The following is a 60,948-nucleotide window of genomic DNA, read 5'->3' as shown; positions in this document are numbered from 1 at the left end:
ATTTAATTTGGGAGTGGATTTAATTTTCATGTAAGTCTCTTTAATTTATTTATAATTATTTATTCTGATCTGCATTTGAGACTACAAAATGAATGCCGAAAACAATGGAACAGGTCGCAGACCAACGTTGCTGTTCGATCCGCACCATTCCAAGGCCAACCAAGAGACGTGGAGGGTCGCGTCTGTTCCAGCAATAGGATAGAGAGGCAAACGAGCAGAGCGTGGAGAGTGTCCCGCTCACAGTCGTCTCCAATCGCAGCTCGTCCGTTATTCCGATTCCATCTGGTAAGCACTGGGACACTGTGGGAGACGCTGTGTGTTGGTCTCCGGGCATGCTATGCGGCATGGCGCATGGCTACAGTCGCTCGGAGTGTGTGTGTGCCTCTTCAGTCGTAGTCCGTGGTCGAGGACATCCCGGTCTCTTCGGAGACTTCCACTGCGAGGCGAGGCCGCTTCCCAGATAGATTATTTAGATGCGTCAATCGTTCATACGTTTCAACCCCTGAGGAACGTTCCAACGCTGCTCCAAGTTTCTTGACTGATCCACCAACAAACGGCTGAAGAAAAAGAATTGGCCTTGTTGTCATTATGGTAATTATCTTACGGCTGTCCGGGACACTTACCTCGTGCGTTTCAGTAACAAATTTAACTCTCACAAAAACTTCACTAACATCTAACACTGCAAAATGTCTCGAAAAAACACTAATGTCTGCTGAGGGAAAGGAGAGGGTTAATATTGTCATTCGGCAGCTATGCCAACTATCTACACCCCATCCTGGGGAACACGAAACGTTTTCCTATTTAAATTGTTTGAGACAATTTTAGGCTGTACCGTGGAAGTGAAATAATTGTTGATCAATTGTCTAAGATTACATTTAATGAATCAGTAATTTAATATCCGTCTTTTGGTATCGCGGCTCGCAAAGGGAACAACGCAGACCGCGATCTGCGGAGGCACCACGATCGCTAGTTATGTTCCAATATTGATTCTTGGACTCTGTTTCTGTGTCTCTCTCTCTCTCTATTAACTTTTATGGCATTAACATTGCCAGGACTATACACGTACATACATACATACATAATTCAAATACATTTATCACTGGTGCTGTACAGGATTGTCGCTTTTTGGTGTTTTCTACGTATACTTTTGTGAATAGGCGGAATGGAATCTCTCTCTATATATATATATTACTATGTTTAGGAATTTCAACGGTTCCAAGTCTTTTTTGGTTGTCAGTCTTTTGTGTTATTCGATTTGGGTTGTCCGTAGATTAGAACCTTGGCACGGACTGTTTTGCATCCGGACACATTGACATCTGTGACACGGATCATTTCCTCCACATACTCCTGATCCAGATGCAGATGCTCCAGGGCCGCCTCGTGTCGAATGCAACTCTCCAAGTGCTTCCGCTCGAGCGTATCATATTGAATCACTTGATTGTGTGGCAGCTGCCGCATGGAGGCGAATAGCTCATCTGAAGTCTCGTCGAGCCAGCGATTGATATTGAAGATGTAGACAATGGATAGCCGTTTGAGGTTTGCTTTGTGCGTATTGTTGTGTCTGGCGATGTCGCCAAAGCTGCTGACCAGATCGTTCACCACTGTAACAATCTCCTGATCCCTGCTGGCCATGCTCAAGTTGTCGACCAGAATGAGATTGCGGCCACAGTGCGCCAAGTTGCTGAGCAGCGAATTCATTCTGCCCGCGTCCGAGATATCCCTACTGGTCAGAGCGTGTACATTTTCCGGCCAGGGGAACAGCTCCCGGAGCACACGAGCCGTCAGACTCTTGCCCACGCCCGAAGATCCCAGCAGGGAGATCGACTGAAATTGTTGCCGGCTCAAAGCTTCCTCCAGCTGGTCGAGAGCCGTTTCTTGGTTGAGGACGTGCCGGCGAATGTGGCCAAACATTTCGTTCAGCGGCAGCGTATGATCACAATAGTCCGGCCTGTTGTGGACGATGGCCTGGTACTGTTTGCTGTAGTTCAGCATAAAGTTGCTCACATTCTGCTCGTCGTAGAGCGAGCTAAAGCCGCAAATCAAGGCCCCTGTGGCGATCAGGACGATGCACCAGCGGGGCAGAGACATCCACGACTGCTTGGGTGGAGATCGCAGCGCAGCATACTTATCGACGGCAATCAAACGACGCACACGGCTGTGGTGGCACCATTGGCGGTGCGATCCGGGGTAAGCCTTGTTGCACTGGCTCTGGTGCAAGTCATTCAAACGCCGCTTCGGCAGGCGCTGCTTTGCCCTTGGCCCCCCTGCGATTATTGAGGGCGTCTTGTCAGTTGTCATTGGGCAGTCTTCAGTTGCGAACGACAGATATTTATTTGTTGTGTTATTTAGTGAACGCACAAGATGTGGTGTGGACTTGTGAAACGAGGATTCGATTCGATGAAATTAATTTTCGCGTTGAACTGGCGGACCGGGATGCAGTGCTGTAAAAGTGTGGCCAGATCAACGTCACGTCTTTGGTGTTTTGGCGCCAACAGTGAGGCAATTATTATTGCCTTGATATGAACAAGAAAAACAATTTGCAAATTGAAAGCTATTCAAAGTACACTCTTAACTGTATTAAAACAACATTTTTTAATTACTTTTATATTCTCAATACTTGGTGACAAAGTAGTGTTAGCAAACGCGATATTTTGGCTAGTTCGTTCCTAGGAACTAGTTCGCTCGTACTAAATGTTTACTTTTGGAGTGTGCCGATAATTTAACCACAATGGAAACGTAAGATTATTGAATAGGAAGATCAAATAATCCATATAATTATTTAACTCTCTCAGTGTCAATGCCACCTACTCGTTCCTCACGAACATGGAGGTTATGCAGGCGCTCCAGAAAATCAAAGCCACCAAAAAGAAATTCGGAATGCGAAACCTGGCCACAGTAACCTACGAGGTGTGTATAAATACTGTTTATTCATTACTGTGCAGCAGCGAAGAGCTCATGGCATTGGTATTTCAGGCCCTGCAATATTTGGAAGAGTCGCCTTGCAAGACTCAGACACGTGAGGGCATCATAAACTACGTGAAAGAGCTGGCCAGCTATCGCCTGAAGTCCCACGAAGTACTCCAAATGGTGAACGATCCGCCCACCAGTCCGCTGCACACACAATTGGTAAGAGCTTCATGTGCCGATGCATCAGCAGCGCCTCCAATTTCGTTTGCGTTCTGCAGCTGATCGATGACAACAAATCTCCGTTGACGGACGAGGAGAACGAGAAAATCATCCAGCTGTCGTACAAGCACTTCTACGGAGTGGAACCAACGCCACAGCCGCCGCAGCCAACCCAAAGTCAAGCCCAAGCCCAAACCCAGGCTGCTTCCAAGGAGAGCAAGGAAAAAAAAGCACCCGCAGAGCAGAAGCAGCCGCCGGCCGCACCACAGACAGACGGGCAAGCCGAGCTGCAGAAGGATAAGCAGGATAAGCCGGATAAGCCGGATGATGAGACGAAAAAATAACATTTGAGTGGTTTAACGTTTAATATTTTATTGTAGCGTATAAAAGAAGACAAAAATATGTATGTGCTGCTTGTTGCTTGCTGCTGCTGCTGCTGCTGATTGGTGAAACTTTGTGTGGGCGCTTAGCGCTTCTGATCGCCCAGGTCCTCGATGACGTCCTCATCGATTTCTGCCCACTTATCGGGTATGACATCAAAGAGCTCGTCCTTGACATCGCCCTGGATGACGATTTCATCGTCGCCAGTGACCGACGAGCCGCAAGCAAATTTGGTGCCAAAGAATTTCGCAGCCACTTTGAGATCAATATCTGTAAGCAATTTCAAAAGGAAACCACAATTAGGGGAATGCAGTGAAAACGCTGAATATGGGATTGTTCGGAAAGGAGGGACTGGGACTGACCAAAGGTGCTCAGGCCGGTGACCACAGTCACAGACTTCTTTTTGCCGCGGGCCGCTCGGGACACACAGATGCGCTTGGGGACATCCTCCTTCTTCTTGACACGCAGCAGTCCCTTGCCGCCGCGCTTCTGCCGCTTTTTGTCATCGTCTGTGCCGTCGGCAGCAGCCTGCTCTTCCTCGATCTTAAGGCGCTCGAAGTCATCGGGCATATTGCGCTCCAGCCATTCCTTGCACTTCTCATATTCCGGATAGTATTCGCAGTACTGTAAATATCATCGAATCGAATTAAATTGCAAAGCCGGCCTAATGCTTCATTTATCCTACCTCAATGGGCATGGTGCAGTGGCCGCAGTACTTCATCACGATCGGATAAGTGACGCCTTCTCGGATGCCCACCTTAAGGCGTTCGGCGACATTTGTACTCACGCTGACGTTTTCGTTTGTCATTTTGCTTAATTTTGCTAAATAAAAACTATATACCCAATTTGAGATGAGACGTGAATTTCTGCCGAGCAGAGGGGTCACAGTGAACTATTTTGCAGCACTGGCCTGGGAGCACGCGCCTTGCCGATGATTTTGGCAACTATCGATGACGGTTAGCGGCTGTTAGCACTAACGCCTTCTACCTGATATAAATGTTTTTTTTTTTTGACTCGGTCGGAAGCGGAGGATAGGATAAGGATCAGGATACTTTGCCCAAAAATGAGAAGTTAGTGAAGCATGCACTCCCACACGAATGACGCTGCTGGCACGAGCAGCGGCGGCAGCACAGAGGGCAAAATACGGTGCATATTTCTAAGCGAATTCCATGCCACAGCTGGCTGCAAGATAAGCTGCCAAGTGAGTACGTTCATTGTTAGCGTCAGCCAGCTTTCGAATAAACCTTATCTCGGCTGATAGGTGCCTGATAACTACATCTCCAAGGATGTGTTCGATGCCATCAACGTGTACATCATACCCAAGCAGCACTTGCAGCGCTGCATCCTGACCGTGAACGCCATGGACGTGAAGATTGTTGGCTATCCGGTGGGCATACAGGACCAGCAGAAGTACGCCCGCAATGCCTTTCTATTCAATCTATGCTTCGTCTGCGATTCGCGGGCCCGCTCCGTGCAATATGAGCCCGTTGTGAAGAAGCTGTCGGAGTACCTTATCATGATGGAGGAGGAGTCGTGCTTCCTGTCCCGCGAGGACGACAAGCGGCGGCTCCAGAACATCTTCGAGACCGTGCTCAGGGACCTGAACGAGCGCAAGGTGGCCACCATTGTCGAGGGCGACAATACAATTTATCTGAAGATTGTGATGCACAAGCCTGATCCTCCCGCGGTCAAGGATCACATGGTGCCTCTGCTGCTGGCCAATCTGCGCGATACGCCGCTAGAGAACTGGGACCTCACCACGCAGCAGGTAATGAATGCTTTCACTTACATATCTTCCACCGCCATCTCCATCTCCATCTCGCTCTTATCCAGATATTGCCCTACATCAATGGCATCAATCATGTGGCGCGCATTGCCGCCGAGGCGGATGTGGAAACGGATTTGGTCAAGTCGTGCATACAGAATCTGGTCTACTACGGTGTGGTGCAGCTGCTGCCCATCCTCAAGTACAGCAACGTCTACATGACCCAGAACCTGAAGCACCTCATCCAGAGTGCGTCCCTGAGCAACGCCTGTCGCAAGTACGTGGCCCTCAAGCCGGACAAAACGCTGCCCAGCGTGCAGCGCATCTTCCAGTTCTATGCGTCGATGACGCACGGCGTGACGCTGAGAGCCATCTGCCAGCGCCTGTGTCCCCAGCATCACAACATCGATGAGCGCAAGATGGTCATCTTTGGGCTGCAGCACAAGTTCATTCGATGCATCCACAAGTATCCGGTGTTCACGGGATCGGTGCCATCCGGACGCCAGAAGATGTACACGGGCCTCATCAGCTTCGACGAGATCTGCTGCAAGACGGGCCTCTCGCCCTGCACCATTGAGCGGGACATCGAGAAGGACACAAATGTGACTGTGATTTGGAAGTAAACTTTAATGCTGATGCCAAGCTAAATGCATTGCGTAGTTCGTAAACACACACCACACACCACACCACACCACACACAAAGATTGTTACGTTTCCAATTGATTTTATATGTACATATATGTATACATGGAATATTTATTTGTTGCCATAAATGCCTCAACATAAGCAGCTTCTCATCTCCTCTGTCATTTTATATCACAGGTTTTGGGGCCTTTAAGAGACGATCGACTGTATTACTTGACGCTGGAGAGGATTGCGTCCTGCACGGCCTGCGCCACACAAGCATCCTCTGAAGCCATTCCTGCAAAGAGTTGTTATATATGTAGGTGTTATAGGTTCGACGCACTCGCCACTCGCCACTCTACGCACCCATGGACTGGAAGATGGTGACTGCTGACGCTGCGGGGTATTGCCCACCAGCGATGACAGAGCCCAGTTCGCCGGCAATGGGCGCGGGCAGGCCAATCAGCTCGCTTTCGGCATTGGCAAAGCAATCCACATAGACCTGGGCCAGTTCGTATACATTTGGCGCCACCTCCGAGTAGTGAACTTCCCCAGCGCCCACAGCTGCAAGACAAACGTGTTACACACGAATGGATTTGAATGCTTGAAGTGCTTGGACCCACCATTAATATGGACAGATACCCCTTCGCGCAGATCTGATGCAAAGACCAGCGGCTCCGGCGAGTAGGTGGCAATGCAAATGACGTCTGCGCCTTGCACAGCCTCCCCGGGACTGCTGCATACACTTATTTTGGTCTGTGCGACGGAACCAAGCGTCTGCTTTAGCTGCTCGGCCTTGGCAGTGGTGCGATTATATAGATTCAGCTGCTTCACCTTGAACATGGCACAAAACGCGGATGCGTGCATTTTGCCCTGGACTCCGCAACCAATGATAGCCACCGTTATTTCACGATCGTGCTCGGCTCGGGGGCCGAAGCGGCGAAAGTAGAGGTGCTTGGTGGCCACCAGGGAGGCGGCCACTGTGCGCCAGGTGGTTATGTCTGTGCCAGCCATAATGGCGGTCAGTTCACCAGTCTCGACGCTGAATAGCAAGATGTTTGCACTTATGCTGGGCAGCGGCGGCTGACGTTGGGGATTGGAACTGAACGAGGAAACCACCTTGCAGGCCAATGTCGAGCGTGGAATGTTGGCGGCATCTCCGCCACTGCCATCGGAGGTCTGCGTGAAGTTGCCAACAAAGGCGGGCATCGTGAGCAGGACTTGGCCCGGCTCGTTGCACACGGTGAAGGTCCTCTTTGGCTGGTTCACAAATGCCGCATTGGGTGGACGATTCTCTATGTTCACCACTGCCTTCAGGGCCGACTCGACTGCCTCGTTGACCAGCGGCCAGGTGAGGAACCGTCGGACTGTCTCCGCACTATAATAGACGGGGGCCGAAGAATTGTTCATTGTAAAATTGAATTCAATAATTAACAATTATTAATTATATATATAGTTTTATTTAAAAACATTAAAACTATACATCTATTCAAGAGCTATCGATTGCACTATCGCTTACATTGATGGTGTATTATTGTGCGATAGATCGATGGTGTTTTCGACTATCGATATATCGCTTTAGAGAAGAAGCTTCCTAACGCGAGTTCAATTTGCATTGGAAAATTGTCCAAATAAACCTTCAAAGTATATAAAATCAAGTTATTTATGTAAAAAGGCACATTGCCCGTTTTCTCATATGGGCATACCTTGCCGTGACCCAGCCGAAAGAGGGCACTCAAAACGCTCTTCCGACTCACTTTTTGCGCTGCAGGAACAAAATATCGATATTTTTTCTGCCACTCATCTGCAATTTGCAAGTTGGCGCGGAGATTCGAAATGCAATCCATCCAGCCAGCCAGTCAGTCGTACGCATGGCACACATTCGAAAAAGGAAAATGTGATATGAAAATAGAAACCAATTTTCACTGCAAATTATTTTATTTACAATTTTCCCCCATTCTTCGGCGCTGTCTCGCCGGATGAGAAAACATTTTTACCGCACGCCAAGGGCAAAACCGCACAGAGAAAGGTAAATCATTTGCTGTGCATAGCTTCTGTCAACTCTACTCTGCCTTATCTCTTTGACAGAAACAATTCTCGCCACTTCATCTTCATGGCCGCCACCATTTCGTCTCTCTCAGCATGAAACTGAGCCACCACCAACACCACACAACCAGCGCCACCACATGGCAAACACGAAAGTGAAAACCCTGCAGAGATGCTGGGTGCACTTTTCCGCAGATGCAAAAGCTGATAGAAAAATTAATTTATGCACCGCCATTGTCTTGTCTGCTCTTTTTCCCAGCTGCTAATTCAAATTTTGACATAATTTTATTTGCCATTCGGGTTTCTTCTTTCCATTGCTTTCTCATTTATTGTATGTCTCTTGTCTCTTGTCTTGGCTAAAATTTCACTTGACTTGACCTTTGTTGCGGTTGCTCGGCTGTTCGGCTGTTCGGTTGGTTGGGCGGCTGCCTGGGCTGCCTGGGTTAGGATTAGGTCCAAGTACCAAGTACCCCAAGTGCCAGTCCCAGTCCCAGTCCCATTTGCAGTCGTGTTATGTTGCTCCTTTTGTTGCGGTTTGGTGGCCTTGGGAATGTGCAATTGGTCGCTGATTTATATTTTCGCTAAGGTGCAACAAATCAAAGTCAAAATCCAGTTGCCGTCGCTGACTCATGGGTTGCCGCAGCGGCAACTCCTGCTTCTTCGACCTGTTGGCTCCACTCCCGGCTTCGGCTTCGGCTTGAGCTCCGGGCTGGAGCAGCAACACCAACCAGCACCAGCACCAGCACCAGCGGCAGTGGCAGTGGCAGCCCCGCCACTTCGAAGTGTTCTGACCTTGCTGCCTGGGTAAGTGGTTGGCCATAAATTTTGGTGGTGTTGCGCAAAGCCAAAGAACACCAAAAGAACGCCCCAATTTGATTTCGATTACAATTCGGCATCCACACACAACATCCAAAAAGTGAATTGTCACCAAAAACTTTAAATATTGGTGCACCAAGCACCATGACAGACGCCAAATAAATGATTTTTCCTTACACTCTGCACACTGCCTTAAAAGTTCCATTTTCCGGCATTGGTTCCAATACTTTTCTAAGGCATTGTTTGCATATAAGCTGGGATCAATTTCAATCCGATCCGACCCGCCCACCTTCAGCTCCCATACATATGTATAGCCTTCATTGTCATCTTTTCATTTTATTTAGAATTCCATTTATAATTTCATCTAAATGTGCATTTACTCCGAGTTAGATTCGTCCCCTAGTATACTATATAGTCTAGAATTATAGTCCCTATATAGTATAGTGTAAGAACTCTGGATAGGTTTTCAATTAATTGAATTAAATTTAGTTTGAAATTGTCGCCCAAAATACACCCATGATATTCCTATGATAGAACCTTTCCTGGCATTGTTTCTTCAATTGGAATTGATCTTCAGAGTCTAGAGTTTAGAATTTGGAGGATATGTAGGTAAGTCCCTTCCGAGGCTGATTTACCGATGGTACGGAATGACGTCAAGGGTATAAAAACTTCGCTGATCCTAAACAAATTTTCTTCATCTTATTTGCTATTAGTTTTGTTGCTTTTGTTTTCGAAGTTTTGTTTGCTGGCTAAGCTGCTGAAAAGCTGAAAAATGTTGTTATTTATGCCATTTTGGCTGGGGGTATTTTGAAATTGTGAATGCAAGTGTAACTGTAAACTGTAAGCTGTAAATGTAAATGCAAGTGTAACTGTAACTGTAACTCCTCTACACACACACACACACAAAAACAGAACGTTGCGAGGTTGCCACACCTTTTTGTCGTAGAGCTTTGGCCTGGTCGATTTTTTTTCTTTATTTTTGTTATATTTTTTTTTTTAGTATCTGTTTTTGTTTTAATGCGCGCCCGCACACTTTGCACACACACACACAAACCCTCACATATACAGATATACATACATATACATAGATAGAAAAAAGGAAAGTTGGCAACGCGAAAAACTCGGCTCAGAGCTAAAGTTTTGTAGATCAATCTTGGCTTAGTGGTGCTGTTAGCCGCCGGCGACGTCGTCGCTCACTAAAATGTTGTTTGTCCTTGGAGAATGTGGCAAAAAAGATAGGAAAAAAAACTGTAAAATTATAATAAACATATGCGAACTGTTACCGTTCATATTGTACATACATACATACAAACATACATATCTGAAGTCAATTATAATTGTGCCGTTATGTTTAGCGTTGGCGCCGCACCCAACGGACACACTCAGCACACCACAGCCACCAACACCACCACCACCACCACCACCCGCTCTACCAATTAGATTCGATCGGACCAGTATTATTTCTCGTTATTGTAGCCAGAGTCATTGCAGCCATTACCTTTAGTTTTCCTTTGTCTAATGATTTCGATTATTGGTTCGATTTACCTTTCCTGTAGTGCTTTTCTTCTGTTCATTATGACTTCCGTCTTTGCAGCTATCAGTGGGCCCCGAAAACTAGAATAAAGACGAAGAATGAAAAGAAAAGTCATTGATTGATTTTTAGAATAAAAAATTATGCTTACATTTTTAGAATAATTTTAAAATTTTATGTTATTAAATATTTATTATTAAAAAAAATTAGTATATGTATTGAAAAATAATATTATTAAATTCCATTTAAAAGCTAAACTATTTTTGCGGATAAGAAGTAAATCTTTCCGTTGAGCATCTTAACTCAGATATTCTAAATACCTTTTTTACCTTTAATAAAATTTAAAGATCTCCTGCAAAACATTTCATGAAGTAATTATGTGCATACATATATAGAGCCTCCCCAATCTTGATGGACGCCCCCCACACACTAATATTCGGATATTCACCAAAATCACAGACTCTTACACTGCCTGCCAACACCCACAGGCCAATTCCAGAGCCTAATATTTCAGAGGCCTATTATTAGCATATTTTAGGCACACCTTCCCTTCCCTTCCCTTCCCATTCTCCACACGCTGCTTGTAGTCTCGTTTCCAGCACGTCCCGATCTTGCCCTGTTCCACTCGCTCCCAGTCGTTCCAGCACACAGTCGTCTGAATGAACGGAACGACTGTGTTTCGCTTGGGTTTTATCGTGCGGCTGGCGCTTGCCTCGCCAATCAGTTTTGAGCTTTCGGTCAGAGCTGACGACGCCGGCAGCCCAGCAGCAAACTGAGCAGCTAACAGCCAACACAGAAAAGTGTAGCTGACTGAAGCGGGTGTGAAGTGCAGTGCCTTATAAATTAAAGTTATCAAACATATGTGCGGCCTACTCGTACTCGTATATGTTTTGTGGGGACTCCGATTACGATTGCGATGCATCTGGTGTTCGGTGATTTTTGATCTTTGATTTTTGCCAGAGCCTTCGACATGTTTTAAATGAATTCAATTTGAATTTGAGTTGCTGTTAATCGCAACGATTTCGCTTTCAGAACAGTTATCTTTTTTTTCACTTATTTTTTATTGGTTTTGCTAATTGCTCCTCGGTGATATTTTTTTTGGTGAATTTTGAAATACTTACTCCTAATTTTGTTGTTGCCGCACCCGTCTGGGGAATAATAAAACCAACAACCAGCAGCAACCAACAACAACAACCAACGAAAACAAAACAAAACAAAAATATAAAAATAGAATAAAGAGAAAAACACATTTCTTGTATGCAAATTAAATCATTTGCTTATTGTGCAGTCCAAATAATATTTCATCCAAAAGAATATTTTTTCGCCCCTTGCAAGTGTACAAAAGAAAACAAAACAAAACAAAAACAAACAAAAGTAATAATAATCACAACAGTGTGGGGCCGCAAAAAAAAAAGATACGAAATTGGACCTGTTCTGTTATAGACCTGCCACTGGGAGTGGTGGAGGAATAAGCCGAGCGGCCGAGGGGGCATCTGGAGATTGAGGTAAGCTGATTTATTTTGGTTTAATTACACATATACATATGTACATATATGTACATATGTACATTCCGGTATTATTGCGTTGAAATATATATCTCTCGGATCTCTGATAAATAATGGATTATCAACCCATCAACAGACTTGCGAACTGAAATTTAATGAGCTGGCTAAGCCAGCGAATGACCTGCTTCCACCATTGTTCTACCTAGTAGATCTTCCCTCCGATCACATTGATGCAGTTCTGCAACGCTGGCCTGGGTTGGGCTGACCAGCCCGAAACCCTAAAGTCGAAACAGTAAAACCACTTCCGATCCCACTGAACCGCAACCATCTAGACGGTCATCCGCGATGTTCACTCCGAACTGACAGACGACCTTGCCCATGAAAGCCCACAGCTGGTTGGATGGCCATTGGCCACCACTCTGCTCGTTTCTGTGGGGCGTCGTCGGTCTTCACGAGTCTTTGAAGGAAGTCCGGTTGGACTGAAGGAGCATTCGTTAGCTCAATGCATTGCGGAATCGCGGCAAGGCCAAGGCAGGCGTGTGAATAGAAGTGGATTAACAATTGTTGGCTATTCTTTTGAAAGAACCTTCTGCAGCAGTGCATGTAGGTCGCAAATTTTATAAATAATATTACAAGTACATAGCTACATATATTAATTATTAGATATTAATTATTAAATATTAGAGTAGTAGAGGGACTAGCCCGAGGCCACCCTTAGCAATTCCAGAATATAGCGATACCCAAAGGAATACAAATATATCTTTGGATATTTTCGAATGAAGGGCAAAAATATTTTTACCCATCCCTCTGAGTGATTAACTGACCAGGTTGAACAGTTTGGCCTATAAATAGTAAGGCTGTTTTTTGTTTGCAGGAAAAAGAGAAAAGGGTTCCAAGCCATGACAATAAGTGGGTTATTTTTTGGCTCTGGCCTTTCTGACTGATTTCGACTTCTACCCTAGGCTTGGTTCGGCTCGGACTCGGGCTCGGACTGAGCAGAATACTAAAAAGCTTTTAAGTCACTTACCTTTTGACCCAGTTGACACAGTTCCATACATATGTCAGAAAGGAACAGCGTCTGTTTGTAGTCGTTGGTTGGAGAAGTGGCTCCACTCCTCAATAATTCAGTGCCTCTTCGGTCTGATCTGCTGTCTGCTGTCTGCTGGGGCTTGGGCTGGTGCTGGGTGCTGGGGTCGATAGCTGTTTCATATGCGCAAAAAGCAAATTGCATTAACATTCAGGCCTACACGCTGCACCACCCACTTCGCGACCGACTGCTGCCTGTGCCAAGTTCTCCCCCCCCCCATCAGCAGTGATCGTGAGGGAACTGTGGAAATGCGCTACCCCCACCAATTTATTCCGGGCGGGAACATCAGAAATAGTGTCAAATTTTTGTATATGTATGTATTACGGTACTTGGCACGGGGCACACCACACAGTTCTCCCATTCAAATGAGAATTTATTATTCGCGAGTTATGAATTTTTGGTAGCCAAGAATTTGATCGGTAGAAAACAACATACATAGTGAGAGTGCATCATACGTAGTGGGGAATGAACATACATATGTATGTACTATATGAATATGTATATATACATATGTATGTACATATACATATGTATATATATGTGTGTGTGTGCAAGTGAATGTGTGCATATTAAATGATGACGGTAAAGGGTGCAGTCGTGGACATCAACCAACAAATTAGCCACTTTATATGGACAGAGGTTCCATGTGCTGGTGAAAGTGATGGCCAACACTTTGGGCATTACCAGCAGTTTATGCTGCGACTCTGGAAATGGCCTAAAAGACTCTCATACCTAACATACATATGTGCCAAGCATTGTACATGCATATATGTACATATATGTAATCCATACTATTTTTGATGAAATGAGAACTGAATCCTGCTCACAAAATTCGATAGAAAAAGTTGAAAGTTCATTTAACAAATTTTTATCTTAACAACACTTCAAGTGTACCTATTATTTTGATCAGCCTGAAGTACAGGCTCTCTTTTCTTATATAACATTATCCTATAGTATAACAAACTTTATATTAATGAGAAAAAATACTTAAAGAATAATTGGGAACTAATTTTAATTTTCAAATATAGAATAAAACTGTTTTCTGCTATGATCAAGTTTACGTAAATGTGTGTACCTATTATTATGATCATGTGTGTACATATGTGCTGGGCTTCCTTCCTTATCCTGATAACAGCGTCTCCTTTCATATAAGATATTTTCAACATAAAAGTTAGCTGAGTAATATCTCGCGAGAGTATCCATTTCTTTTGGCTTCCATCCAGATCCACATTATACGGCATGCTGTTTTTGTTCAATTGAAATTTTTTGTAAATTTACTTTCTGTGATTGTTGCGGCAGTTTCTGTAGTTTCTGTAGTTTCTGTGCAGTTTCTGTGCTGTGTGCTGTGATGTTACCCCCCCTTTTGTTGTTTCTGGTTGGCTTTGGCTTTGGCTTTCGTACATTTCGTTTATCTGTGTGTCGCTGGCTCACTTTGGCAGCTTTCTTGCATAATAAACAAGATCAGCGCGGCATACAATGTGCAACATTAGGCCAATGTTGGTACGTGGACACACGGGAACGACTGAACCGAACTGAACTGAACTGGAGTGGAGTGGGATGGAGTAGAGTGGAGTGCCTGTGTGGAGTGGAGTGAGTGGAGTGGAGTGAAGTGAAGTGTAGTGGGGCATGGGGACAATCATGGACAACGGGCGCTAAGCTGAAAACTGAAAAGAAAACCGAAAAAGCATTGGCTACTTTTGCTCTCATTTCGACTGCTTTGCGGCGACTGCGTGAGGCGCATGGATAACTGGATAACTTGGCGGTTTCCCGTTACCTTTCTCTCTCCCTCTCTCACACTCATTCTCTCTGCAGGTCTGTTGCTGTGTTTACGGTGAACCTGCTACTACTACTACTACAAAAAAAAACAAAACAAAAGGAAACAAAAACCCCAAAAACCAAAACTAAATCGTCAGCCCCGCAAAAGTTTGCAAACTTTTTAAGCTGTGCAGCAGCAGCAGCAGCAGCAGCCGCGGCGCGCGCCTGTTCCATTTCGGAGATCAGCGAACCCTTTCTGGCTCTTTATGGGATCTGCATATAGTACTGTGTAGCCACAGCAGAACCTCGCTATGATGCGCCGCATCACTGCTTCGCTGCTTCACTGTTGCAAGTGGCAAGCAGACAGACAGAGAAGAGGCAGACTGGCGGGCAGTCAGACAGAGAGGCAGGCAGACGGGCAGTGGTAGAGGTGCGCACATACATAATTTGCTAGTCTTGTAAATGCGGACGCGTGGCACGAGTCGAGACCAAAGTCCCAGGGCAGCCATAATTGCCCCTCCATTCCGTTTGGACACACAAAAACACACACATACACACACACAGAGCAGAGGAGAGGAGAAAAAGTTCCATCAATGCGCGGCTGCATAGTCGGGACGTCCGTCGAGTCGACACCGACACCGAGACAGAAACTCTCGACCGGTGGCGAGTCCAACTGCGAATTCGTGCCCAGCGATCTGCATTGTTTGGCAAATTTGTAAGCGAAAAGTTATTGCAAACTGTTTTGCTGCACTATTGCTTACGCTTACGCTTATAGCACCACTCCGGGCCGGGTACTGATGCTGCTGCTGCTGCTGCGGCTGCGGCTGCGGCTGTTTCTTTTTTTTTTTTGTGTGGCTTTTCCTGTCCACTGGCCCGCTCGGCTGTGTGCTGTGTGCCCCTCTTTGTTGCTTCTTTGGCTTGGTCTTCCCCTGCCCGACGACAGCTTCTTGTACATACATAATTATGCCGAGAGGCTTGAGCCTCGGACACCTTGGCCATGTTTATCTTATGGCAACTGACGACTGCAATAGTCCCCGTTGTCTATCTCTCTCTGCATCACCGCGCACTCGTTTAAACTTCGCCCACATGCCACCTCCACAGCCATAGCCACCGGAGGAGTCAGAGTCAGAGTGCGGAATGCCACTGCAACATGACAGATTTGAGTTGATCTGCAACGAGATGGCAAACAAGCAGCAGCAACAGGTGCACAACAAGAGGGATAAAGCGTTAAAACTGGCGCCAAACCTGTACACAGAATAGGGATGCCCTTTTAGAACAATCGGTGCTCGTCTTGCTAGTCCCTCACTCCGTGAGCTGTGCAGCAGCAGCAGCAGCAGCAGCAGCTGTGTTGGGATCTTTATGGGATCCTTATGGGTTCCTCGTCCTCGCCCTGGTCCTATTGGAGCAACGTGTGACAGTAGAGTGGATATTTATTTTAAATTACATCTTCCAAGTGCATACTGATGAATGCTGAATGATGATGGCACTCACTCAGTAGATGCTGTAGGCTGCTGAAATCGAAATCTACATCTACACCAACAATACGCTGAATACACTGATAGAAAAAAGGGATAGTAAAAATAACTACAACCATATTTGAATTTAAAATGCCATTTTTAAATACAATCATAGTAAAATTTAATAGAATTCACTTTGATTCAAATATAAATGTATTAAAAATGCTTTTTTAATACGGTCATATTTAATCTAAATACAAAACACTTCAAAATAACTATAACATATTAAATTTGTAGTTTAATATGTTTCATATTTAAATTGAATATTATTAAGACTTGATTTCAAAATTTTTCTTTTAAAATCCAAAGGAAAAACTTTTTATTTTAAATATTCCATATTAAATGAAATCAAATATTTTTTGTATTTATTTTAACTATGTTTATATTATTTTTGTATGTCCCTCGAATTCCCAACTGGTTCCAGCTGCTGCTGCCTTGAATGCACAGTAAAATTATCTTAGCGCAGGGGCATAATCACAACCAATGCAGTCCTACTCATGTTGCGATTATTTCTAGTTGAAAACTTTAACCAATTCACACCATGAGGACTTGAAATGTAATTTGCGTACGCAAAATAATAACCAATTAGTTAAAAATGAATATAAATATAAATATGAAACATATTAGATTTAAATATTAAACATATTAAATTTAAATATGAAAGGAAACATATATGAAACATATTAAATTTGAATATAAAACATATTAAATTTAAATATGAAACATATTTAATTTAAATATGAAATATATTAAATTTAAATATTTCTATATTAATATCAAAATTAAAGTGAAAAATATTTAATTTGAATACAACCACTCTTGGATGAAAATCAATGGCATAAATATTTAAATCTAAGTGAAAATATTAAAATTTCAGGGCTTTTTTCTATCGGTGTACATACCACATGTACATACATACATACATACATACATATGTATATGGTATAGTCGTATAACAGCGATCCTTCCCGCTGTGCCCCTCCATTCGAGAGTTCAACGTCAGAGCTGCTTGAGTTGCGTAAAACGGAATAACGAAGAGCATTGGTAGGCGATCATCATTTTCCGATTTGCCAGCCAGCCAGACAGCACCACCCCCCTCCCAAATGCTTCTTACATTTTAATTAGTCAGTTACGCAATTTTGGGCGAGAGCAAAGACAATTTTTAATGCAAATTAGCAGCATCCGCCCACAATCAGCGACGAATGGCGAATCAGCAGCAGGGTTTATGGTTCGCACCCGTTGCGGGGCGCAACATCAAAGGGTTTGCCGCAAATGGCTGTGACGCCGCCAGCCCGAACTGTGCAGCACACAGACAGACGCGAATTGGTTTTTCGGCATTCGAAAAGTAAAACATTCAGTGGGCAAAAGTCTAATTAAAGCAAGGAGGCGGCATGTTCAGCTAAATGAACCTTGGCAAGAATTTCCATGGCGCAACAGCAGCAGCAGCAACAGCCAGCAGCAACAGCCAGCAGCAGCAGCAGCCAGCAGCAACCATCCACTGACAACCACGAGCAACCACTCAAGCGCGTTATTTGGTTTATCAATTCTCCAGTCCAGTGCAGTGCAGTGCTGTGCTGTGCTGTGGTGTGCTGTGCTGTTGTTTCTGCCAGTGTTTTGCAATTGCAGTCATGGCTTTTGTTTTCCACATAAACCCTGCCACGAGCTGCTCCGATCAGCCATAAGGGGGAGCCAAACACACACACACACACACACACACACACACACAGACAGACACACAGTTCTCCTTCTCCTCCTGCACATGAGTCACACAATCTGGAGCAACAGCCACCGTCGAGAGCAACGAGATCGGATTGGATCGGATTGGATTGGTTTGGATCGGCTGGGTATCGCGTATGTGGAACGCCCACCTGGGTGTGGAGACGTCTGATGCTGGCTGGATGGCTGGCCGTGCCTTCGAATCGGCGAAACAATTTTGCTTTTGATTTGCTTTGGCAGCTTTTCATTTACATTTACTGATGACAGTCACAGCAGCAGCAGCAGCAGCAGCAGCAGCAGCAATCTCCAGCGTAGCAGCAGCAACAAACACTGCATCAGAAAATCATGACAATGCTCAAGGTACAATGTCAAGACCTCGCGCCACATACAACAACAACAACAACAACAACAACAACAACAAAAGCAAGCCGAAGCCAAAGCCACTGGCTGGCTAACCGCCGTGGGTCAGCTATGAGCGAGAACTCTCCAAAAGTTGCCACCGTCGAGGACGTACTGCGTGAGCATGGGGCGGGGCAGGGGCTGACGGGCTGACGGTGCTGTGATGCAACACATCCATCCATTTTGGCCCGTCCATCTCGAGTATCAGTCGATATATATACATATATACATATATATGTATATATATTACTTTCAAATTTGCGCAGACACAGTTGGCCAAACATTTGGCATGGCTATGCTCTATTTGCCCGCAGTTCGGCACGATCGATCCTCAGTACTCAGTACTCAGTTCTTAGTTCTTAGTTCTCGGTTCTCGGTTCTCAGTTCGATGGTGCAGGGCAGGGAGGGCGGGATCTGTTGTTCGTTTTCGGTGGTGTTACCATACAAAAATGATTAAAGAGCTCTCTGACCATTGCAAATGAATGCCAGTTCACTGATCGATGGGGGATCGATGGGGCAAGGCCAGGTCAGGGACAGGGACAGCTGCTGCTGTGTGCCAAATGGGAATAGGCATAGGCTCAGAGGTAGGCTGTAGCAGAGGAGTGTTCAGGGACTACTCCCCAGGATCTATCTAGTTATGGTCCATTGGAGTTCATAATCAAAGCATAGGAAATGAGTGTGGACGCGTCTCGAGGATGGTTACGAACTAGATCTTCGCTTGCCACACACACAGGGGGTGGGGCACAGCCCCACCTCCATCTCCACGATCGTCACCTTTTGACCAGAGACCTAGCCCAGAACCGCATCGAATCCACTTTGGTGTTTGTTTGTTTGTTTGTCTGTCTTTCACTTTCCAATCTCTGTTGGTTGCTCTTGTGCGCGGAGTCTGCCTTTTTTCTGTTTTTTTTTTTTTGTTTTCTGTTTGCTTTATCTAAGCAAATCGATCGGATCGGATCCAATCACTTTGTGAATGGATAGTTGACGCCTTCGTGAACCATGGCCCGACCTAACCCCTAGCCAATACCAATACCAATACCGTGAACTTCCACCTTCCACCATTGAATGCTGCGGCAACACTTTCCTCACCCACCCACCCACCTCTACCTTTGCTTACCTTTGCCTACCTTTGCTCACTTTGTACGATGCTTGTACGATGCTCTTGCAGATTGATAAAATGTTTTATAATTAATTACTATATAGAAGAACGTTTATAATTAAAAGTTTTGTACGGCAGCGGGGAAGCAGCGGCCAATGGCGTAATGGAATTTAAATTGGGTAACAAGCTCTCCGTCCCACCGATCTGAGCCCTACAAAACGTGCTCAGTGTTCGTACTTGAGGAGGTATATATTGCCACGAAAGCGACACCCAGAGACACCCAGGCAGCCACAGTTGGAGTAGCTTGACAAAATGAAATCCCCCCCCCCCCAGTCCCAGTCCCAGCCCCAGACCGCCCCCCGATACATAGATATTCGTACTCGAGTTTAAATTCGGCTCTTTCTGTCGGCTTTTTGTATACCTATTTCGGGCACCTTTTGTGGTTGGCTGCTTGTTTGTTGTTGTTTGTTGTTTTTACAACAATTGCAACAATTACGACGAGCAGCAAACGAGAGACGCCAAAAAGCAACCGAGAAAAATTATGACTTTTGATCTAATTATGGCTTTGGACTCTATTTGTTGTCTCGGCACCGGGGCAACCTTGGCACCAATTTGTTTGTCTCACTGAATCCCATTTGATATTTTCTGGGTCTGTAGCTGGGGCCAGTTGGCCAGTGGCCAGGGGGGCTGGGACTGCTGGATGGCAGGGTCCGGGCGCAGGGCAGGGCTTTCTCTACCACATTCTAAGACTGAATCGGACACTCCCACTGGCTCCACCTCCCCCACCATCACCCGTATACCCGCACAATTGTCGATCGCCTAAAAACAATAATTACGGGCAGAGAAAAAAAAAATGTTGGCCAGATATTTTCCGTTACTTTGATTTCGTTTTCGATATTGGGATTGGTTTTTCTTTCGCTATTTTAAATTGGAGCAGCAGCACTTGCGGTGGTGCTGGTGGTGCTGGTGGTGCTGCTGGTGAGGGGGGGGGGTACTTTTTATTACATGACAAAGAGCGAGGGAAGACAAAAACTCAGAAACATATTTGAGATAGCCGAACGAACAATTATCCCCAGGCTCGGCCAAATAATTTACTTGCGCCCTGGCTCGGCCAACTTTTTGCTGTCTCTGCGCCGTTGGCCAAGCGGCGCGGTGCTGCGCTGTGGCACGAACTGGCCAATAAAAGTAAGAGTCTGACGATTTCGGGGATTTCAGGAGTTTTATTTTTTTTTTTATTTTGTTTTATTTTGTTCCCCCCCCACCCCACACTTTTTTTTTGCGCAATTTTAGCCCCGGACGAAAGACTTAAGAAACGAACTTTAGCATTCTTTTTGGTTGTTTTTGCTGTTTGTATCTCTGTTTTCGTCTCTTTGGTTGCTTGTGCACTGCTCGATGCAAATATGGCAGAGGCAGAGCCAGAAGCAGAGACAGAGGCAGAGCCGTGGCCAAATCAAGGGGAAATTAGCCACCATGGTGGAGGGGTGCGGGGAAGCAAAGCAATTTTGTCGCTCAAACGACTCCATTAAGTCAGTCGGTAGTTTTATGGCCTTATGCTTATTGCCAGCTGATGAATTGCACTTTGAATACCCTAGGGAGGGCCCAGGCAATAGCCGACTGGGCTGGCCGACTGGGCACTGCCCATGTTGGCCAAAGCCGGGTGCCACCGACTTTCCTTCGACCAACCAGAGAATTCTAGGGTCGTTGATGGGCTCGTTCCATGTGGTTCCACCACCAACCACCAGGTTTATAAATTTGTTTGCTTCTTTTGTTTGGTTTTTTTTACGCTCATATTTATGTACATTTCATTGGCGTGACTCAATGATTGGCTAGTCTTTGACTATATTGCTGCAGATTTGCATATCAAGGTACGGGTATGGGCACCCATACTCATACTCATATTCATACTCATATTCATATGCGCTCCACGTTGACAAACGGGCGACGGCTACAGCCCTTTCACATAGTTTTCGGAATGAACAAAAAGGCGCAATGGATTAGCTGCATCGACCATCGACAGATCCAAATATGTCTCTATGGCTTTGTGCTCTACGGTGTCTACGGTGGAATATACGGGCACAGACAGGCCTGAGGCCTGAGGCCTGCGGCCTGTGGTCTGAGGTCTTTGGTCTGGAGCCTGCTGTCAAATTCGTTGCAGTCATTAGGCCAATTCAATTGGCTGAGCCAACGAAAACGAATACTAAAACGGGTATTAATTGTGTTGTTAACGCCGCACAGTGGGCGAAATGGCCATTCTAGCGGCATTTAATTAATAACAAGCGTATCTTAAAAGATATCGCAATGAAATTTGGAACTTAAGACGATTCTATTAGCCGAATGTCTCTACCAAATTTCATTCGAATGGTCAACTATATCATAAGGCAGCTATAGGCCCGATCGGTCAAAAATGTTCACATATGTGATAAAATCGTAAAGATGATTTTATGCATCATAACTCCATAGCATATGATTGTATAACTTATACATATTCAAGATTTATGTTGTTTTTATTTATTTAGATACGAATAATAAAGTTTAAAATATACAAAATATACATAATTATTCGGAATCCGAACTATCGGAACTATTAACTTCTTCTAAGTTGACGTCGAATAACATATCTTTAACCTCTTTATCCAACTCTATATTTTTTCGGGAAAGCCTGGACGATGATTTGGATAGGTTCAAATTAATGGGTCAGATGTAAAAAGGAGAGCATGCACTAAATCTTCCATTGTATTTTTTCGTGAAGACTTTCGGGTGTGATTCTGCCTTATGTTCCGAAGATCTTTATTACGTGCCTCCAATGCTTCTTCAGACATCATGCCAATAGGAAGTCCAACGCAATTAATTATATCCGCTCCATGCAATAAAATTTTGTGAACAGAGGATGGCATATAGAACCATGGTATTTTTCAACAAATATTTCAGCTGTCTGAAAGCAAAAAACCCGATAAACCTCGGTATTGACTTTATAACCACATGCCATAGTTCTGAGTATCACACTAAATCTGTGAATTAGATTTTCGTCGACACCAGTTATTTCGCTTGCTAATGTTGGCTGTTGGAAAAATCTTCTTGCTGTGTTTCCATTATTAGTATTTCCGGCTCCAGGCATTGGTATATCTACCAATAAAGACATTTCTTTCTTTACACGATTTTGTATATGTTTTTTGTGCTGCTCAGCTGCATCCTTATCGGATTTTCGAATCTGCCATTTTTCAAAAGGAAGCCTATAGCTATGTGAAGGATACATTCAAGGCATCTTATCCACGCATGCAATGTAGAGAGTCCATACTGATACAAATTTGTATCAGGTGTTCGACTTTTCAGGTTGTTCATTACTGAGGGAGTTGCACCGCAAATACCACATGTTTGGTTGGAAGACTCAGCAATGACACTAAATATTTTTCCATCAATCATTGTCATGTGAAACTTATGTTGGATTTGAAAATTTTGGAATGTTGTCGGAAGGATTTCTAATATTTGTTTATTTATTTTATCAACTTCCAATTTCACCAAGGAAGATGTTTCTTTTTCGCACACTATTTTTATTGGTCTACAAAATCTGGTAGAGGAAGGACGTGAATTCTGCCATATTACAATTGGTCCCATGTTTATTTGTAGGGGCACAATACAAATCGTGAACATATATTCATCGGTTTTATTTTCTTCAAACTCGCTGTAGCCTTGACGATACATGGAATGGCCACTACTTCCGTCACAGCCCCATTTGTGCACGGCAGTAATTATTATCCGTTTCGTTCATTTTTTCGAAAATAATTTTGCTTGATTGCACGATTCTTGAAACGGTGTGGTCAACTAGGCACTGTAAAGGCACTTCTGCTGAAGAGTCAGTAACTTTTACGTCTTTCGGATAGCACATTAGTTTTGCTGTTCTCAACAAATCGTAGCTTGGAAAAACATTTGCATTGTTAGATCTAGTTTTTGCTTGTACTAGCTTATATGAATGTTTTGTGAAGCGCCCATCAATATAAATCGCCAAAGCTTCCTCAGGGCTGAACTTAATAGGAAGTTTGGGATCACTGCCTTCACATTTTATTGTTTTTGCCACGACCTCTTCATCTGAACTAAGCAATGATACAGCTCTAGAAGCATTTCTCTTCCCAGCTTTGTACAAGCTCACACGTGCCGCCAACATGAGTTCTTCATTGGTTGCTTCGTTTGCAAGAGATTTAGCTTTGTTCAATTTAGTTTTCAATGAACAATCTTCAAACTCTTTTGACGGTCTTCCAACTGAACGTACAGCTTTTTCCGGTTCTACATAAATATGGAGTCAGCATCTAACCACTCCTTGTTATATTTCTCGAAAATTTCCAATGTCCTATGAGCTCTTTTCCATTTTTGCTGCAACTGTGCTACAAATGAGTAAATCCTCTGATTTACTGCTTTATATTCTAGTTGAGAATAATTATTATTATTAAATACATTGGAAAAAACGTATTTCTCAACAGCAGCACACTTTTTGGTAGCGACCTTTTCGCTGTACCAAACAAAAAAATGTGTCTTCTAGGATAGACATTTCCTAAAAATGAAATTTTGTTGTTATAGGCAGCTATAGGCAGATCAAATTGAATATTTCGCATTTACAATACCTTAAAGAATGTATATTAAAAGGAATTGAAACTTAAGCGCTTTCAAGTACCAAGGTGCACTCCACCAAAAACTGCAATGCGTGTTCTGAAGCAGAATTTCCCAAAGGTCGATTTGTAGAGCTATTTTAAACTAACACATGTTATCAAACGTCATAAACTAATTTTTAATAAATAGCTTCAAGCTTATAAATAAATAATCCACAAAAAATTTATGTTAAACTTTGTTTGTTTCCTTTTTGTAAAAATTTTGGCCAGCTTCACTAAAGCGCGCCAAAAGTCGATTTCATCAGCTGATGCACCATGTGCTCTGCTTGACACCTCACAGCTGCGTGATTAATAAGAGCAAAACAAAACAGCAATTTTTTTTCATATTCACTAAAGCATTGAGAATCGATAACGCACAAAAAATTTAATTGATTCTGCTATGAAATTTTGAATTAAATGGAGCTAGAATGGCCATTTCGCCCACTGTGCGCCGTCTGGTAATTCGATATGATATGTGATTTTCGTACATGTGTGTGCCAGTCCCCAAGCCTCCACATACCCATACCCATACCATACCATACACACATACACACATATGTACATACATACGTCAAAATTAATCACTTCCCTTTACTAGAATTTACATGAAAAACTTTCAAATTGTTTTGGTTTCGGTTTCGGTTTCGGTTTTGGCTTCGATTCGGTTCGAGTTCAGTGGAGTTAGTTGCGTTTTATTTTGTTTTCGTTTGATTTTTTCGTCTGGCATGAATTAAAGCACAATTATTGGCCCGCCAGGCCATGTCTCGGAAATGTGCACCCCAAGGAGAGATAATGCCCGTCTCGTACCGTACGCCACAACGGGTTTGACTACGCACTCAAGGTTACAATTTAAGCAAAAAATAAAAATACATACGATATTGTATATTGTACATATGTACATAAAGTATGTAAATGCATACGCACTCGAGTCTGGAGTCTGGAGTCTGGAGTTCAGCTCCCATTGAAGCCGAAGTGAGGAGTGCCGAACGCTCCCCGTTGTCAGGCAATCAGGCAATCAGGCAGAGACACCCAAGACATTTCCTGCCCTGTAACGATATTAACCAATAGGTCAGCAAAGAACTAAACGAATTTAGGCATTGATTCACATGGTTGTAGTACATACACTGATAAAAAAAATGCATAGTAAAAATAACTACAATCATATTTGAATTTAAAATGCGATTTTTAAATACAAACATAGAAAAAATTAAATGGAATTCACTTTGATTCAAATATATGTATTAAAAATGCTTTTTTAATACGGTCATATTTAATCTATATGCAAAACATTTCAAAATAACCATAATATATTAAATTTGTAATTTTATATGTTTCATATTTAAATGGAATATTATTATGACTTGATTTCCACACTTTTTTGTTTTAAAATCAAAAGGAAAACCTTTTTATTTTGAATATTCCATATTAAATGAAATTAAATATTTTTTGTATTTATTTTAACTATTTTTATATTATTTTTTATATCCCTCGAATTCCCAAATATGAAACATATTAAATTTAAGCATAAAATATTTTTAAATTAAATATGAAACATATTAGATTTAAATGTTAAACATATTAAATTTAAATATGAAGTATATTAACTTTAAAAATAAAACATATTAAATTTAAATATAAAATATATTAAATTTAAATATTTTGATATTTAATTTTTTATTTTATTTTTATTATAAAGTTATAAAAAGTTTTATTTTATAAAAATTATAACAAGTTTTTTTTTATTTTATTTTTATTTTGATATTTATTAAATCTAAGTGAAAATATTAAAATTGCAGGGCTTTTTTCTATAGGTGTACATACTACATACGTATGAATGAATGTATGTATGGTAGGCCTGCCATTTGTTGCTGTCTGTCAATGTTCGATTTATGTATAAGGCACATGTCACAGATCGCGGGGCTCTGGTGTAAAGTGTCCGAATCGTGGCGATCGCCAGCGATAAGCGTTAGCTTGGACGCAGCCGGACGGACGGACGGACAGGCCGTGATGTGATGTGGTGTGGTGGTGGTCCCATCAATCGGTAAACTTGTCGCACGTCAATCGATAAGATCGCCATCTGTTTTGCTGCCGTCCGTTGCCGTTCCGACCACAATGAAGCTGTCATAAGCTGAACAGAAGTCGACTTATTCTATCGGTGCGGCGACTGCTCTTGATTCTGGGAAATGTCAATTTTCATTCGGTCCGGATTCCGGACTCCGCACTCAATTTATGCGCTTCCTGTGCAATCAATTGAGTTGCCATCAATTATTCGGCGGATTCTAGAGGAGGTATAAAGCTCAATTGGATGCCGAATGCGAATGCGAATGCGAATGCCATTTGTGACATTGATTGCATCCTGTGTTGTATGTATGTATGTACATACATATGTATGTATGCATTTGCACATTTTTTTTTTTTGCTCAAATTGGAATCACGCTTCTTGACCACTTTTGGGCCGGAGCTGCGCTCGTGGTGCGGTGCCATGGTGCCATGACCAAATGTGGGACATTCTCTGCGTTCTCTAAATCGCCACAACCCCCCTCCCCTCCTCCCCCTTACAAGTATTTCCGTCCCTGCCGGACACCCTCCTCCTCATCATCATCATCTGCGATTCCAACTTCGCCCGGCATGTGTCTCATACTCGTAAGTCCATTTTATGGCGTTTTAAAGTGTTTCACATCGAAATTATTGTTAATCGGCCGGCGGCTTTAATTGCCGTCTTTGGTCGGTCGGTCTGTCTCAGCTGCAAAACAGACAAATTATAATCACAATTAAAAGCGCTAAGTACATGCTAGCTGCTTTGTCGTTGACAATGAAAATGTTTAGCTAATTTTTGGGTACGTATTTTTGTATTTTTGGTGTTTCTTTTTGAGGTACTTTTGGGTCTCTTGGCAAATTAAATAGCAAAATAGCTATTAAAAGAAAAAAAAACCTTTGTATCGTGCAAAAGATTCTCAGTTTCAAATCCTGGAACAAGGTTAAGTCTCGAAATCATCAAGAAAATTAAATTTAAGTTTAAGGGATTCTCTTTGGTAATGTTAAATTATTTGTATTAATTTAGTAGCATTTTTTGTTGCGCTCAACTACTCGTCGGTAATGACAAATGTCATAATGTGGCACCCAGATGTCGCAAGATGGAATACATACATACACACACACACCTGTTGTCACCTCCCCCTCTTCTCGTTGCTGCACTGCAAGCTCAGCTCCATCGCCTCTGGTCGGGTTTTTTGCCCCCCTCTATAATTTGTTTGGTATGCGTGAGCATTCGGTGTATTTTTCTTTCTGTTATTTTTGTCTGCTTTGCGGCGCTGTAATTTTCATATTTTTGCTGCTGCTGCTGCTGCTGCTGTTGCTGTTGCTATTTGTTACCTCCTGCCAATAAAAGTCTTTGTCAACATTTTGTTGCTGTAATCAAGTCACACGCATGCGCAACACTGCAACAATTTCAATTATTTCTGCTTTGCTCTCTTCATTTGCATTTAATTTCAAAAAAAAAAAAGAAACAAATAACACAAATAAATATTTACACTGGGCAACGGCTGAACAAGCTCGTGATCGGGCTCGGTCTCGGGCTCGGTCTCGGGCTCGGTCTCGGCCTCTCTTTGACATAATTAAATCGCAATTAATTGCCAACGACAATCGACTGTAATAAAAACAATGTGTGGCAACTGTGAGAACCCACAGAAGCCATTGACATATGGATTTGGAATACGGAATGGTGCGAGCTAGCTACTTATTGCAAAAATATTATGTATCCACTGCCAACCATTTGGCAAATAAATATTACCATAAATTGATACGAATTTTCTTCTCCTTTTGATGGTAGCTTTTCATTTTTCAAGGCAAGTGAAGCACTAAGCACTTTTCCACTCCGCCAAAATAATGAAATCACGAAGCCAGCGGAGTAGCAAAAAAAAAAAAAACAAAAACAAACAAAAAAAGGAAAGAAAATCAGCATAATCACCGAAAATGAAAATGAATCAGTTGAATGCCGCCACCTTGATGATTACGTTGTTGATGATGACGATGGACGATGATGATGTTGATGATGATGCGCGTGCCACGGCGCCATTTAGTGCAAATTTGTCGTTGCTTCCGGCCCAAGCTGCCGGCTGCCTGGCCACCTGCCACAAAACTGACTTTAAGTTGCTACTGTTGCAGTAGCAGTAGCAGCAGCAGCAGCAGCAGACATTCACTTTGGTACCTTTGGCTCATTCAATGCCAGTGAAAGAAAAGCGCGTCATAATTTCCGCGCAGAAAGATGGATTGTTCGGATCTCTCAGGTCTTTCATTCGATGACTTGAATGGTGCCAGATGAGCTGGCATTTTTTATGGCTGACATTGCCATAATGCAATCATCCTTCCTTTACTCCTTTCCATTGCACCAATCAATTCGAATCAGTTGCCAGTGCGAATCGACTGTGAGCCAAGGCAGGCCAGGCCAGGCCAGGCCTTTGCGAGTCATTTGCATGTTGCATGTGGCCCGCCCGCCATGGCCCGGAAGCCGTGCCCAAAAGATCGTGTACTGTTAGAACAGCCAGAGCCAGCTACGGCAGCCGATAATTATGGTTAATAAATATTGGCTGCCAAAAGTGCAATAAACCAGACAAACGACAAATACAAGGCGGTCCAGCAGGGGCAGGGGCATAGGCAGAGGGGGGAGAGCGGAGAGCTGGTTGCTTAGTTCTTGGCCTGGCTCTGGGCTGGTCACATTTCTCGATACTAAAACTTAATTGCAGTCGACACACATGCCATAGATAGTGGGGGGGGACAGACAGGAAAACTAGCTCACGCAACCTGTGACTGCTGCATGCGGCATGGTGCATGGTGCATGGTGGGACACAGGCAATTTGTTTCTGAAAAATTCTGAAAAAGAAATAAAAGAACAAATTTATTTCCATGTTTGGGCTAGAGAACAAAATGAATAAGTAACGATGTAATGCAACTCACAAGCTCTAGGCCTTACATATGTACAATATTACCTATAATACCTATATAATATATACCTATGTATGCATGCACCCCAATCCTTGCTGCTTATTCTAAAGATCTTAACCATCTTACCATCAATTGGTAGCCATTGCCCACGGAGCACCACCCAACCCAACCCTTTTTTGGGCCTACAGGGCATTGTTAGACCCTCTGCCCCGCCCCAAGACCAATCCATTTTATTTTCACGAAAACAAAACAGTTGCATCCCATAATCTGTGCCAATCAAACACCAAAAAATAACCAAAACTATAATATAAAATAAAATAAAATATGAAACCAATTGGAGCGCTTAGCACTCGGTTCGAGGTGAGGCCAGACTTTGTAATGGTTTAATTATTATTTTTCATACCTTAGAGAAATTGACTGAGACTGAGACTGGGCCGAACGATCGATCGATCGATCGATACCCGTTACCCATAGACCAGACCACTTGGCTAGTTCAAATTGAATTTAATTGGAGAGCTGAGAACTATGACAAAATGATTAATTAAAGTCAATTTGAGACGCCCACTTGGCCTAACCGCGAGGCCTACATAGATATGGGAAACATACATACATACATACATACATATGCTGGCTTATTGGCTAATATAAATATTGTATGCATATTACTCGTATCTCTCTGGTGCTCTACTCGCACACATCCGACTTTTGTGCGAGTGCAAGTGTCGTTGCTAATGATTATTGGAGCTGGCGACAAGTCTAAACCGCTAAATTGTTGTTAATTTCCAGTAATAATTCAAGCAAAGCGCCTCATAAACAAACAACTTTGTTAACAGCAATTCGTGCGAGAGGGGTGGGGCTGCAGGGCGGCAGGAGAGGCGCGAGAGAACTGGTCACACACTATCAGTTTCAAGTGTTGAAGTCATAAATCTGCATAATGATCATGTCTCATGTCTCATGTCCCATGGATCTACCCCCAGCATTTAGTGCGTTAGTCCATGTCTGTGTGGGTTGCGACCAACTCAAACTCAACCCAAGCGAAAATGTATTTTGTACGAATTATATATATGAATTATAATAACATTTACAATGTAGATTCTACATGCCAGCATCTACAGCTCAAATTTTTCGTTTTTTGTTTAGTCTTTCGTATTTCTGGTACAGTTTAAATGTTCAAGTTAATTTTTAGTATTTTTATATATAGCCTAAGAAGTGCTCTTGTCGGGGGGTCGAAGAGTCGCCGCAACTCGCGATCAAGATCACCATTTACGAATGAAAATGGGGCTCCTAGCAACTGTCTTACTGGCCCACCGTTTTCCTTTCTTCGTTCTTAGTTGTTTAATTTCAGAATTTCCCATGACCTCGTACATACATATGTACATATGTATGTTTGTGGGTATATGGGTATATTTTTTTTGGCAAAAGTCGTTTGCTAGGCAGCTTTCACGGCATGGATTTCTCCGGCGGGGCACTCTTACCTACCCGGCACTTGTCATTAGCAGCTAATACATTTCAGACACTCGACTCTGCTGTGGCACATGGGAACACCTGGCCACGCCCACCTGACAGTTTGCTGCCCATTGTTGACGGCGGGAAAGTTGTTGTCGGGCGAAGTCTTTGTTCAGTTTTGCGATCTGACATTTGGCCCCCGTCGCCACTTGGCGAGCGTCTCTGCCACGCTTGCTGTGGGATTCACCTTCCTCGGGCGAGCTGTGTCTGGCAGCCAACCAGATCGCCAAAGTGGGCCACATCTAGCTACCATTTATCAAATGGCATCCCTTTTGGTAGTCACCATTTAGGACTGAGGATTGAAGAAAAGTTTCCGAGTGCGCAGCTTTATCAGCCAATTGATGTAGGTCGAGGTAGCGCAGCTCACAGATGATGTGATGAGTCTCTGCCAAGGAACTTCTTGTCCCCAGTGTCCCTTTCGTGTTCCTCGTAGTCCTCTTATAGCCGGCAGTAAACTGGTTATCTGAACCGAAAGAAATTGACCTTGAAAAAGATCACCAGCACCAGTCAAAAATGGTAAAAGGTAAATGTAAGCCTGTAAATTGGGCTCGCAATGGAATGCGCCGGTCGAAGGGGGCACCAGAGCGCTCTACTATGGCCGATAAACAAGTTTTCTGTCGAATCATGCTGGGATCCCCATCGGAATCAAAGATTGTTGGGCCTTCCGATTGCGGTCCACCTGCCCATAGAGTACATATCTCTATTATGCATGAAGAGAAACGGCACAAATCAAAGAGCCGGCGTCAGGCAGGTGATTAAACAATAAAAAGAAAACAATTATTGCTGGTAGAGCTGGTAGAGCTGCCAGTGGGGTCAACCAGTGGAGCTGTCTGTCTGTCTGCCCATGAATGGTTTTGATTTGAGTGCAGGAAAACAGTCGAGTCGAGTCGAGTGGCATCCACTGCGGGCGGCACAGCCAGCCAGCCAGCCAGCCAGCCTCTGTCAACGGAACTCGTAAATCAGTAAATCAGGTGCTGCTGCTGCTGCTGTTGGTTGTTGCTCATGTTGATGAACATCATCAACACCTCTATCGGAGGCAGTGAGACAGACGCTTGACGATAAGCCCCAAACATCAATTAAGAGGCTTTGCTTTGCCTCAATTTATTGGAGCTCAAAGTTTGCGCCGTAGAGCGGGGAGGGAGGGAGAGGGAGCAATAAAATTGAGCATTCAAGTGCCGTTTCATTGAGGAACTACATGGAGCAAAGATCGTGGCACACGCACAGTTTCCCCTTGCCTCTTGGCCGGCTGCCGCTTGCCAGTTGCCGCTTGCCGGTTGCCAGTTGCAAAATGCCATACAGACGGAAAGCCGGACAGCAGGTGGCAGCAGGGGGCAGCAGGTGGCAGCAGGAGGGGTCGGACAGGCAGACACATGGAAATCTTAGGGAAATTGCAAAACATTTTCTCTGCTCCCAGCTTCAGCCTCGACTTGGACTCTGAGATTTGGCATCCGGTTGTTGTTGCTCGACAACTTATTAAATCATTTTTATATATGTATTTTTTGTTGTATTTTTTGTTTTCTGGTTTTGCGTCTCTTATCCTACTTCTGCTCTTGCCATGTAAAAGAACGACACGCAGGAGAGCAGAAAAAAGAAGCAACAATGGTGCCATTTCTCCATGTTCGGCTGATTGATTCGCCAATTGAGCAATATTTTTAGGATGATATTTATGGGAGTACATTATTCTCAATAGCCACCCCACCCCTCACACCTACTCGTAGTGCAGTCCAAAAGTCACACAAAGTAAGCCAACCCCCAGCCAACCCATAGCCAAGCCAAGCCAACCCCCAGCCAACCCCCAGCCAAGCCAAGCCAAGCCAAGTGTGTTGACCAACATTTGACTAATTAACACATCACAGTCAGCTGCAGTATGAGTCCGCTGGCAGCCGTTAATACATACATATATAGGTCAGTACACTCGCACAACTTCCATACATACATACAGATGTACATGCTCGTACATACTCATAGGTACCCATGGTATATATCGATATGTTTTCTATGCGGCCTAATGTAATTTTGATGTACTCAACGAACAAACAAAAAACTGCAGCCCATTTTTTATTTATTTTTAGTATGCTGTAAAAAAGGGAAGGGGAATGGGGAATGGGGAATACTAGGATGGTATGGTATAGGATGGGATGGGTTGGGAGAAACGCAATGAAATGGAACGGAAGGCAGCAGCGAATGTGTGAGTGAGTGCCAGTGTGTGAGTGCACCATCAACATGCTGGACATTCATCCAAACGGATTGTGACAATCTCCCAGGTGTTTCATCGATTCGACTGCAGCCTCAGTCCCCCAGCTGCCAAGAAAGTCTGCGAGTCTGCGGAATCGATCTGCTTCCGCCTTTCGCCTTCTTTTACTTCTGTGCGCGGTTCCGAACTTAAGCTGAAATTTGGGGGGGGGGAAGGGAATTAGGCTTAACATAATTAAACGCTCAATGAAAAGTTCATTTTTGATCAATTGCCACAAGCATCTGTAGCTATCGCTACAGTTCTTTAATTTGGTTAATGTTCTCGGAAATCATTAAAAAAATATTTAATTGGATTGAGCCATGAGTCTATTTCCATGATCTGACTTATAAGTATTCCATAATAATAATACAATAATAAAACTATGTATAAGGCATGCAAACGTTATGGTAATTATTTTATTTTCTTTGGTTATTTTCTTGCAGTTCATTGATTGAGCGTCTGAACGCTGCGTCATGTTGTTGCTGCCGCTGCCATCGGAAACATGTCCAGCAATAACAGGAACAACAGCAACAACAACAACCACTACAAACAACAGCGGAAACTAATTTGCAAAAATCATAAAAATAAAATCAGAATCACGAGACAATAAAGACAGCAAACAGAACTCTATTAAGCGGAGCTGGTATATGACCACCAGATCGAAAGTGGAACAAGATCAGAACAGCAGCAGCACCAGCCACAAAAGACAAACGAATACTAGCTGGAAAATTGCTGCACATTTTTGGTTCACACTAAAACAAGAAAACTGAGAAACTGAGCAGGGTAAGGGGAAGGGGAAGAAGAACAACAACAACGATTACTAAAAATAAAAAAAAAACAACCAGAAGCACAAGTGTCTCCCCATTTGCTTATGCGAAAAAACCTTTCTGTGATATCTCAAGACCCAAAGGTGAGTTGCAAACACTTCCAAAGGAAACTAAAAAGAAAAAGAATTACTAAAGAAACAATAAAAAAAAAATCTGCCCGCGGAAACGGAAATGCATTAGCATTAACCGGGTGGGGTGGATGGTGGATAGTGGGATGGGAATGAAGAGGGACAAGAGGGACAACTCTCAGTTGAATGTGTAGAGGAGCGCGTTCTCATTCTGTAATTAGTTCTCTATCGATGGCAGTTTTACCTAATCAACATATTCCATATCCATATTTACAGTGTACATGTAAGTTATTATTTAGGCATAGTTTTATTGATATTAAATCGCGGTGCACAGGTAATGGTAAGAATAATTGTAGCTGCTTGATCTCGGCTGCTTTCTGCTGCTGCTGTTCAACGCTACGTCCGTCTGCTTCGATTATCTTCTTACTACTCTCCTTCTGCTGATCTTCTTCTCTGCTGTGTCCTTCCTCTTCCTTTGCTGCTTATCTGCTGTTTTTTCTTGTTCTGCTGTTACTGCAGTTCATCTACTGTTGCCGCTGCTGCTCTGCTGTTACTGCAGTTCATCTACTGTTATCGCTGCTGCTCTGCTGTTACTGCTGTTCATCTACTGTTACCGCTGCTGCTCTGCTGTTACTGCTGTTCATCTGCTGTTACCGCTGCTGCTCTGCTGTTACTGCGGTTAACCAATGCTCCTTCAGTGGGGCGACTTGCTCACTCCCTGTTACATACATACATATGTACATATGTTGATCCCCCCGACTGATTCACTAAAAACTTCAAATGATGCCCCCGACTGACACTAAAAACTTCAAATGGGGTAGCAGGCCAAGTTAGGGTAGCAGGGGGAGTGTGGAGTCTGCTACATGTTGCAAGTTTCATAGTCTGCTCGTGGCTGGTCGCCTGGTCAGATGCAGCCGCAGCGGCGGCATTGATTGACACCTTTTAACTACCGTGACGCAATGAGAAGCCACAACAGCCACAACAGAGGCATTTCTCGGTGTTTAGTGTTTATTTGGTTTGGCAGCCAAGTGACATATTTCCAGAGGCTTGCCGGCTTGGCGGTTTGCTCAAAAATCACGGCGGACACCCACCCACCCAGATGCCGAACCCAAGAGGCAAATCAAAATTATCCTCAAAATTGAATTTTCTTTCGTGGCCTACTGATAATCTATAATTATAATTGTCAGTCTCGCAGTCGCAGTCGCAGGCTGAGGCTGAGGCAGAGAAAAGGCAGGGAAATTGATCAGCCATACTTATGCAATGGTGAGCCGAGTTGGATCGGATTGGCTGGGTTTGACTTGGATTGGATTCGATTGGACCACGCCCAGAGCTGCTGGGGCTGCTGGGGCTGCTGGGGGGCCCTCCTGCTGTGTGTTATGAGTCTTGAGTTGACTTTGCACGTCGCCTATTTAGTTAGCATAATTTGCTCTCTAATTGTCACTGATACTCGTGCTACGTGAAGAATGTGTCCCCTCCCGTTCCCAGTTCCCATTCCCATTCCCGTTGCCGGCTTAACTGGTTACGCTGCCAGCTGAGTGGACTGTGGCACTGTCAACACTCTTTTGCCCGCCAGCGATTGGCATATGAAATGTGGTTAATTTCCAATTACGAAAGCCAGCTACACCCACCATGGGAGCGCGAGACGACGCCCCCTGCAGCATGATCGACTAATTAATACATAGGTCCCGATCGCTCCATTGAACCATGTCATATGTATGTGGCATACGACAGCCACAGGCCCGATAAGATCTAAGCAGGAAGCCAAGTGCACGGTATATATGGAATATGTTATTGTAAAATGGGATTGGCTGGAATACAACAAGTACAAGCCGTTTATTCGAATTTGAAAATTGAGTTCTATATGTGGGGATGGGGATTTGTAGTACAGTTAGGTAAAGTCACACAGGTTGCAGCAGAAGATTGAAACTTTCTTTGAACCTATGGATACGCCGCCGCTTGAAGTTTTTCTGTTCCCATAAACCAAATTCGTTGGATGTCGCCCTTTGGCACGAAGGCTCTCTAGCTCCCTCCCCCCCCCGTGTAAATTCAACAGCCAGAAAGCTGGCTGTCCGTCCGGCTAAGTAGCTTGTCATTAGGGCACAATCATGATGGAAAAGGTCTGACCCGAGAGAGACCACGGCGAGGAGTGAGTATTCTGTCCAGGCGCAGCCAATTTGCATAATAAAGTTGTTTGGCTGTGGCTGTGGCTCTGGCTTTGGTGCACGCTTCCCACGCCCAGTTGCAAGCTGCTCGCTCCCCCCCCAGTGCTCCACGCAGAGTGGTAAGTAGGCTCTGATCAAGTGATTTTTTTATGGCTCAATTCGCGCTCCCCCTCCTGAAATTTTGAGGGAGCTGCTGCTGCTCCCTGCTCTCTGGTGCTGGGCTTGAAAGTTTCCTTCTGAATTCCGATTAACTGCACGGACACAAGGTTGCAGAACGAACGAACCCAACACTTCTCTATTAATATTTGAGGCTGGCTGAAGTTAACCAGAAATTAACCAGAGACCTGAGCCATATTGCGCATGCGAGGCGTTGCGCGCATTAGTGAAAGATTTTTGTGGAGGGGAAAATGCATAGCCTTCTCGTGTTGTATAAAATACAATAAAGTTATCGTGGCTCACTGGAGTCTCTCCCTACCAATTACATCACTCCCCCAGCCAGAGTCAGAGCCCAGAGCCCGAGCCTGATCAATCAAGCGACTATACCAAAAGCAAACCCAAAGCAAACCCAAAGCAAAAGCAACAAAATGGGAAGCAATAAACCCAGAAATTCCACATTTTGAATCAATGAATATTTTGTAAACGTTTCTCGTTGTTGTTTTTGTTGTTGTTTTTTTCCTGGCCCAGTTACGCGTCGAGCATAACTTTACCGTAACAGCAACGCGACGCGGCAGCAACTACTCGTACCACGGACTCACTCACTCTCGCTTTCACACCAGACGACGTACAGAATGAAATAAATGCACATGTAATTGTTGTACTTGTACTTGTACTTGTACAATAGAGATGCTTGGCTTGGCTCGGCTTGGCTGGGTATTCGTTTTCGTTGCCAATAAACAACAAAAACAGAAATGTGCAAAAACTTACGCAAAGCTCTCCACAGGCAACAAGTACCTGGCACATTTAGCTTTAGCCTAGATCTAGGCTGGATTGGTTAATCAGGGAGATATAATTCATTTATTGAATTCTTTCAAGCTATAGTATTGGTACACCCAGAACAAAAAACCCATTTTCATCCCAATTTAACCTTATCTTAATTTTCGATCATATTCAGAATCCCAAAAGTGTCTCCATCTCCAACTGGTGTGTGTTTTTCTACTTATTCGTTGCATTAATTACACTACTCAACAAAATTGTACTTTTTCTTTCCGCTGTGGACCATAATGATTTTAACTGATAAATTTCGGGATTTACAAATTTTTGTAGTACTTTATTATTTTTTTTTATGGTTTAATTTTGTTTTAAGGATTTTTAAAATCTGGTATTTTTTTTCATGGTTTTTTTTCAGAGCTACCACTGCTTCACTCTATTCTGTTCTTTTCTTCTATTTTTCATATAACTTAAGTATCTGGTTGCATAGAACTTTGCAGTTCTGAAAAGCTGACAAATGCAGCTATAAATTCGACCCAATTTTACCTTATCTTAATTTTCGATCATATTCTGAAAAATAGAAGCAAATAGAAAATAGAAAAACATTAAAAACTACCATATTTTTTTTTAAGTTCTTTAAAAAAAAAATTAAACCATAATTCCTTAAAAATTTGTAAACCTCGAAATCTATAAGAAAAAGTCATTATGGGCCACAGCCTAAATGTCGTGTTGACTAGTGTAATATACCATAAATTTACGGTAAAAGTTGTGGCCGCTCCGACCGACACAGTGTCAGAGTGAGAAGTAAAGTCCAGCAAAGTAAAGTAAAGTCAAGTAAAATGTTGCACAACTATGAGTAAATCGAATTTATTTAAAATTCCCGAGACCATTTCGGGCAACCGTCGCACCAGCCAACGAAAGGTACCACCGATAGAGCCAAGAGCCAAATAGCACAGATATTATGCCGCAAAATTCGCCCGGTTCTTTGGCGGCAAATACGAGTATACTCGAACTCGTACTCGTATAGTATGCAAAGCAAGTAACCAAGTAACCGAGTCACCGATTGTGCCACGGCAATCGACTGGGGAAACCTGCGCCGCATGCCCCAGCATCAGCAGTTGCTGGACTTCTGCTGCAGGGGGGAGTGGGCCATTGTGGCGTAGTTCGCCCCCACAGTGACGCCTCCTGGTGTCACTCGTAGAGCCACAGAGCACAGGGTTATTTATATTGTGTTGAGTCGTCGGAATGCATGTATTCTCATACAATATATATGTACGTACATATGTGCATGGCTAACTAAGTTGATCCAGCCAAGAACGTTCTATTAGTTACTTTGGTATATGGAGTTAAATATATATAAAAAAAATTTCTGCAAGGATCTTCTGATTATTTGGTTTTTCTGAAATGTTAATTTGTATTTTTGTTCCTGCAATGATTTTCCCGTTGAAGTGACCACCCATTATTTTTACCACATACAAGTACACCGATAGAAAAAAGCCCTGAAATTTTAATATTTTCACTTAGATTTAAATATTTATGCCATTGATTTTCATCCAAGAGTGGTTGTATTAAAATTGAATATTTTTCACTTAAATTTTGATATTAATATAGAAATATTTAAATTTAATATATTTCATATTTAAATTAAATATGTTTCATATTTAAATTTAATATGTTTTATATTCAAATTTAATATGTTTCATATTTATATTTATATTCATTTTTAACTAATTGGTTATTATTTTGCGTACGCAAATTACATTTCAAGTCCTCATGGTGTGAATTGGTTAAAGTTTTCAACTAGAAATAATCGCAACATGAGTAGAACTGCATTGGTTGTGATTATGCCCCTGCGCTAAGATAATTTTACTGTGTATTCAAGGCTGCAGCAGCTGGAACCAGTGGGAATTCGAGGGACATAAAAAAATAATAAAACATAGTTAAAATAAATACAAAAAATATTTGTTTCTTTGTTTTTTTTTCAAGTCATAATAATATTCAATTTAAATATGAAACATATTAAACTACAAATTTAATATATTATAGTTATTTTGAAGTGTTTTGTATTTAATTTAATATGACCGTATTAAAAAGCATTTTTAATACATTTATATTTGAATCAAAGTGAATTCTATTAAATTTGACTATGTTTGTATTTAAAAATGGCATTTTAAATTCAAATATGATTGTAGTTATTTTTACTATGCCTTTTTTCTATCAGTGTAATGCTTAAATATACATATATGTTTACTTTTTACAGATTTCAACTGTAACCATCATAATCCATTAATCTAATACAATCCACCAGCAGACTGGCCTGGCCAGGCCAGGCTCCCTTTCCCTTCCTATCAATCACACCGTCGCGTCGGCGATTAACCTTCTCTCCAATTCGATTTGCTAGTTACGCCCAACCGAACTTACAACATTTCATACATCTGTATCTGGCCCATTTCATTTGGTTGCACAATAACAGAGAGCGGGAATTTCTTTCTCTGCTCTAAATCCCCCAAATTTAATTCAAACAAATATTTAATGAAATATTATTGCGTATTATTATTGAAATTTTGATGTTGGTGGCTCATTGTCATGGACTTGGTTGGCTACTTCCATTGTTCTTCGGGCATCGATTAATTAGAGCAAAGCGAATATTAGGGTTCTACTTATGTCTCTGACAACTCTCAATTCATCAGGTATAATTCAGGTATTTTTTGTTCTCTCAATTCAGTTCTCAATTGGGCTCGAACTTGTTCGAAAGTATTGCGGAAACAAATTTTTCTTGGTAAATTATATCAGATAATCCAAAACACAGCAGTAATTCGGGTAAAAAAGAACAATTAGTTAATATTGGCCAAAGAGACAAGGCAGAGCACAAATACGAGTCAACTGTGGCAGAGAGGGAATGAAAATGAATTGAGTCCAATTTAATCTATGACACCATCGCCCCAAACTGCTTTCAAATAAACTAATTAAATTTAAGCAAACCAACAGGCGCAGCAACAGCAAAGAATTATTTATTGCCAATAGCCAGAGACAGCGCCGCCGCCGCTGCACAGCGCTGCCTTGGCTGACGTTGCCTTTCATTCAAAATGCAAAAGCCAAAAAAAAAATACTTATATATTTATGTACTTACGAGCTGCAACGACTGCAAATACCCTAGCGGGTATGTACCTATCCGCTAAGCTTTTTTTTGGGATATAGAAGACTTATCCGGACATATCCCGTACGTACCGAAGTATATGCTCCATGAACATAATTGATAATACTGGGATATACATATTTATAGAGAATATAAGCTTCTATGACAAGTAGTTGAAGTACCCTTGGCTAGGGTATGCATGGAATGGCTGCAAGTCGCCTGCGGCAACTCCAAGGCTTGGCCTGGAACGTGGTCGCTCTATGACGAATCTCTGATGGCGACGCTGTTTGACCGCCTTCCAGCAGAGGGGATTGGGATTGGGATCGGGGTGATGGAGGCGGGTATGGGGAGTGGAACGCTCGGGCACTATAGGCACCGTTAGGCAGCGACCGCAGCAGCGCACGCAAACAGTTTTCATTATTTACAGTTTATGGTTGCTCTACACTGAAAATGAGCAACTTCTACGCGGTACATGAACTACTGGAATGACCCAACCGAAAAATATAATTTCTAGCAAATTTAACATGTAATTAGCCCATCCCAACTAGTTCTACTCGACTTCTTCTCTAATTAAATCCGAAGGCATTTAACAAGCCAAGTTCTAGCAGTACGTTTATCGTTTAATTTGTTTACTTATGCTCCTTTGTTAATTTAATATGTATTTTTCAGAAATTCTTAGACTATTAGTTGCGCCCAACCCCCATCGATTACTGGGAATTTAATTTCCAGAGCAATCAAACGTCGTTGTCTTGTGAAAAATGTTTGCTCTCCTACTTATGTATTTTGTTGTTGTTGGGCAGTTTTTTGTTTTAACTTCTTTTTTGATTACCAAACAACAATTTGGCTGCTGCCGCCGAATTTTTGTTGTTGTTGTTGCTGTTGTTGCACCGTTCTACGAATAAAATACAAAATACAAAATAAAATAAAGGCTAAAATTGGAGCGCACTGGACAGGCACACGATACACAAGACCCACAGCATTCCTCTCCACGTCGCGAGCCGACTCCAGGTCCAGTTTTAGTTTAAGTTTTTGTCTCGGCTGGGGTTTGGGTTTGGGTTTCGGTTTCGAATCACGTTCCATTTGATTGTTTCTATTTTGTGTGTTTTTGTTGCTAGCATTGTTTCTAGTTTTTGTTGTTGTTGTTGTTGTTGCTGCTATTGTTATTGCACTTTGCGCTGTTATTGCTGGCTTTGGTTTCGGTTTCGGTTTCAGTCTCAGTTTTTTTTTTTTTTAGCTGTCTTTTCGGGTTTGGCAACTGCGCCCAACAACAGGCATTTAGAGCTTAGCGCCTGCACTTGTGGGCGCCTCCAACGCTCTAAAAAGACCCAAAACAATAACAAAAAAAAATACGATATATTGAAAAATGAGTGAACAAAAAAGAACTGGGCGGTGGGGGGAGAAAAAGTCTTCAACCTGTCGCGCTCTTGCAGCTTTTGGCCAATTAGCCGCGGCGCGTATGAATAATACCCACCGACAGCTATGAAAACAAAAGTAGAATGTTATTTATGATTCGATTTGTTCAAAGTTTTGTCCTTGATTTCGCTTTCGCCGTTTTTGGGGCGTCGAGTGACGGGCAGAGCTGAGCTGGAATCGAATTCAATTGGATTCGATTGGATTGCATCGATGATGGCTGGACAGGCCCAAGTTCTCGTACATATGTAGACCTACCCAACTCAATGGAATAATTTGTAAGCGAGAAAAGTCAGTGCTGTGAATCCCACAATCCCACGTGGCAGAGACGCTCGCCAAGTGGCGACGGGGGCCAAATGTCAGATCGCAAAACTGAACAAAGACTTCGCCCGACAACAACTTTCCCGCCGTCAACAATGGGCAGCAAACTGTCAGGTGGGCGTGGCCAGGTGTTCCCATGTGTCACAGCAGAGTCGAGTGTCTGAAATGTATTAGCTGCTAATGACAAGTGCCGGGTAGGTAAGAGTGCCCCGCCGGAGAAATCCATGCCGTGAAAGCTGCCGAGCAAACGACTTTTGCCAAAAAAAATATACCCACATACATATTATGTATGTATGTACGTACGAGTAAGTACTCGGGGTCATGGGAAATTCTGAAATGAAACAACTAAGAACGAAGAAAGGAAAACGGTAAGCCAGTAAGACAGTTGCTAGGAGCCCCATTTTAATTCGTAAATGGTGATCTTCATCCACAATATAATATATTATATTTACATGCCTAGTTCATAGTACATATAACATTTACATATAACATATAATGAACTCAGTCCTGGGGGGAAAAAGACATATGTATCTCCGGGCGACATATCTCCTGCCATACATTTTTCAGCAGGAGATACACATATGTATGTCGCTAGGACCTTCCAGGAGATATGACGCAAAACTCCGCGATGAGATATGTCGTTTCAAAAACGATGTCTCCGTGCGGAGATATGTCGTTAGGGCCTGCTAGGAGATATGTCGCCCGGAGATATGTCGAAACCCCATGGGCATAGCATATACATATTTACATACATATGTATGTATCCGTACAACATATTCTAGATCTGCCTGCACGCATGTATATTTTTAAAACAAACTGCACATAAAATATATACAAGCATTATACGATTTTTGATATTGTATAACAAGCGTCTATGAAAAGTGTCATACCACTATATACAAATTCTCAAATGAAGGGTATATTCTGACAGGCTGTAAACAACCGTATGCATGCAGGAAGATCTAGAATGCTTGAGAGAATACGTGTGCACACATACAGTCGTCGCGACGACTCGACTCGGCTGCCGCAGCGGCAGAGAACCAACTTCGTGTGCTGTATGCATACAAGAGAGCGGCTGCCTCTCTCTCTCTGATTTTTGAACAAAATTTCAAGAGAGAGAGCGAGCCTGGAGCCAGCTCTAGAGCAAGCCTGAAAAATTATTAGTGCCAAAATTTCGCATGGCGTTACGCATCTTATTGTTACATATATTGTCTGTGACCAAACTCCATACTGAATGTTGTCGGTTATCTTTGTTTTCGTTCGCAGATGGCATCGTTAACCTTGCACTTGATGGTGATAGCTCTGCTGGCGGCGGCAGCCATGACAACGGTGGCGGCAACAGCAACCGCAGCAACGCGGCAGCGGATCAGAGGAGTGGCGCCAGCAGTAAGAGGAGGAGGAGGAGTAGAGGGCGAAGGAGAGGCGACAGCATCCACGACTAGCACTGAAGTGCCAACGCTGCGGGCGCCCCGACAGCGTCGTCCACCCACCACGCAATCAATTGAAATCCCGTTGCTATCGAGTCGCAGTCGCAGTCGGGGTCTCAGTCGCAGCAGCAGCAGCACCACCCCCATCCCCACCACGCCGCTGCCACAAGCTGCAGACAAGAAGCAGCAGCAGCAGCAGCAGCAGCGTCGCCGCTTCAGTACCACAACGACAACAACTCCGCCGACAACAGTGGCACCTTCGGCGCGGTCACTGCGGGACCGGGGAAGCGTAAGAGGTGCTCGTCAGCCCCGCGACACGCCCGCACTGAGCAGCGAATTTGGTGGCAGCAGCAGCAGCATCAGCCGCAGTTGGGGCCAGCCTCAAGCTCTGCCCATCCCCCCCGGAAAAGCCAGCTCCCTGCCCACTGAACATGGCCATGTCGCCTATTCATCTTCAAATTTTACATCAACCTCCAGTGTGGATTCTCGCAGCGGCGGCGCATTAAAAACGTGAGTCTGAGAGCTACAAAATCTTGTAAGCAATCCATTGGTAGAGATTGTAGGATTGAACCACTATCAGTATGTTCCGCTAGCTCCCAAATAAGACCCAAAATATACGTATTAATTATTATACCCGTACTCAAAAAGATAAAAAGGGGTATATTGTATTTGTGGTAAAAGTGGATGTGTGCAACGCAGAGAAGGAAACGTTTCCGACCCCATAAAGTATATATATTCTTGATCAGCATCAATAGCCGAGTCGATATAGCCATGTCCGTCTGTCCGTCTTGTTTGACGCCTGGATCTCAGAGACTATAAGAGCTAGGGCAACCAAATTTGGTTTCCGGGCTCATGTGATATCACACTGCTACAAGTGTATTTCAAAATTTCGCCCCGCCCCCGCAAAGGACGAAAATCTGTGGCAGGCACAATTTTAAAGATACGATAAAACTAAAAACTCAGTATCGTAGAGAATGCCATTATCTACCAGACTGCTGAATCTGAATTAGATCGGATCATAATTATAGCCAGAATGACGCAATTATAATTTTCAGTTGCTTCCCCCGCCTCACCCTGCCAGAGACACGCTACCCATTCCCTTTCTCGCTCGCACACTCTGCCGCGTTCAGTGCGCGAGCAACCCCTAGCGGAGGAGATGTAGAATATAAATGGTACATGTACAATCTACATGTTAGATGTAAAATATACATTCTATATGTATATGTAGATAACAGATGTAGCAAAAAAATGTAATATGTAAAATGTTGTTTGTAATTTTAAAATTCTAAATAATCATAAGCTCAAAAATGTATTTACTGACTGAGTACGGGTATAAGTAGAGTCGCGTCTTTAGAAGCGACTCACACGTTCCTTCTCGTTAATTATAAAATTCTAAAAATCATAAGCTCAAAAATGTATACACTGACTGAGTACGGGTATAAGTAGAGTCGCGTTCCCAGAAGCGACTCACACGTTCCTTCTCGTTTTCATTATTTTTCACGGGGGTATTTGTCAATTTGTTCTGTTGAAGATTTCCTTTATAGTGCTTTGGGTGGCTTTTATTGTTTATTGTTTTATTTTTTGCTTGGGATAAATTTCTAAACAATTTCCATTCGTTGACAGGCCGCGCATGATCCACAGATTGGTGGCTGGACACATACAGAACGCACAGGGCCATTCCACCTACGAGGTGTCGGCGGTGAGTGCCAATAGCTCACACTCGGCCTCCACTTCCCAGCCAAGCACGACCACAGCCAGATCCACAGCCACGTCGAGGCAGCCAACAGCGTTGCGGGGCAAGGGCAAGGCAAGCAGCAGCTATCGTCTTGCCAAGCCATCTCCATCTCCATCACCATCACCGCCTTATCGTGATGACAACGACGATGATGAGGCCCTGCTCAATGAAGCGGATGACAGCTTTGACAACTGGGACAACGGGATACTCCGGCTGAGTGCGGGATCGGGCAAGGAAGCAGAGGCAGAGGCAGAAGCACCGTCGAAGAAGCCGTTCAAGGAGGACGGAAAAAAGACGCTGGCCGACCAGGTGAGAGATGGCAAGTACGGGCTGATCGAGAAGGAGCTCTTCCGGCGCATACCCAAGCGGCCAGGGGTGCTCAGCTATGCCCGCAACTCCGAGGTGCCGCTGGACAACGAACGCAACTACGGGGGACTCAACGAGCAGGACATCTGGCTGGCCGAGGATCACCTGCTCGTTATCAAGGGCGGCAGCCTCAATGAGGATGAGGGCGGCGGCGGCGGTGGCCAGTGGCCGGCCATTGACGACTACGATGCGCCGCCGCGACAAATTAAGCTGCCGGCAAATCCAGCGGTGCCGCCTCCCTTTCCCGTGCAGCTCGAGCCGCACGGGCCGCTGCAGCTTATCCGAGATAATCAGCTCGAGATCCTCCATTCGGCGCCTGGCAATGCAACGCTATCCGCTGACGCGTCCAAACAAGCGCCCCACCAGGGCTACGCTCCCGCCGCGGCCCACGCGTCGCATCCTGCTGCCCGGGCGGGAGCGGCAACAGCGCCTAAAGCAGCTGCACCCCCCTACGTCTATCCGGCACCCTATGCCCCGTGGCTGCTCTACCCCAACGAAACGACCCCGGGCAATGGCCTGCTGAGATCGTCGCCGCCGCTGCTGGGGCCCTGGCTGATCAACGGGCTGCACGCCAACGGCTCCCTGGCTGCGAATGCAGCGGTACTTCCTGGCAATGGCAGCGACTTCGACGAGGACGATCCCTCGCTCTACTATCCGCCGGCCTACAGCTTTGTGTACAAAAGCAACTACTCAAATCTGGTGCCGCCGGGTCCGCTAGTTCCTGGCATTGTCCTGCCCCCTCCGCCGGACCATTTCAGTCGCCTGGACACCACCACTCGCAGACCACCCACAAGCAGCAGCACCACCACCACCAGCACGAGCACCACCAGCACCACAACAGCCACAGCCCCAACCACCACCAGCAAAACCACGCCACGTCCAGCCACGACTCCACTGCCGCTCAGGACATCGTACAAGCCCAAGTACAATGCCATCAGCTACCTGCCGCCTCCCCCTCGCCAGCACCAGCCACAGCACCAGCACCAGCCCCACCCTGCGCCCAAGTACGTGGAGCGGGTGCCGGTGCCCGTGGCCGTGCCCATACCCATCTACCCCATTAACTACACGCCCCGGCCCCAGGCGCAGCTGGTGTTCGTGTCCAGTTCGACGGAGGGCAAGGCCCAGGATGCAGATCCGCCGCTCTCCAAGTCCAATCCCATCTACTACGAGTACTTCGAGGCCAAGCGCCAGCCGGGCTCGATCAAGTCCAATGTTATCGATGACTTCCTGCCCACCAAGCCGCCGAAGCGCCATCACCTGCAACACCATTTGCACTACAAGGCATCGGTCAGTCCGGCCAACGATGTCACGGATGTGGTGAATATCACGCCCAAGCCGCGGAACGCGCAGCTTCAGCTGAGTGCGGAGTATGATGCCGCCTTGGGGCAGCTGCTGAGGAGCAACCTCATATCGGCAGCACCAGCAGCAGCAGCAGCAGCAGCCACAGGAGCAGCTGTCGGATCGGGTCGCTTCCATCCGCCAGACTTTGACAAGCAGCCCTTCCTGCCCATGGTCAACTACAGTGCGGACGAACAGGACCAGAATGCCTTCAAGGCCATCGTATATCAGCCTCCTCCGTCCCGCCAGCGACAGCTGAGGGTTGGCAAGCAGCAGCTTCAGCAGCAGCAGCAGCAACATCAGCAGCAGCAGCTTCAGTTGGACTCCACGGAGGACTCCTATCTACCCGAGCGGCAGCTTAGGGTGGGTAAGCAGCAGCAGCAGCAGCAGCAGCAGCAGATCTACGACTCGCAAATCTTCAGCACCCCAGGGCCAGGACCACACTACGTGGAGGATCAGGTCCACCATCTGCGACCACCTGCCCCAGTGCAGACGGGCACGTTGCAGTTCTGGCAGCGTCCTCCGCCCCAGTTCAAGCGCGTGCGTCAAGGCAGCAAGCATCCGCACGCCCATCCGCACCTGCACCCCTATCCGCCGTACTTCGTGCCCAGCTACCCGAGTGCCCCGGCCGGAGAGCCGCTCTACCGTCTGGTGCCTGTGGCCCAGCACAAGCACTGGCGCACCAAGCCGCAGCATCCTCCCCAGCAGAGCCAGCAGCAGTCGCAGCCCATACAGGTGCATCCCCAGGCGCAGTCCTATCCGGACAGGGCCGTCAACATTGGCCACAGCCTGGCCGGTGATATTTTGGTCAACTACAACACCAACAATCAGTTCAACTCCCAGGCGGAGTTGGTGCCACAGGCCCAGCTGGCAGCGCCACCTTTACCGCCGCTGTCCTACCAGGCCCAGAGTGGCCAGGGCCAAGGAGGTCCGCTATGGTCGGAGCGGGAGAAGCCGGGCCGGCAGCCGCGTGCCCAGTTTACGGAGCAGCAGCAGCAGCAGCAGCAGCAGTAGCAGACGGAGATGAAGATGGTTTCTATGTCATTGATAAGCGTAATGTCAAAATGTGATCTATGGGGAGGAGAATCCACAACTAAGCCCAGCATTTCCCAAAATAAAATGGAAGTATTGCTCATGCTCATGCTGATGCTGATGCCTCGTTTTCGCTTCTATCCAAGTATTCAAAGTTCTCCATTCCGACCAAAGTATTTCATTTCAGTGGCACTGGGATAATTAGGGACAGTTTTAGTGCTCATCCAAGATGGAGCCAATATGGACGAACTAATGCCCAAAGCTGCAGCTTTGCAGCTAAACGAACTTTGTTCCCATTTATTCTTTCCACTGCAACCACATCAGCACACCTGATTCAGGCTCCCATTGCTCCTCCCCCGCCCTTCCCTTCATTGGGGAATAAAATGCGATGGGGAAAATGGGGAGGGGAGAGAGAACCAAACTTGTTCATTCCATGCGATTCTTATTCGATTTATTCCTTTTCAATCTTTTTAAACTGGGTTCCCCAGCTATAAATAATTATTATTATATTATGTAGAGCTGGTCATTTAAGATAAATTATAATTTGAGAGCCTGTGCACGTTCACTCGCCTCATTTTCGTGAACGATGTGTGGAGTGGCGGTGTATGGTGTGGGCGACGACCCAGTGACAGGCAAGCAACGGTATATCGCTTATCGCTTGCAGGGTTGTTTCAAGGCTTTTAGCAAAACTAATATTCAAACATACATACATACATATATACATATGTGCTATATATAACAATATGCAATATATATATATATATATATATATATATATATATATATTCGTAAACCTATGTACATAACGATGAAGTGTACGCAAAATAATCGATGAAAGTTATTTGTGCGTTACAGAAAACTTAGTTTAGGGGGAACAAAAAAAATAGGATAATTGAATTGTTTGTTTGATTTTCCTTTGCTTAGCCGTTAATTTCTGTTCAATCGCGTTCATGCACACACTTGCTATACCATATACGCTATATACATATATTTACTATTTATTGTCTCCAAAATCAATGCGAAATTTTGTATAAAAGCCATAACAACTAAGGTCACAGTAAGCTAATAGCAACGCTGCAACAATCACGCTATGCAATTACAATAATAAAAAAAAATGATACATAATCGTACGAATATACCATATATATTAATAATTACACAGTTAGGATGTACGTTCTATTTTTTTTTTTTTGTTAATTGTAGTAAAAGAAAATTATTTGTAGACGAGAAATATTATTATCGAAATAAAGCGAATCGAATTGAAATTTAGAACTTCAACTGTCATTGTCATTGCCGTGTGCGACCATCTGGCAACCCTAACAGCTGAGCGATGTAAACAAGTCCCGCACACGCGCACTCGAGCGGCGAGAGAGCCCGCAGAGCCAGCAGAGCCAGCAGCCAGGAGCCATTGAGCAGGTTAATTGGGGGAGGCTTGACACAAAAATCGATGAGGAACCATACTATCAGGAAGGCAGGCACGAAGCAGGCCTTCCTTCCCCTTGACGAGGACCTACCTACACAGGCACTTGAATTGACTTTGGGCCTTAAAATGATTACAGGCCGAAAGCTAAACTACACGCTCAGAGATTGAGAGAGAGCGAGAGAGAGAGCGAGCGAGCGAACGAGCGTCGCAGCGAGAGAGATTTTGCAAGTGAAAATGAGAGCGGGATAGCAGCGGAGCAACAGCAAATGAAGCAGCAGAGCAGCAGAAAGAACAGAAAACGGCAGAGGTTCCAACCCAGAAGTGCGAGTCGTCTCCCCAGTAAATTGCAAATTAAACTGCTTAATAATACCAGCTCATTCGAGTAACAATTCAATTCCCCAAAATATAATAAAACCCAAGTCGGAGCCCGCCACACCCCCCCCCCCATTCGGCGGAGGTGTATGTTCGTGTGCGTGCGTGTGTGTGTGCGTGTGTGTGCCTGGACCTGAGCCTTGCCGTAACTCCTGAAAATTCCTGCACATCGTGGGTAGGAAGGGAGCATAGGAGCGGCGAAAGCGACGAAGAAAACGGAAGCCTCGCCACAAGGCGCAGCGAAAATCTCGTTAAGATGGAAGGAAAATCAAGGAAATGACCGGCAGCAGCATTAGTAGCAGCAGCAGCAGCAGCAGCAGCAGGTGAACTTGTGGAACTTCTTCGTCAAGGAGCGCGCCCCCGCAACTAAATAGATCGCATTGTCCCTTCGCTAACAGAAACAAACACAGCCACACACACACACACGCACACACACACACACGGATACGAACAGGACACGCACACAACGAGGAGGCCAAAATAGCTCAGGGCCCCCCCCCGTTCTTCGCCCCTGCTTCAGCACCTACGCTACCCGGCTCCCACGCAGCACGGCGATTATAAATAGCTTTAGCTTGAGCTTCGCCGAGTCCAGGACTTGAGGCTGGTTGTACAATGGTAACAATGAACTCGGAGGCAGACAAAACACAAGCAACCAATGCCACCCTGGCCATGAGCAGCGCCGAAAAACAGCCAGCCGCGGAGAGCACTAGTCCACTACCAACATCCCCAACAGCCACGGCCACGGCCGCAGCAGCCGCAGCAGCCGCAGCCGCAGCAGCAGCAGCAGCAGAGTGCAGCGCACCAGCTGCAACATCGACACCAGCTCCGGTTCCTGCTCCGGCTCCGGCTCAAGCTATTACAACTCAAACTTGCGCTCCCACTCCTGCCCCCGAAGTTCTGGCCAATGGCAACAGCAATGCCAAAATCGAGGAAGTGGTGGTGGCCACCACAAGCTCAGCCAACGCAGTTGCCACAACGGCAGCGGCAGGAGCAGCAGCAGCAGCAGCAGGAGCAACGGTTAACGGAGGGGGAGGGCTGGTCACATCGGCGGCAGCTGCCACGCCACCGCCCTCGGCCAAGACGGTGAATGTCCGCGACACCACAAACTCGGCGGGGGTCAGCGGCGGCTCCGCTAGCAAGTCAAGCGGCCTGCTGACAGTCAGCAGCAATCATCACCATCATCACCACCATCAGCAGTCGTCGTCGTCGTCATCGTCGCAGCAGCAGCAGCAGCAGGCGGCGCCGTCTACAGTGGTCATGCAGTCGTCGTCACAGCACCAGCGCAGCAACAAGAACGAAGATGCACCCAACATACTCGTGTACAAAAAGGTTAGTAGTTCTTACTGGGAATATAGTTCATTCGTTTGAAAGCAATATTGTCCAACTCTAGATGGAAACCATCATTGAGAAGATGCAGGCGGAGGCGACCGGTGTGGCCGTGCGCACTGTGAAGGCATTCATGAGCAAGGTACCGTCGGTGTTCACGGGCGCGGATCTGGTCGCCTGGATACTAAAGAACTTCGATGTGGAGGATGTGCCGGAGGCCCTGCACTTTGCCCACCTGCTCAGCTCGCACGGCTACATCTTTCCCATCGACGATCATGCGCTGACAGTGAAGAACGACGGCACCTTCTACAGGTTTGCGGTCCAAGACCACAGCATGCTTTTCGGCAGCTATCATAATTTGTTTTTTTCCAGATTTCAGACGCCCTACTTTTGGCCCTCGAACTGCTGGGAGCCGGAAAACACAGACTATGCGGTGTACCTCTGCAAGCGTACCATGCAGAACAAGACGCGCCTGGAACTGGCGGACTACGAGGCAGAGAATCTGGCCAAGCTGCAGAAGATGTTCTCCCGCAAATGGGAGTTTATCTTCATGCAGGTAAGTATCGATATGAAACTGCGCCCCAATCCTCTCTCTCTCTATCTATGTTTCTATATGTTTCTTCCCCACCCCCCTAAAGGCCGAGTCACAGAGCAAGGTGGCCAAGAAGCGGGACAAGCTGGAGCGCAAGGTGCTCGACTCGCAGGAGCGCGCCTTCTGGGACGTGCACCGACCCATGCCGGGCTGCGTCAACACCACGGAGATCGACATCAAGAAGGCCTACCGACGCGGTGGCTCCAGCCATGGAACTGGTTCCTCCGGCGCATCCGTAGCCAAGAATCCCGTCGAGCAGCTGTCTCGGATCATTGCTCTGCGCAAACAGAAGCTCGAGCGGCGCACGATCAAAGTGTCAAAGGCGGCCGAGGCGTAAGTGCTGGCCCACATTTCACAGCTCGTTTAATACAGAATTTGTGTGGTTCGCAGTTTGGTTGCCTACTACGATCAGTACAATGAGTTCGATTACTTTATAACCTCACCCGAGCTGCCAAATCCCTGGCAAACCGACAGCACAGAGATGTGGGATACGGAGAAGAATAGGTAAGATCATAGATCATAGATCATAGATCATACACTTAGATCTCTACTCATTTGTCTCTCATGTCTCTCATTTACAGCAAAGAAGTTCCTGTTCGCCGCGTTAAGCGTTGGGCCTTCAGTCTGCGGGAGCTGCTGAACGATGCCATCGGACGTGATCAGTTCACCAAGTTCTTGGAGAAGGAGTACAGCGGAGAGAATCTGAAGTGGGTGACAGAGATGTTAATGCTCCGTACCATCTAGCATTGCAAACTAATATGCGCCTTTCTGCTCAGGTTCTGGGAGTCAGTGCAAGAGATGAAGGCATTGCCGCAGTCCGAGATTCGAGAGGCTATACACAAGATCTGGCAGGAATTCCTTGCCCCCGACGCCCCCTGCCCGGTAAATGTGGACTCAAAGTCTGTGGAACTGGCTCGGGAGGCGGTCAACTCACCGAACGGCCCGAATCGCTGGTGCTTCGATGTGGCCGCTTCGCATGTCTACCACCTGATGAAGAGCGACTCTTACTCGCGCTACCTGCGCTCTGACATGTACAAGGACTACTTGAACTGCTCGCGAAAGAAGATCAAGTCCATACCGAATCTGTTTGGCGTGAAGCGTTGAGATACACTCCGTGGCATGCCACTCGTGCCGCTTGGCTAAGATGTGGGATCGCATCGGATCGGATCGGAAGCATTTTTCTTAGAACTGGAAAGGAATGAAAATGTAGCAGACATATATAAATATCGAGAGGGAGTGGAGAAGGAGTGGAGTGTTGGCAATTGTCTGTTACGATATAGAGAGAACTCCATAATGTAAGCGGCGGGAGGGGAACTTGATACATGCTCGATTCAGGTACACTCATACTCGTATTTGTATGTATTCAAACGATGTTACTTATTTATTACTTGCCACTGTGTCGCGTGCTCTAGTTTACGGAGATTTTGTATTTGTATTTGTTGTACATATAAGTTACCTCGACGTGCCCATCGTGACCTTGACAGGGGCTTCGTTCTTCTTCCCCTCCAATTTACACAGTCTCCCATGCCATGCTTTCGCATCCTCCTCCTGAAAGCCTTTTTCCCTCATCCTATATCTCTTTCTAGCTCTCTCTCTGTCTCTGTCTCTTTCTCTGTTTCCTCCCCCCCCACGCTCCGAACTGTACCCACTGTAACCCTGTCTCTTTCTTTCTCGACGAAAAAAACACCACTTAAGATGAAAAAGAAACTGCCAGAGAATGTTGAAAAATGGAGACAAACAAAAACAAAACAAAAATTTTAAACCAAAGACGAAAGACGAAAGCGAAGCAAGCCAACACCAAAAAAACCGCCGACACCTTAATCTCGTTTACATGATGCATATATTTAAACATCAGATTGTACAAAACTTAAGCAAAAAAAAAAAAAATAATAACATACCGAAACAAAAAAAAAAAAAACAAGCAATTGTCAAGCGAAAACACCAAACAAAGCAAAAAGTAGACATACAAAAAATATGAAAAAAAAAACTCAATCTTAACGTAAAGAAAAAACAATGATATTCCAAAACAAATAAAACCCAAATGAATTGTCAAACTGTAACCACAAAAAAATCAAAAAAGATCAGAGATATCGCAGAAGAGAATATGAAAAACGAATACCCTAGGAAAAAGAACATTTAAGCAGTCTAGGAACTATAATCGCATAAGTAATTAGCTTAAAATGCAAATAAATCGAAAATTAACCTTGAACCTAAACATAAAGTTAGCCAACGAGAGAAATCAGAATCAATCAAACATAATTCCTGTCAGTCAGTCAGCTTCTGTAAGAAACACTTCCTTCGCCCAACCATACACACTTTGGCATTGGCGGCATTCCCCACCTTTTTCGAGTTCCCTAAACAACAACTGTGACACGACACGTTTTTCGGCGAAGGATTTATCGTGTGGCAGCAGCATTATCATTGCTTTGGGCTGTTTCAGCTCTGTTCCTTTTCGTTGCAGTCTCGGTAGCGCTTATGCGCTTGCGCAGACACAGCCTTGAGCATACACAAGCGCACTCACAACTCACAACTCACATATCGCTAAGAAGGTAGCACGAAAGAAAAAAAATATAAGTAGGATTTTATTCGTTGTACTTCTGTTTTTCTGTTCTGTTCTTTTCGTTTCGTTTCGTTTCGTTTACTCGTGCACAGTGTGAAAGAGAGCGAGGGGGTAATTTTGAATGAATGTATGGTATAGTATAGAATGATCTTGATCTTGGGTCTTAGATGTTGCATGTTTGAGATGGGAGACAGAGTGAGAGAGAAGTTTAGCTGGGGATGAAAAGAACACTAGAATTTTAGGGTAAAGCGAGGGTCAAAGGTGAGGTGATAGCTGATGGGAATATAGAAAAATGAGAGCTTTACAATAATGGGGGGTAGCCGGGACGATTCAGCTGAGAGTTCCAGCCGAGCTCCCTCTCCCTCTCTCTGTCTCTATCTGTCTCTCGGAACTTGGGGAAATACCCTAAGCTATAAGCCAGTAACTATCTATATCTATACATATATGATATATGATACATGTATGTATGCATATAATTTACACTAATATCATGCTGATTTTCGGGGAAGGTCTCCACACATTTTGGAGTAGCAATTAGAGCTAGAATTAAGCCAAATGGAAAGTAAACTATAGGCAGAATACTAAAACTATATTATATGAAATACTCGTGCATACATATGTATGTACATATGTATGTAATATGCACACAAAATGTACGCACATGCCAGAGAAGGAGAAGAAGATGGAGCAGGAGAAGGAGAAGTAGAAGTAAAAGGAGGAGTCGTTGTCCACTTTTGGACAGAAGAAAATATTTGTGTAATGTAATTAAAGCAGAATTAAATGTTAATTATAATGGAATCCCGTCTGTAGTGGTGTCAACTGTATGTTTGTAAATGGTGTCTAAAACTTAAACAAAGAACATAATAAATATATATATATAATATGCCTATACATATGTGTATGTATTAAACATATAGATATGTACATAAAGTACAATATATACATATATACACATACTACATACATATATCTCGATGTGCGTCTGTGTGTCAGTAGTAGAAACTTGAATCAATTTTGAAATCAGCAAATAGTCTAACTAAAAGGAAACCAGACAAAAAACACAACAAAACAAAAACCCAAAAACCAAATCTGTCAGATTTCATCATTGGCTTCTTCTTGTCGTTATGTTTTGCTAGAATATGGAGAGCATATACATATATGTACATACATGTATGTATATGGTATGTAAGATGTTCTTCGCAGCCTGTTCCTTCCTGTTTTGTTAACCCACCCGCACCCACCCCCTCTGTATAAAACTAAAACTAGAAGATATACACTATATAATAAAGGCATCCTTGTAAACTATATTTAGACAAAGAGTGAGTGAACGAAAATTACAAAAAAGAAAACGTGGCAAAGCTTCCGCACCCACTTGTTTTGCCTATTTCCAGCTAAACAAATATGCAAATAATTAAATAAATATTATATATACATATGTATGTATGTACATATGTACTGTACTGTACTGTACTGTACTGTACTGTACTGTACTGTACTGTACTGTACGCGCAGAAGCGACTCACACGCAATAAACCAAACACCAAAGCAGAACTATTTTGGGTTCTTCGGCAGCAGCAGCAGCAGCAGCAGCAGCAGCAACAACCACAACCAGACAAACAATAATTATTAAATAAACTATATTATTACATACAAGCAAGGAAAATACTACGAAAAGCAGCCGCGTTTATTGTAAATTGCTCAGCAAGAAAAATAAAACAAAACAAAACCCAACTAAATAAAAGCGCAATTTAGGCAAAAAGAACAAAACCAACAAATATTAATTGTAATGCAAACGAAATAAAAGAAATTGTTTCTCTGGATCAGCTGCGACTTTCAGATCGATCACACTTACATATCATGGGTTATCCAAAATCATATTAGTCCTTGTTCTGTCAACAGCTCAAAAAAAAAAAGCACTGGGGGTGTGTCCTACAAATATGTACTGATCGGTGGTTATCGGCATTTATTGCTCATACGTATGTGTAGTGCATTAGTTGTTTGATTAAAAGCCAATAGCTGTCTCTCATGCTACCCCTCTTTGCCTGAAGACTAGTTGAAGACTCAGATGCGAAACAGGGATTATATTCGTATGGAAACGATCAAAATGCCTCTTATTTCGGTGGATCACAAAATTTAGCCGATGGGATTTTGCTGTGCTGGAGCGGAATATATAATTAATAGTCTATCTTTTGTGCCCTGGGCATATGTCGAGAGTGAACGTGCCTATCGAGTGCAACCTGGGTCATATCGCAGGCAGCTGCCGATTCCCGCGCATTTTCCGTCAAAATCTAGATCTTTCTATTATCGCTATTTGGTTTTCACTCGCATTAAAACCACCGTAGTTTCCATAACCTTATGTACATATATTTTGCTTGTACATTTACATTTTTTCAGTGTTAGTTTTTGTGACTAAATTTGTGAAATATCACAGCAAAAATAATGCCACGGCGAGGCTGATAACTAGCCCACTCCGGCCAAAAGGGCGCACATTGTTTTTCACCTGGAACTACCCAAGCGACGCCTGACTGTGGGCAGCGTGCTGGTATGCGGCACGGGCGACACCGGGCAGCTTGGGTTGGCTTGGGTGAGGATATCCACAAGCGGAAGCGTCTTTCTGTGGTGCAGAACATCCCCAATCCTGTGGATTTTTGCGCCTGGGGCATGCATAGTGGCGATATCTACGCGTTTGGCTGCAACGACGAGGGCGCCTTGGGACGGAGTTTCAGTGAGGAAGGCAGCGAGTCGTGCGACTGGGTGGGGGGGCTGTCCAAACTGTGAAACTTCTTTGGCTGGGCATCACCAGATGTGGGAAAATCGCGAAAATACACTCGCGACTCCTTCCCCAATGGAGTCTCTTCAGGTGCAAGTTGAGTTTCATTCGCGGCCTCCTCCGCCCACTGTGTGCATTTTGTTTTTTGTGGTTTTGTTGGTTTTGTTTCTCAGTCTTCTTCAAAGTCTCAGTCCTTTAGCATTTTGACTTCCTACGCGAGGAGCGCGACTTGCGGCGGGGCTTGGCGCAGCTTTTTTTTGTCCCCTTGCGTTTCTGGCAGGCTGACTTCTTGCGTCTGCGTTTAGCGCAAGAGGACTTCTTGGCCTTGCGCTTGCTCTGTGAGCAGCTCCGCCGCTTCCTTCTTCGTTTGCCGCAACTGTCCCCGTCATCGCCCTCGTCATCGGATGATTTCTCAGACTGTGGGCACCAAAAGGGAGCTGCTGCTGCACTGACCGGTGGACTGAGACGCACAAAGAACTCACCTTGCGGTAACGGGCTCTGCGTTCCAGCGACATCTTCCGCCATCGCTGAGCCGCCACATTGACCTGATTTAGGGCAAACTTCCGCTTGCATTCACTCAAGTAGTTTCGGAACGCTTTCGATGTTTGCGGCCCTCTTGAGCATTGCAAGCCCCCCGACACGCTGCCCCCGTCGCTGAGCATCATAGACATTTCAAAAAAAAAAAGTCAAACACAAATTAGAACTATACAAAAAAAATCAAAAAAGAATACTTGAAAATTTTGAACTGTACCAGAAATGGGAAAAACTTAAAAAAAAAACTGAAAACTGATAATTTGAGCTGTAGCAAATGTGGATGTTACTCGAATCGAACACAGGGGAAAAATGAACTGAGGCCTGTGTGTTGCCTACGACCCAAACTGATTTGAATCAAGTTAAACAAACTCCTTGGACTGAGTAGTTTTGTGTGTGTGTGTCTCAATATTTCTGTTTGCTAGATCGAGTTGGCCAAGATCGATTCGTAAGGGCTACGATTTATTGAGTAAGGATTTTTCACAATTTGTTGATGCAATTTTATCCGTGGGCTCCTTACAATAAAGAGAATGAAAATGAAGTTAACTTTTACCGACCCTACTGCGCGTTTTTAGAGTTCGCCCCCAGAGATTCCACAAGCGACAAAGACACCACCTACCCTCTGCTCCATTGCTCCCCCCTTCACGCGGGGACAAACTGTGCTGATTCCCCATTTAAAGCCGAATTACCAACCCCTCCCCACCCCCCCTACAATCAACAACACCATGAAATGTTTACTGCAACATTTGCCAGACAGTTGTAAAGGAAAAAATCGCAGACCTCATGCAACGGCAGAGCAGCCACACGAAGAAAAGTCACTTGGAAAAAAACCGAAATAAAAGTACAACAAAACATTGAAAAGAAAGGAAACTATTTTGAAACTCTGACTACTCACTACTTGGTTAGCCGTTAGCCAACAATAACAGGGCAAAGGCAGGGCGACGGGAGTTCAGGCAGTCAGTCAGTCAGTCAGTCGACTGGCCATGGCCATGGCTATGGCTATGAGGCGATGAGGCTGCCAAAAAGTGTTCACAAAGAGCGAGCCAGGCAAAAGTCAAGGGCAGCCAAAAAGCTAAACCAAACGCCGCAAGACTGAACCAAACAGAACTGAACTTAGCCGACATAAAACCCAAGAAAAAATGGTAGGATAGCCCAGGACCCTCCGAAAAGGAGGAGAAAACAAATCAATAAATGCGAATGACTGAAAATATTTCAGGCCAAATGGAGCAGAAAAAGTGCAGGCCCCGCCATGAACAAGGACGCGCACGCGGGCAGGAACCGGGCAGGACCCGGGCAGAGTCACGCACTTATCGAGGGGAAAAGTGAGAATCGCAGAAAAGTGCGGCTGGGATAATCGCTTGGAAATGTCCAAGCGATATTAAAAAAAATTCCTACTTATGGGTAGGTGCGAGGAGTCATGACCGAAGATAGACGATAGCGCGGGCAGCACTTACAGCATTATAAAAGGCATTCAAGAGGCATTTGCTTTCACAACGCAATATTTCGTATGCCTTCAATAAAGGTACATATGTATGTATCTCCATAAGTTATCTAATGTTGATGGGCTTAAAATTCCAGATTGACATTTTATTGGATTCGACAGTGGCCATAACCATGGAAATGGACAAACACGGGAGAGAATCAGCCACAGACACAGAAACAGACTGCACACGACTCAAAGATAATCTTCTCTCTTGACAAAATTATATTCGGTGTTCATTTCGGGTTGGGGTTCGGGTCTGGGCCGGCATCTCTTTTGTCAGCCCTCAACTTTCCATCAACGGCTTAATCTCAGTTCCTGGGCAGCTTTCGAATCAATAAAAATTACATTTTTTGGTTCCATATGAAACCTTAGACAATGCTCCATAAAAAGAGAAGGATATGTGGCAAGGGATAGAGAGATGTATGCACACATTCGGTTGGGCAGGCAGGCGCACGCAGGGGGCTTGGTGTAATTGATGTTCAGCCAACCCTTCATTCATCCTCAGAATCCTTTGCCACAATGTGTTACATTCTCTGGTGGCACACAAGTGACAGTCTTAACGTGCAACAGGGTCCGTGTTGCCAGTCACTTTCTATCAGTCCATGCCTTATCTGCACTGCCCCATTCCCCATACAAATTGCAGCCTTGATGGATAGTCCCAGAATCCCCTGAACAATGGGCATGGGAAGCCTGACTGCTGCAGCCCAAGCCCTGACCGAGCCGCAAAACTTTTGGCACAGTCAATTGCGGCAAAATGTCACTCAATTTAAACTTGCGACTAACTGACTCCACTCCGCTCTGCTCCGCTCCGACCACCCACCTGACTTCTGGATGACGTCCCCAAGTAACTTTCATGAATCGGGCTCGGGCTCGGGCTCGGACTCGGACTCGGCCTGCGACTCGGGCTCTTTTTCAGGAAAACACTTGAAACTTTTATTTGCTGTAACTTTTCGTTGGAGCGCCGATTGAAATCATCTCTCGTTTTATGTCGTTTTTGTTCTGCTTCCCATACAGCTGGTCCTCGAATCAAGCGTCGACAGCTTACGGAATTGAAACTGCAACCAAAATTAGGCGTTAAATTTAATTAAAATGTTTGTACCGGCCCCCCCCATGGCTACGCTCTCCGCTCACTCTGACTGTTAAAAAAATGTTGGAAAAAATGCGAAAATTTGACAAACAAATTTTGAGAATATAAAACATTATTCAAGGATTTTGTGGTTTGAGACAGGAATCAATTACAATTACAGGCAGGAATCAATTAACTTGAGGAACTCTTAGCAGGCTCGGCCACATACTCGTATATCTATTATTGGAAAGCTCTGAATGAATTAAATCATAGCTCGATTTGAAAGGAAAGATTGCAATTTGTTTTAGTACAAGAAAAGAATCAAAGCAGCGGCGATTAGTGGTCCCTGTATGAGGGCCAATGGAAGGTGGCTATAAAGTTAATAGATTTTTCCCTGTCACGAAGATATTCTCAGAAACATGTCAGATCCCATTTCACTTTCGCGGCGAACATTATCGCCTTTTCGTCCTGAAACGCTGGCTCCCAGCCAGCTTTAACCTTCACTTGATTTGCGCTGCGGACTGGGGACTGCGTTGGGGACTCTATTAGGGAGTTCTGTAGGCGATGGGTGTGTGTGCGTGGCTCCTGGCTCGTGTCTGGTGTGTGGGTAATTGTTGGCGCGGTTGATTTGATTGAAAGTTGTGTGGCAAGTGTCAGAATGGAATGAAGGGAAGTACCCAACTCGGATGGGTAGCCAGTGGGGCCGGGGTCGGGCTCGGGCTCGGGCTCGGGCTCTGCTGCAGAGTCTACGGGTATAGCAGAACATATAGAATGGCGGGTCTACTCGTATACCAAGGCGTGCCGCTGAGCTTGGCATATGATTGTGTAATTGATTTGATCAATAGAGAAGCGTTGGGCGGGCCATGGCATGGCATGGGAGAATGGGAATGGGAATGGCCATATGGTTGTGGGTAGAAAAAGTGGAAAACTTGCTGCCGTAGCGATTTGCTGGTCGAAGAAAATCTAGTTTTTATGGCCTGATGGCAGGGGGATAAGTAGAGTGGAAAGCGGAAATGGTAAGGAGCTTTAACCTACGCACGTAGCCTTTGTAATTTCGCTTTTTTTTTATACCATAGAATACCCAAAGAGTATGAGGGAAGTGGGAAGCGACCCACGGGGCATGGGGTAAATGTATGTATATATTTATATACATATAAGCATGTAAATATATGTATTTTCGATCAGAAAAGTGACCTTAACGGATGTGTTTCCTATGTAAATTTAATTTGGCTACAGCTACCCCCCATATCTATCTATTATAATATTGTTTTCTCAGTGTCGCTTCACGGGTTTCACGGGCTGTTTTCAGTGTATTTACTGCTGCGAATTTTTGGTCAGCCAATTGGCTGCGATTCTTCAATTGAATTTTGGGCAGCCGAGCTTTTTACTGAGGTG

At 44.5% G+C, this 60,948-nt stretch overlaps 8 protein-coding genes across 8 annotated transcripts; 4 read left to right on the top strand and 4 right to left on the bottom strand.

Annotated features, from left to right (window-relative positions):
• Positions 1–652: 652 nt before the first annotated feature.
• Positions 653–2,467, bottom strand: LOC111081672. The gene has a single exon (XM_022377803.2). The coding sequence runs from the start codon at positions 2,296–2,298 to the stop codon at positions 1,234–1,236; it is 1,065 nt and encodes a 354-aa protein (XP_022233495.2). The 5' UTR covers positions 2,299–2,467; the 3' UTR covers positions 653–1,233.
• A 161-nt stretch (positions 2,468–2,628) lies between these two features.
• LOC111081707 (DNA-directed RNA polymerase III subunit RPC9) lies at positions 2,629–3,526 on the top strand. The gene is made up of 4 exons (XM_022377849.2): positions 2,629–2,736; positions 2,793–2,907; positions 2,974–3,126; positions 3,186–3,526. Exons 1-4 carry the CDS (start codon positions 2,729–2,731, stop codon positions 3,468–3,470), a joined length of 561 nt encoding a protein of 186 aa, XP_022233541.1. The 5' UTR covers positions 2,629–2,728; the 3' UTR covers positions 3,471–3,526.
• On the bottom strand, positions 3,497–4,412 carry LOC111081697 (density-regulated protein homolog). The gene is made up of 3 exons (XM_022377836.2): positions 4,193–4,412; positions 3,870–4,131; positions 3,497–3,777 (listed from the first exon to the last, which is right to left on the bottom strand). The coding sequence occupies exons 1-3, from the start codon at positions 4,313–4,315 to the stop codon at positions 3,593–3,595; spliced, it is 570 nt and encodes a 189-aa protein (XP_022233528.1). The 5' UTR covers positions 4,316–4,412; the 3' UTR covers positions 3,497–3,592.
• A 91-nt stretch (positions 4,413–4,503) lies between these two features.
• Positions 4,504–6,045, top strand: LOC111081667 (GATOR complex protein NPRL2). Its single transcript, XM_022377788.2, has 3 exons — positions 4,504–4,708; positions 4,769–5,275; positions 5,341–6,045. Exons 1-3 carry the CDS (start codon positions 4,589–4,591, stop codon positions 5,893–5,895), a joined length of 1,182 nt encoding a protein of 393 aa, XP_022233480.1. The 5' UTR covers positions 4,504–4,588; the 3' UTR covers positions 5,896–6,045.
• LOC111081679 (ketimine reductase mu-crystallin) lies at positions 5,979–7,338 on the bottom strand. The gene is made up of 3 exons (XM_022377813.2): positions 6,520–7,338; positions 6,263–6,460; positions 5,979–6,194 (listed from the first exon to the last, which is right to left on the bottom strand). Exons 1-3 carry the CDS (start codon positions 7,304–7,306, stop codon positions 6,127–6,129), a joined length of 1,053 nt encoding a protein of 350 aa, XP_022233505.1. The 5' UTR covers positions 7,307–7,338; the 3' UTR covers positions 5,979–6,126.
• A 3,686-nt stretch (positions 7,339–11,024) lies between these two features.
• LOC111082286 (bromodomain-containing protein 4) lies at positions 11,025–47,412 on the top strand. Its single transcript, XM_022378472.2, has 4 exons — positions 11,025–11,794; positions 33,125–33,591; positions 42,799–43,469; positions 44,583–47,412. Exons 2-4 carry the CDS (start codon positions 33,553–33,555, stop codon positions 47,410–47,412), a joined length of 3,540 nt encoding a protein of 1,179 aa, XP_022234164.2. The 5' UTR covers positions 11,025–11,794; positions 33,125–33,552.
• A 2,434-nt stretch (positions 47,413–49,846) lies between these two features.
• Positions 49,847–52,310, top strand: LOC111082318 (regulator of G-protein signaling 7). Its single transcript, XM_041595521.1, has 8 exons — positions 49,847–49,934; positions 50,121–50,554; positions 50,616–50,863; positions 50,924–51,107; positions 51,190–51,476; positions 51,534–51,647; positions 51,725–51,850; positions 51,920–52,310. Exons 1-8 carry the CDS (start codon positions 49,847–49,849, stop codon positions 52,245–52,247), a joined length of 1,809 nt encoding a protein of 602 aa, XP_041451455.1. The 3' UTR covers positions 52,248–52,310.
• Positions 52,311–56,171: 3,861 nt separating this feature from the next.
• LOC111082325 (protamine-like) lies at positions 56,172–57,170 on the bottom strand. Its single transcript, XM_022378522.2, has 2 exons — positions 56,956–57,170; positions 56,172–56,890 (listed from the first exon to the last, which is right to left on the bottom strand). The coding sequence occupies exons 1-2, from the start codon at positions 57,142–57,144 to the stop codon at positions 56,669–56,671; spliced, it is 411 nt and encodes a 136-aa protein (XP_022234214.1). The 5' UTR covers positions 57,145–57,170; the 3' UTR covers positions 56,172–56,668.
• Between the last annotated feature and the right edge of the window lie 3,778 nt (positions 57,171–60,948).

This window comes from Drosophila obscura, unplaced genomic scaffold (assembly GCF_018151105.1).
Source record: "Drosophila obscura isolate BZ-5 IFL unplaced genomic scaffold, ASM1815110v1 contig_73, whole genome shotgun sequence".
In the NCBI taxonomy this organism is placed as follows: Eukaryota; Metazoa; Arthropoda; class Insecta; order Diptera; family Drosophilidae; genus Drosophila; species Drosophila obscura.
This window is presented reverse-complemented; position numbering and strand designations above follow the sequence as displayed.

What these genes read in the sequence shown, in the direction of transcription:
- LOC111081679 (XM_022377813.2), bottom strand. Translation starts at nt 7,306, where the DNA reads ATGAACAATTCTTCGGCCCCCGTCTATTATAGTGCGGAGACAGTCCGA. An exon ending in GGTATCTGTCCATATTAATG is followed by an intron (nt 6,461 to 6,519) that starts GTGGGTCCAAGC and finishes TTTGTCTTGCAG; the next exon opens with CTGTGGGCGCTGGGGAAGTT. An exon ending in CACCATCTTCCAGTCCATGG is followed by an intron (nt 6,195 to 6,262) that starts GTGCGTAGAGTG and finishes AACTCTTTGCAG; the next exon opens with GAATGGCTTCAGAGGATGCT.
- LOC111081697 (XM_022377836.2), bottom strand. Translation starts at nt 4,315, where the DNA reads ATGACAAACGAAAACGTCAGCGTGAGTACAAATGTCGCCGAACGCCTT. An exon ending in ACTGCACCATGCCCATTGAG is followed by an intron (nt 4,132 to 4,192) that starts GTAGGATAAATG and finishes TGATATTTACAG; the next exon opens with TACTGCGAATACTATCCGGA. An exon ending in CACCGGCCTGAGCACCTTTG is followed by an intron (nt 3,778 to 3,869) that starts GTCAGTCCCAGT and finishes AATTGCTTACAG; the next exon opens with ATATTGATCTCAAAGTGGCT.
- LOC111081707 (XM_022377849.2), top strand. An exon ending in TGGCCACAGTAACCTACGAG is followed by an intron (nt 2,908 to 2,973) that starts GTGTGTATAAAT and finishes TTGGTATTTCAG; the next exon opens with GCCCTGCAATATTTGGAAGA. An exon ending in GTCCGCTGCACACACAATTG is followed by an intron (nt 3,127 to 3,185) that starts GTAAGAGCTTCA and finishes TGCGTTCTGCAG; the next exon opens with CTGATCGATGACAACAAATC.
- LOC111082318 (XM_041595521.1), top strand. Translation starts at nt 49,847, where the DNA reads ATGAACTCGGAGGCAGACAAAACACAAGCAACCAATGCCACCCTGGCC. An exon ending in GGGAGTTTATCTTCATGCAG is followed by an intron (nt 51,108 to 51,189) that starts GTAAGTATCGAT and finishes ACCCCCCTAAAG; the next exon opens with GCCGAGTCACAGAGCAAGGT. An exon ending in TACAGCGGAGAGAATCTGAA is followed by an intron (nt 51,851 to 51,919) that starts GTGGGTGACAGA and finishes CTTTCTGCTCAG; the next exon opens with GTTCTGGGAGTCAGTGCAAG.
- LOC111081667 (XM_022377788.2), top strand. Translation starts at nt 4,589, where the DNA reads ATGCACTCCCACACGAATGACGCTGCTGGCACGAGCAGCGGCGGCAGC. An exon ending in GCTGCAAGATAAGCTGCCAA is followed by an intron (nt 4,709 to 4,768) that starts GTGAGTACGTTC and finishes CTCGGCTGATAG; the next exon opens with GTGCCTGATAACTACATCTC. An exon ending in GGGACCTCACCACGCAGCAG is followed by an intron (nt 5,276 to 5,340) that starts GTAATGAATGCT and finishes GCTCTTATCCAG; the next exon opens with ATATTGCCCTACATCAATGG.
- LOC111081672 (XM_022377803.2), bottom strand. Translation starts at nt 2,298, where the DNA reads ATGACAACTGACAAGACGCCCTCAATAATCGCAGGGGGGCCAAGGGCA.
- LOC111082286 (XM_022378472.2), top strand. Translation starts at nt 33,553, where the DNA reads ATGCGAAAAAACCTTTCTGTGATATCTCAAGACCCAAAG. An exon ending in TGATATCTCAAGACCCAAAG is followed by an intron (nt 33,592 to 42,798) that starts GTGAGTTGCAAA and finishes TTTCGTTCGCAG; the next exon opens with ATGGCATCGTTAACCTTGCA. An exon ending in AGCGGCGGCGCATTAAAAAC is followed by an intron (nt 43,470 to 44,582) that starts GTGAGTCTGAGA and finishes ATTCGTTGACAG; the next exon opens with GCCGCGCATGATCCACAGAT.
- LOC111082325 (XM_022378522.2), bottom strand. Translation starts at nt 57,144, where the DNA reads ATGTCTATGATGCTCAGCGACGGGGGCAGCGTGTCGGGGGGCTTGCAA. An exon ending in GCAGAGCCCGTTACCGCAAG is followed by an intron (nt 56,891 to 56,955) that starts GTGAGTTCTTTG and finishes TGGTGCCCACAG; the next exon opens with TCTGAGAAATCATCCGATGA.